Raw genomic sequence first — 72,089 nt, 5'->3', positions numbered from 1 at the left:
GAAAGTAAGCAGTGGGGTATGATTTCATGACAGTCCTTCCTAATCTGTCTTTAACCAAAGTCTTAGAAGAGTTCAGCCATTGATACCATTCTTTTGCAAATGGTGAGACTCTGCTTCCTTGAGTTTGATAGATGCCCTCCTCTCTTTCTGATCTCATCCTATTGGTCATAAGGTAAGATATTCATGGCCCAGGTAGGTGTTACCTTTGAACAAAATTAGCTGACAACAACTATTTCAGTGACTCCTCTTAGATCGTGGCTTTCCAGACTTTATTTGTATCCACTTCTTCAGCACCTTATATATAAGAAAATCCCAAAGAGCTGAGGTGGGACATGAGACTTCAAATAAAACAAACATGACCTGGTTGTAATTGAGTCTCACCTGGGTCACAGTTCTCATTCTCTTCGATGGTCTCACCCTCAAATTACTTGCACTAGATGCAGAAATTTATATCAGATTGAGTCATATACTTTTGAGATTTGATCATGGATACTGGAGTCTCTTTTTTTCTTTTCATTCTCTTTAAATTTATTTTTTTATTATCTTTAAATCCTTGTATAAAGGAGTTCCAATTCAGCCCATCAGTCTGTGAGTACAATAAATCTTTGTCAGTATCTCCCCTTTGATCATTCTTCCCGCCTATTCATCCCCTCACATTCCCTAGTTCCACTTTCACATTAAGTATTATAACCATATTTTCCCCCTATTCCTCTCTCCATTCACTCTCCCCCTACCCCGTAAGCAAGATATGACTAGAGACATTGTGCCTCTATCTTCCTCACCCTCCGCAGACAATACATGTTTCAGCTTCCAGGTATTCATTTTGTTAAGCTGTCTATTAATTGTTTAAAGGGGTTATATCATGGAAATCCACTCTTGTGAATACCATGTTTTAGTCAGCATATGTAAATGGCTCTCTATGTGTTTTAATGTATGTTTATATTTTAGACTAACTTCCATGTATGAGAGAAAAGCACATGCCTCATATCTCTGAGGCAGACTTACTTCACTCAATGTAATTTTCCTGAGGTCCATCTATTTCCTGAAAATGACATATCATTATTTTTTCTAATGGATAAATAAAATCCCATTGTGTGTATGTGTGTGTATATTCCATATTTTCTGGATTTATTTATCCATTGTAGGGCATATGGTCTGTTCCTATAACTTGGCTATGGTGATTAGTGTAGCAATGAACATAGATGTACACATGTTTTTTTTAAATCATATCTGACTTAAATCTTTAGGATAAATGTCCAAGAGTATTGTAACTAGAAATGCTCAATATCCCTTGCCATACAGGAGATGCAAATCAGAACAGTATTGAAATTCTAACTCATTCCAGTTATAGTGGTTATCATAAAAAATATGAATAACAAAAATAGCTGTCAGAGATGCTGAGGAAAAGGAACCCTATTACACTGTTTGCAGGAATGTAAATTAGCACACCACTATGGGAAGCAGTATGAAGATTCGTCAAAAACTAAAAATAGAACTACTCTATGATTCAGTGACACTAGTCTTAGGAGTCTAGTTTTTATTTGCTCAGCTGTTTGTCATATTACAATAACTTGTATCAACACTAGGAACTAAAATTTGAGGAGAAACATGTTCTCATCTTTCTTAAAATGTGACTGTATGACATCAAGAAACTTGTCACTCATTATCCAGCTAAATGTGAGATGAAGCAACAAGAACATTGAACAAATGATGTTCACTGGGATAGTGAGATGATCAAAACTTCTCAATATTGTTCTGTGGGAAAGGTGGCTGACATATTACCACAAAGAAGAACTAGAGAGGAGCAAGAAACCTACAGAGCCATCTAGTACAGTTTATAAATTGTATTTTGAGGCTTCCTGGAAATCCATGGAAGACTGTGAAAGGGCTGAACAAATTGACAGATTGAATTCAATTCCAAATTCCAAGAGTGCCATTTTGTTTTGTCTCAAGAATTAAAGAAGAATTCACATAAATATATACTTTTTAAAATGTCATTGCTAAAATACATTTGAAAATAACAAATAGTTTTAGTATTTGTATTATAGAAGATAAAACTGAACACCAGAGAGAACAAGTTGATTTCAAGTCCAAACAGAATGTAGAGTCACATCCCCAATTCAGGCCTCCAAGCCCATAGTCTAACGCACTTAAGAGTTCTGTTCTCAAAATGTTCTCCCTCTCCATCTCAGAAAAAGTAGCCTTGTCTATGAATTTTCGTCCTGGGAACATCACAGTAAAGGATTTCTTATTAGATTCATTTAGGATTAGATGCTCACAGTGGTGAGATTCCCTAAAATACTACTGCATACAGAAATAATTGAGAAGCACTTTCAGCCATAAAATGACAGGAAGTATGTATGGGCAGAGTTGAAATTGAGATTCAGCTTAGAAAAAGCACAACACTAACTGAAAGGAGGATATCTGAAACAGACTCTTAAGTGGGTGAGACAAATCCTGAAAAGCTTGCTGCAAGAACAGCATGAGAGCAGTGTGCAGAAAAGTGGGTTTGATTTTTGCAATGGTATCTAGCAAGTGGAAATAAACAGAGTGTTTGTAGCACCAAGGAAAACATGGACTCACAGTGTATTGGGGTGATTGTCCTTCTGTTCTTTGGCAATATCTTTTGGAGTAAAAGACTATTCTACTTTGTTAGCCAAGCAGAAGAAGGAAAGAGATGAATTGGAGGAAGTACTAAGTAGGGAAATGAATAGGACAAATAATTGGCTTCTGGGAGGAAAGAGGTGACATTGTATAATGCTTTTGAGGGACTGTCATAACAGCTTCTCATTACAATGCTAGAAACTAGAGCTACCAAGTGTGGAGTGAAATTACTAGGGTGCACAAAGATTTAGTGGAAAATGATTGCATATTGTTAAGAATATCAGAAACTCGTTTAAACTGGGGAGAAACTTCTAGCAGAGAGAATCAATTTATCAGTAAATTGAGTCACCCAGCTAGGAATAGAAGTGAATTTAATGTAAAGTTTAAGATACATCTTTTCTCATAAGCTTTCAGCTATAGAATGAAATTCCATAGCCAAATCACGCTTTTTTTTTCCTTGCACAATCTTTGTGCTTTCCCGAAAAGCTCTGCACCTTGTTGTTTCTTCCATCTAGCCTAATCATAGCCAGACTTCTCTCCCCTCTAAGAAGAAATGGCTGGCTTCCTAATATTATTTCTGTGACATTTCTCAGCTACAATGCCATTTTCCTTTTTTTGGTCGTGATTTCTTTCTTTTAAATGTTTTTATTGTTATACATGTGATGTACAGAGGGGTTTTGGTTACATAAGTCAGGTAAAGAGCACATTTCTTTTTGGGTAATGTCATGCCTTCCCTTGCTCTCTCCCAGTTTTTACCTTCTGTTCCCACTCACAAGTTATATAACTTGTCAACAGTGTCTACTGAGTACCATTGCTTTTGTTCACCCTTGTCCTTCCGTTTCTCTGTCCTCCCTTACCCTCCCAAAGACAGATAAACAATCAGACAAGACAAAAAGAAAAGAAAACAAAAACAACAATGAAGAGAAAAACCTCTTGTTTCCAATTCCTGGAGTTCATTTTGATTAATATTATTTTATATGATCAGAGGCACAGAGTCATTGAACCTTTGTGCTCCTCTCCTAAGAATATCTTCCTTTGGTCTCACTGTGACTCACTTTGGTCTCACTGACTACTTAGAGTCCTATAGAATTTATCATGTCCTGGTGTATTTGAGATCTAGTTCTGCACGTGAGAGAAATCATGGATTTGTCTCTCTGACCATGGTTTACCTCACTTAACATGATTTTTTCTAGGTCCATACATTTTCTGCAAGTGACCTAATATTACTCTTTCTAATGATTGCACAAAATTCCATTGTGTATAGGTATCACATTTTTTTTTGGTCCACTCATCTATCTTAGGACATCTGGGCTGATTCTACAACTTGGGTATAGTGCAGCAATGAAAATGGATGTGCAAGTGTCTTTATGGTATCCTGGCTTATAATGTTGGGTAGATGCCCAAGAGTGGTATGGCTGGGTTGTAGGGAAGATCTGTGTTTAGTTTCTTGAGCAACTTCCATACTGCTGTCCAGAGTGGTTGTACTAGTTTACATTCCCACCAACAGTGCAGTAAGGCTCCTTCCCCTCCCCCTGCCCCCGCATCCACACCAATGTGTATTGTAGTTCAAATTCATGGTGTTGGCCAATCTAACTGGAGTGAGATAGAATCTCAGAGTTGTTTTGATTTGTATTTCCTTTTTCCTTTGTTCTAAGATGAGGCTTTGAACAGTTCAGTAACCTGACAAACACCACCCCATATGTTGATCCAGACCCAAGCCTTCTAGTTTCAATGTTGCTTTTCTCAGTAAGATAGACATTTCAATGAAAACAATGTACAATTCAACTGATATTAAAGAGAAAGGAAAGAGCTCCTATTTTTAACTTCAGAAACATTAACAAAAAAGGAGATAAACAGGACATCATTTTAGTTACCTTGCAGAAAATGCTATGGCAAAAGAGGATGGGGGTTGACATCAGTTTTTAGAATGGCAGATGGACGGACTTTACCAAAATAATTATTAATAGGATCTCTGCTAGGTAATTACCACCTCTCTCAGGAGAATGACCTATGCTAATCAACTAAAGCTATTAAATTAGAATGCTGTTACATCAAGTGAGATAATATTTGCTATTTGTTTTGGAGTCACATACTGAGCTGCATGCTTTTGTACTACATCTCACTTAATCTTGACCACATCCCGGAGGTAAGATTCCATTGTTATATGTCCATTTTATAGAAAATTTTATAGAAAATTTTTATAGAAAACTGAGGTTATATTGCTAGTGGATAATGAGAACAAGATGTGAACCAGGTAGTCTAAAGGCATGATACAAAACATACTGCTCTATAATGCCTATAGACAATCATGTTATAAGAATATAAAATAGTAATTTTTATGATTTGTCTACTCTATCTCAAGTACCACCCTACAGGTATTGATAGGATTGATAAAATTCATCATACACATCATGTAATGTATAAATATGTATATAATACATTATATAATATTTGTAGTTCATGAGTCTTATTGTCATGTTAATAAGGAATTAGGAGATGTCAGATGTTGAGAGGTCTCACAGTGAAAAAGAGACACTTTACCTATGTTCTTTCATGTTTTTTCTTCCTTTATAAAGATATTTTGAACAATCTTTCCTGGGAAGAGGTCGGACTCTTCTCTTTAAGTACATATTTGCTTTCTGTCCTAAGTCTTTTTTGAACCTTTCCACTACAACATAGGCCTATTTTCAACTTTTATGTTCAATGCCCCTTTTGTCCCATGAAGCATGCATAGCTGCTTTGAGAGAGGGCAATAGAACCCTAACTTGTACTAAGAAAAAGAAGCTACTTTTGGACAGCAAGGTCACTTAAGAACACTGCAGTGAGTAGTGTTACCCTTATCCTTAAAACCATTGTGTCCAGAAGACCATAAGGTAGGCTGAAAACCCAGAAAATTTCTCTGTTGTAGTTCTATGGTTTATTTTCAGTGTTAAAGATTGGACCAAGCACTCATTCATGCTAGGTAATCACTGTGCTATTGAGCTACATTTCTATGTTGAGTTTTAAGGCAGAATTTTTTCTGTTCATTCAGTTTTTGCTCCTAAGACCTGTGAAATGATTGACCTTTCAAATGAGGCCCATAATCTCCTTTAGCCTCTAGCTGTTAAACACATCTACAAAATGCGATTATAGCTATACATAGATTAGTGTTTGATTGAATAGCTAGGTACTATGAGTTATCTAAGCTGACATGGAAGGTAACCATTACAGCTGCTTTTCTCTACTTCTATTCCATTTCTAACTCATTTCTCTTAAACTGCAGAGTCAACTGTACATTACAGTCCAGTTGTAATTTCACAACTTCACCAAGAGAAGTTTCCTTTACACTTTCAATAATCATAATTTTTCAGGTTATTTTGGATTGTAGCTCTGTTAGACTGGCATTTGAATTAGCATTATTCATCTGTTTCTCTCTCTCTCTCTTTTATTCCATAAACATTTATAGAATGCCATTAGTCACCAAGAAGTAGAAAATAGTCTTCATAAGTGTTTCCTTCAATAACAGAACTGGTTTTTAATTTGTCCTTTTAATATGCTATCTAATAGTCACATGTGGATATTGTGCTCTGTAGGTATAGCTACTGTCACTGGGAAAGTTGCATGTTTGTGTTTTACTTAATTTATTTATTTATATTTATTTACATTTCAATACCTAAATGAGATGAATATATTGGATTAATGAGCTCTGAATTGCTGGGTTTCTTTTGTTAAAGTATAGGAATAAAATGAATTCTGATTACTACTTTAGTAAATGCTAGAGTCCAAAGGAGACTTCCAAAGCCATGTTTATGTAGATGAGAAATCAGAGGTCAACTGAGCCACTGAAGGGCAGAGCTTGTTAGCAGCTGTGCAGGACCCAGAGCTTGCATTGGTTGAGTCTCAACTGAGCATTTATTCCTTTAGCCTATATGACATCCCCATCTAATTAGACCATTTCATTTTTCCACTTGAAATCCCCAGCCCACTTTGACTACAATTAGCGAATGCTTCAAAAATTGAACCGTGCGTAGTTCCAACGATTCCATCTTGCTGGTTGGCACCATGGAAGGCTCACTGTTTTCTCTTTAGGAAGTCAGTTCGTTTATGACACACCTATCTCTCTCCAATGATATTAATGGGATTATTCTTACCAATCATGCGTGACTCACACATTCTTCTTTGGAGAAGTAAAATCATTTTCTCTGCTTAGCATTTTGTCATAACAACTTCCTTAATAAATCTCTAGGTGACAGAAGCTTTGTGAACTGAACATCATCAGAGTTCCTTACAGGGCCATTGATCTCCTTCTTTGTCTTATAGACCTTTCTTAGCTCATTTCCACACTATAAACAGATTCATATTGAAAATCAACCTTTGCCAGGACACTGTCCTTGTTCAAATCAGCTTGAAACCATTCTGCACTTTAACAAACACAAGCTGTCATATTGATTCTACATTTAATGTAGCTATATAAAATATAGACCATGAAACACTGACAGGAGATTTTCCTTTGCACTTTTTCGAGAAAGTAAATGATAAATATAAGGACAATGCAGTCACGGTAGGATTGGAATCTCTGTATTGCAAAGTGCCTTGAATTTGTGGGGGCAGATGGAAAGTGTCTGAGATGCAGCCTATCGAATAATATAATTTTAAACATGCTCTGCCAACAACAGATTTTCTGTCACACTGATCAATTATTGAAGATGAAATTCTTATATGAGCTAGAAATAAAGATTGTTATTTAAGGGAAGGAGATGATACTATCTCTTGGTGCAGAACTTTATTATTTGGGGCCAGCTGTCCAATCCACTATCTCTGATTGACTCAACGATCCAAGCTCCATCCTTTCTATGAAGAATGAGTCATCCATCCATTGCCATCAGAGAATCAAATTTAGATTGGCTATTTGGGCCATAGGATAACTCTTCCAAATCTTAGCTGAAAGGCAGCAATAACTAACATTGAAAAAAAATCTATGAGATAAAGATAAGCCATTATAAAATCAATTACAGAGCAAGGATAGTAATTTTGGGTTGGGATAATTATTTTTGGTTTGCCCTTAGGAAAAGTCTCATGAGTTATAATACATACAGAAAAGTCAAGCCTATCCAAATAAGTCTCATCATAGTTACCACTCAGCTATAAGCCAACTTGCTCTTAAATAAGTTTTGGGGAAAATTTTCTATTTATCAATTTCATTTTATTTTTGTATAGTGTTTTATTTTGATGAGTAAATAAGGTTTACCCTTAACCATGCATATGGTACCAAAGAGCAATTAAAAGATTTAAAATAATCATCGGTGGTATGAATAAAATATCAGCCATCTCCTGAAAATATTTCATATTTAAAATTTTTATTAGAGTTAATGGGAGTTTTGCCTGCACAGGACTGCTGGATGAGAAATTTATAGAAACCAATATGTATTTAAATGAGTAAATTAAAATCAAATGTCCCTGGATGAAGGAATCAGAATGCTGTTTATAGTGATATGTAACAGCACTCATGGCAGGTCTAACATACTCAGTCAGATGTTTTCCAGTATAATGGAACAGAAACTCTTTCCAGAATTGGCTCCAAAGAGTGAATTTTCAGTGTTGCTTCCACAGGGAATGAGCAAAGCCCCAAAGAGGTGCTTGTAATGCCTAGCCTGAACTGATGAGTGGAAAATGACTCATTTCCTCCCTACACAAGTTTCAAGAAATAATCTTCATCCCCGTTGCACAAATATGGAAGCCAAGTTATCCAACCATTCCTCTTTCACACAGCTTCTAGTGACAGACGGAGAATTCCTTAGATCCCTGGAGTTTGATGGAGAAGCCTTTGACCTTTCTTCCTGATGGTTTGTCTCTATAGAAATGAAAACAATTCTCTGCAAACAGCAGTATTTCTTAGAGTTGAGCAACACAGGATCTATGTAATTTGCTAAGAAAACATTATTGGACAATTCTTCTGTAAAATGTTATTGTAGCCAGGCCCTGGTGGCTCATGCCTGTAATCCTAGCTACTCAAGAGGCTGAGATCTGATCACCGTTCAAAGCCAGCCTGGCAGGAAAGTCCATGACACTCTTATCTCCAATAAACTACTAGAAAACTGGAAGTGGCGCTGTCACTCAAGCCGGAGAGTACTGGCCTTGAGCTGAAAAGCTGAGGGACAGTGCCCAGGCCCAGAGTTCAAGCCCCACAACAGACAAAAACAACAATAACAACAGACAACAACAACAACGTTATTGTAGGTGCTGTTGGCTACCTAACAAATCCACAAATCTGTGTTTCTGATTTCAATGTGATTTTTATTTGAAAATTTTCTTTCGTGTTTACTCAGAGGCAGGCTTTATAGTCCATAAGATGGCATCCCATGGTTCTAACCTTTATTTTCCTGGGCCTAGAAATACTCAGAGAAGGTGGTTTCACTGGTGTTTCCTATAAGAGTTCTAAGGTTGAGTTTGATCCTCATCCTCTTCATGTGGCCACATCTGAACCAATCATAGTGGTCACAAGGATTAGACGCAGTGATTATCCAATCTTGTGCCTGTATCATAAACCTTGAAAGCAATCAATAGAGACAAGCCAATGAAAAATTCATTAGAATTGAGAAGAAATAATTCTCCAGACCAAAGTGGGATATTGTTAGTCAGGAAAAAAAGGAGGAAATAGGTGAACAGACAATACATTTTTTAGAGGTAAGTCACAACCATTTCTATATTAGAGATGGAAATTGAGGCTCAGAGAGTTTAAGTTTCTTAACTAATAGAGAAGTGATGATGAACTCTGTAAAAAAAAATTCGGTAACTCTCTAGCTCCTGAGAAAAATCTTCCCAGACATCAACCATATCCCTCAGCACTCTGCTCAAGAGGAAAGATTCCATTCACCTTTTACATCCATCCAGGAAACACAAGTAGGACATAACCAGATTTCATAAACTCCCAAGAGCTCTGGGTAGGTTTGGGCTGAAAAATTATTTGTTCATTTATGTTTAATGAATGGCCTCTTATTTGAAAATGCTAAAACACCCATTTAAAGTGCAACATCTATATTTATGTCTGCAGGAAACATACTGGCATTAAGCTGAAAAATTGTGATCTCAACAGACTCACAGGTTTTACAACTTGGTCTCCCAAGTAACAGTTTTTCAACAGAGACCTTTAGTACTATGAAGGATAAATACTGGAAATTCAAAAAAGAAACTCTCTTTAGTGGGTGAACTAAGAGAAATGATCATCTTGGATATTAAGCAGGAAATAGCTTCTCAGAAGAACCAGCTCAGCATTTAGGGTGAACCCAAATCACTCTAATTATCCCGAATTATCTTTTCTCCCTTAACTTTCTCAAGCTCTTTCTGTTTTGAAAAGCCAAAAGAAAGTATCAAGCATACCATTCACTTAATGAAGCTCTTCTGAGTTGTTTTTATTTCCATGAGTCCTTGGAAGATAGGTATAGCTGGTAAGAGTTTTCCAATTAAAAAAAATAAGCTCCCCTACGATGATAATGGATGCTGTAATGATACTCTTGATATTTGGAATTGGCCTCAGAAGCAGGTTCATATGCTTTCCACATCTCGAACTCTGTAAGGATTTTTGATTGTAAGGTTTTTTTATTATTATTATTTTTTAAAAATGTCCATCAATAACATAGAAATTGTAGACCTACAGTAGCAGAGTAATTCTAAAACATTCTTTCACTCACTCATTCTGATTGAGAGTTGAGAACTTCTTTCCAGTGATTTTGACTATAAGTGCCAAAAAATGACCAAGGATCAGGGGCAATGACACAGGTTATCAAGTACTATGGTGACGTGAGAGAAATGGTGACCCAGAGAATGGCTATATTTCTTCCTAGGGTCAGCCATCAGACTTACATTGTAGTAATGTATAAAGTGGATAGTGAGGGCTCTGAAGAGACTGGAGTCTAAGGCATGCATAGAGAGCTCAGTGAATCTCTGCTCTTGTTAGGATAAAGTACACTGAGCCCCTGAGAGGACCTGAGAGCTGATGGAAAAGGATATCTGTTATTGGGAGAGAGAAAGTGGTATGCTGAAGGTGTTTCTATATCCTAATTTATGTCTGTGTCTGTCATTTTGCTTCACTATATGAGGAATAACCATCGTGCTACTTGTAAGTTACTTTACTAAATCCCCATAACAGCACTGAGAGATGAGACAGACAGATAAGACAGATCATCATTCTCACTTTACATATGGGGATGCTAAAATCAGAAGATGAAGGAGGTTTGCCGTAAAATATCAATTGTGGTCAAGTCTCTGAAAAATCTAGACAAACAACATAAACAACTAAGAAGAAACATAATTATCAGAATTCAAGCAAAAATGTAAGCTCAGACATTAGAAGTAGATCTCTGTCAATGGATATTTCTTCTTTTAGCCACAACAGCCCAAGTTTCCTTTGGGGAACTACCCCTTCAGAATTGAATTGAATTCTTGGTGCTGTGCTTTTAGTGAGGCTCTGCCTTCCAACCCAAGAGGGTACCCAAGCAGACCCTGTAATTGAAATTTTTTATTCCACAGGTATTCTGAGTGGTTTAGCATTGAGCAAGTGGAATAAGCTAGTCTAGTTAGAATTGAGTTGGGGGATTGTTTTGCAAGGTACTAGAAAATGAGGCACTATCTTTTCACTGGGGCCTGCTGAACTACCACAATGCAAATATATGGAGCTGGAAGCCATTTTTCCAGTCCAAAACAAGAACCATCCTGATGGTGAAGTAGACTTGGAGGAACAGACTTGAGCAAAAGGGAGAAGCCAGACCCTGTTCTATGTTTTGCTATAAAGCAAAGCAGCTCTGCTCCTTATTGAAGTATTCTCTTCTCCCTCTTTGTAACTGGAGAATCTGATTCTCAATCTCAATACAACTTTAACATGTGGAAATGTCAACTGGTACTTCCAGTGTAATCAAGGTAGATTTGGGAGCTGCAAAGACCAATATGCAAACAGCAGCTTAAGAGCTATGTCCCTCATCTACTCCAGTTATGATTTCCTCTTTCCAAACTCTACTTCCTGAAAAGTACAATTGCCACTAGGAATTTGAAAATCCTCCTCATATGTTAATTTATAATGACAAGTAATTCTATGCTTTTCTGAGACAGATTCAAAATGGTGGATTTGGAGTGCTTTATACCATAAATCTTGTGAGATGGGATTCTTGGAAAATGGCTTAGTGTGGATTGTATTGTTCTATTTCACCAATTGTTCAGAGAGTTTGTGTGTGTGTGTGTGTGTGTGTGTGTGTGTGTGTGTGTGTGGTGCTGTGGGGGCTGAGCCCGGGGTCTTACACCTGCTAGTCAGGTGTTCTAAAACTGAGCTGCTTCTATAGCCTCTTAAAGAGACTGTTATTAGATGACTCAGCTCAAAGTACATATTTTGTTTGAAGTAAGCTCATGACCATGACACAGTAATGGTGAACAGATATGGGAGCTGGTGAGCATGAAAAAGCACTTGAATCTTAGCTGAGTCTCAAGGTCTGGGCTAGGAGGTAGGAAACATGGGCCCTAATTTCAACAATGCAAAGGTCTGGGACAATGTAGCTTTCCTTTCCCAGGTGAAAAACATTAAAATTGGTTTACTTCATTAACTGGTGGCAGGAAGTATTGAGCTAATGTCTCCAAACCAGAAAAGGTATTTGGACAAAAAGCTATCATTTTACTAGTAGGATCAAGAATACTTTTTGATGGATGTAAATCATATCGGGAAACTGTGTTGTGGGTTGAGAGCTAACACAAAATGAACTCGAGTAAGTTATGAGGACTCTCTTACTCCACCATTCCTATGTTTCTTCGATATAGAGTCTCCTACTGTGTAGCTCAGGCTGGCTTCCAACTCCTGATCCTCCTGCCTCTGTCCTCTAAGTACTGGGATTACAGATGTACGCTACCACACCTGGCTACAGTCCTTTGTTTCTCTCATTGAGGTTGCTCATACGCAACAGTTCTGCCTAGTCAGTGCTTTCTTTGTGTCATTGACTGTGGAGGAATCCATTAATTCCCTGCTTATTTCCCGAGTGTTACATTGTTTTGCTCAGCACTAGCAATACAAAAGTGGGTCAAGCATGGCTGGTCTTTCATTAAGTCAACACATACTTTTTTGAGCACCTATTACATGCCGAAGAGTGGGGATGGCAAGGTGGATTAGTCATGGTCCCTGCCCTTTGCAGACTTGCTACTCAAATTGTGTTCCGAGGTCCAGAAGCATCAGCATCAACCAGAGTTGGTTAGACAAACACAGACTTGCCGCTCCATCCCAGACAAGCTGAAGCAGAATTTGCATATTAACAACATCCTCAGGCAATTTGTATGCACATGGAAGTTTGAGAATGCCAGCTCTAAGCAGGCTTATAGCACACTGTAGTTTAGTGGAAACGAATGAACTAGTGGTTTTGAAGGTTGGCTGCTTCCGCTCTGATGCTTCAATGGAATTGAAAAAAGTCACTTATCTATGTCATGACTCAATCTTATCTTCAAAATAGAGATAGTAATATCTGCTATTCCACCTTCATGGCTATTGTGAAGATCAGATGAGAAAAGAGTTGTAAAATTGTTAGTGCCATCCAAAAGCAAGACATTGCATTGTAATATTTCAGATTTGGAGCAGCTCCTGCGTATCAGGTCTGGCTGTATTACCCAGGAACTGGGATTTGATTCTGACTTAAATACTTGCCTGCACCTCTATGATGAAAACTTTAAAAACCTGAAAAAGGAAATCAAAACAGAACTTAGAAAGTGTCAAAAACTCCCATGCTTCTGGATTGGAAGGATCAACATCATGAAAATGGCAATACTTCCCAAAGATATCTACAAATTCAGTGCGATACCTATCAATATTCCAACCTCATTCTTCAAGGAAATAGAAGAGGTAATCCAAAAATTCATATGGAGCAATAAAAGACCCCGAATAGCAAAAGTGATCCTTAACAGAAAGAACAGTGCTGGAGGAATATCAATACCAAATTTCAAACTCTACTACAAAGCCATAGTAATCAAAACAACTTCATACTGGCACAAGAACATACCTCCAAACCAATGGGATAGAATTGAAAACCCAGACATGAACCCACAGACCTATAGCCATCTAATTTTCCATAAGGGAGCTTAAAAAATAGAATGGAAGAAAGACAGTCTCTTCAGTAAATGGTGCTGGAAAAATTGATTAATCACTTAGAAAACTAAAGCTAGATCCTTATGTATCAACCTGCGCCAGAATCAACTCCAAATGGATCAAAGACCTTGGAGTCAAAGCAGACACTGAAAACATTACAGGATGGAATAGGAGAAACCTTAGGTCTCCTTGGCACAGGCTGAAATTTTCTTAGAAGAGACCCAGAAACACCACAAATCAAAGAAATGAGATTGAATGAAATTGCAGAGGTTCTGTATGGCAAAGGACATAGCTAGCAAGATTAATAGAAAGCACACAGATTGGGAGAAGATCTTCACTAGCCATACAACGGACAAGGGTCTCATATCTAAAATATACCTGGAACTCAAAAAAAAATTAAATCCCCCAAAAACAAATCCTCAAAGAAACAACTGCCCAATAAATAAGTGGGCTAACGACTTAAAGAGAAACTTCTCTGAAGAGGAAAGGATGGCCAATAAACACATGAAAAAGTGCTCCACCTCTCTAGCCATAAAAGAATGCAAATCAAAACAACATTGAAATGCCACCTCACTCCAGTTAGAATGGCTATAATCAAGAACTCTAATAACAACACATGCTGGAGGGGATGTGGACAGAAGGGAACCCTATTGCATTGTTGGTGGGAGTGTAAACTTGTTCAACCACTTTGGAAAGCAGTATGGAGTTTCTTCAAAAGACTCCACACAGAGCTCCCATATGACCCAGCAATCCCACTTTTGGGCATTTACCCAAATGATCACAAACAAGACCATACTAAAGCTACCAGCACAACTATGTTTATTGCAACATTATTTACCATAGCTAAGATATAGAACCAACCCAGATGCCCCTCAGTAGATGAATGGATCAAGAAAATGTGGTATATATACACAATGAAATTCTATGCCTCCATCAAAAAGAAGGGCATTGCCCCATTTGTTAGGAAATGGAAAGACCTGGAAAAAATTGTATTGATTAAATTAAGACAGGCCCAAAGAAACATAGTCCCATGGTTTCCTTTATTTGCAATAGCTAGTATATGTTTGAGACAAGCAGAAACGGTCAGATATGTTGATGTTAGGTGAAATGAACCTCAAGATAAGGACACAAATGTTTTTTTCTTTCTTGCTATTGTTTCTAACATATTTATAAGATATTTCTTTGTTGCTTTGTATGTCCCTCCTCCACGGTATATTCCCTGTTTTCATTGTATTTGATATTGGCATAATTTGTGGAGGGGAAGGGCAAAAACAAATTGTTTAAATAGGGATACAGGTGGACCCATTGCAACAATGAGATGTACTAGATGTTATGTCGAAAAATGAACTTACAACTTTGGTGTGGGGGTGGGGGAGAGGAGTAGATGGGAAGGGATGATAAGGGAAAACAAAGGAGGAGGCAACAATGCTTGATAAGAAATGTACTTATTACCTTGCCCATGTAATTGTAACCCCTCTATATGATATTTTCACAATAAAAACCAACCAATCAACAAACAAAATCTACTTGCTTGCATTTTGATTCTTTGTTAAGAAATTTTTCTCTCTACTATTCAGAGATGTGAAGCACTGGCATGCGAAGGTATCAGTGCTCCTGAACTGTAAATATACAGAAATAGTTGTAGCAGAAACTTTATAGATTCAACTCAACACAGTAAAACATACAGAGATCTTACCCCAGGGCAAAAATATTGTATATGCAGGTTTGATTCCTGCCCTTGCATTGTGTTTAGGATGGTAGATGGAATATACAAAACTATTGTTTACAGTACAAAAATGTTGGTGAGGTGTACCTGGTGCAAACCAAGAGATGAAGATGTGGATAAATGAGTTAAACAGAAAATTTGTAAACCAAGAGCATGGTGGATTCATTAGATGACTTTTTTTAAAGTAACTTCATCTTTAGCAAATTCATAGTGCAAATGTGTCATGAGACTTCTACTAGAGAAGGAGAAAACTGTCCTTAGACCATTAATTAAGAGCTGATGACCTGAACTTCAGGTAGGAGCACACACCTCATCACAATCCTGAATGCAAAGGATTTAGACAGATTACTTAGGAGTAGGAACTTTTGTTTGCTCTATGATCTATGAAGTTTCTCTAGGAATGTGCTGTTTGATGTATTGACATAAATTTTAATTTATTCCTATGGTAGGATCAATAGTTGAATGGAATTAGATCAAGTTTTGTATGAGTAAAATAATGCTCATGTTCACCTGACAGGAACAAGAGTAGAATTCCTATATTCCTGTATCTATCATAGGCCTCCTTCCTTTCTTGCTCTCTGAGTTACTATTCAAATAACTCAGAGTTTATAAGCACGAAAGGACTATACCTTTTGGTGAAGCAACACTTTGTGATGAAAGGAAGTGGAAAAATCAATCTGGAGGAGTTGTTTTATTGCTGAATGCTTAAGCAGTGGGGTAATCACTAGAGTAAATTCTCTCATCAGAGGTGAAACTGACCACCCTCAGCTTTAAATCCCTACCCATCCTATTACACAGTGTTTTATTTTTAAGTGTGGACTAATTGGCTTCTTAGTGAGCCAGAGGCTCATGATTTTCTACTTTGAGTTCAGCAGAATCTTAGTTATGTGAGAGTTAGACCCTGGAGGCCAGAGGGGCGGGTGGGAGATTACAGAAGTTACCCTGCTGGGGTGTGCTTCTTCAGCCATTGAGTCTTTCATAGCTGTGTGGAAATGGCCCCACCAACTCCTGGGATGGCAGCTGTAAAGCACGGATAGCCTCAGATATGAGAACAAGGAGATCAGAATTATACTTGAGGCTCTTCAAGATAATCACCTTCTTTATTTTTCCACATGGAGAATCAGCAAGAGACACAGCTCTACTTAGCGTGCCATTAGACAAAATTGTAACTAGCTAAAGGGTGTCTTTGCCAAGTGCATTCTCTGCCTGCCTTTTCTTTGTACATGAAAGTTAGAATGAGAATTATTTATTTACATGTTCTCACAGCATCCCTTGTAAGAGAGGTAACCTGGCTATCTTCTACGTCATTCTTCTTGTCATCATCAAAAGTCTCTTCTCATATAACTATTCCAATAAAGTCGGAGGTGTTCTGATAGTTAAAGAGAATGACTTGTTATTTTTCAAGTAGTGCTCTTGAATAAGGACAATGGTTTCAATGTTAGGAAACACTTGAACGTGGGTGGCTCTAAGCACAACTCAGGGTTATAGGAGACCAGTAGTCAACGTCCTATACTAGAACCCCGAAACTACCCCACCTAGATCTTCTCCATTTATTCTATGCTGTCCACAATCCTGTTTCAAACACAGTTTCCTCTTCCAAGATATGGCACTTAGACTCTTACAAATGCATGTGATGACACTCTAGCAATGCTTGAGACTCAAAACGTAATGAAAAGTCTTTAGTAGCAACCAGTGATTTTGTCCTTTGAAGAAGGGCTTCTCTGGAAGAGTTTCTCATTCATGTGACGCAAAATAACCTTTTTGAAATAACATAAAGATGGTAACAATTACCATGGATGCATGTACTGTTTTCAGTGTTCCAGCCTGGGTTCTGAACATTTCATGGTGTCCACTTAATCAGTACTTTTGCCATCTCTGCTCATTTCATAAACAACACAAAAGAGACATTCATGCTAAACTTACACACTTGTAAATATGTGGACAAGTCAGAAACTCTAGACGGGTAACATTGCCTTAATAAAAGCTTCAAGTATCAAGTCAGGTCCTATGGGATGTGATTTATTAACCACTAAACTTATTTTGAAGAATGTGCCAAGGGCATTCACTGTTGGGGAGGAAGATGCTGTATCAAGAAAATTTATTCTTGCTAGAGACTGCTATGAAGCTATGGAAGATTTTCAAGTTTTAATTATTAAACAGTGAAATAGAATTTGAAATGAATTCCCTTGGATGCAATTTATATTAAAATGTCTTATGTTGCTTTATGTACAGATGTCAGGAAAGACTTAAAGGAAGGCTCTCATGGTCCTGGCTCCAGAGATATAGGCCTGACTTCACCTCAGCAGGGACTCAGTAGTATATCAAGGACTCGCATGATGAGATCTTTGGGGGAACATGAAAAGATCAAAGGTAAAAGGCCTTTCAGAATGAGCTATGTAGCTTCTTTGTGAAATTGCACGGTAATGTGACAGCAAGGTGGTCTATCTTTTCATTTTTCTCTCATGGTGTTTGCAAAGATGACCAAGAATTCATTTGCTAACAGTCAACAACAATTATTAATTGCTCTTATCATAAACTTCTTTGTGGTAGTACAAGAGCACTACACGCAGGGCTTTCTGCTGGTGAGGCAGATCCTTCACTACTTGAGCCACATGCCCAGCCTTTTTTGGTTATTTTTCAAGATTTGTGTTTTATCCCTTGGCCTTCCTCAGATGGTGATGTCTATGTCTATTGCCATAGCTGAGAGTACAGGGATTACAGACATGAAACGCTATGCCCAGCCCTTACCCTAATTGCTTAAAGACTTTAAATGATTGCAAATTTAACTTGAGTATTTTTGGGTTATTTTCCAGTTCAGATGCTTTACCTTTACTCTCTCACTCTCTCAAAAAAAGCAACAGCAACAACAAAAAGAAAGCCTTAAAAACAACAGTTGCTCATAGATAAAATAAAAGCTACTGTCCATCTGTCATCATTGGTCTTTTAAAACTACATGTTGTTGTTCTAATTTCTCTTTAACTTTTGACATACAGCTCTAAACAACTTTTCACAGACAAATTATATGGTTATTTCAAATACTATCTACAAACTCTACAAAGAGATTGGATTAAACTGAAAGTACAGAAGACTTAACCTCTTAAAATAATTGTGGTTCAACATGTGAACTCTACCCCTTATTTCACTTTTAAGTGAACTAATCTAAATTAAAATCTCCTAAAATCGATAGCTTACTTTTAAAATCAGAGAGCGTTCCTAATAGGTCAGATAAGTCATATTTTTAGAATTTGAAAATCTATAGCAGATTAACATAGGTTTGGTGAAGTTTTACAGTAGGACACTTTTATTTTTAATGTTTTGTTTTTTACCTAGGGTCTTACTCAATAATCCAGGTTGGCCAGTAATTCACTGCGTAATTTGGGCTAACATCAAACTATGATCTTCCTACCTCTACCTTCCAATTGCTGGGATTACAGATGTGCACCACCAAACCTCAATTTACTTTTAGGTTTTGCACAAATATGTTTAAAATATCAGCCATTCCATTTGCAAATATTTCTTAACATCTAATTCCTTCTCTTAGCATACTGCCTCTCTTGAAAATACAATCATTTCCTTTGAATTATACAAACTAGCTCATTCATATGATGTTTTATTACCCGAGCTACAATTTGTAACATGTCTCTATTGCTGTCAGATACTTTAAAAATGTTGCTGAATTTATAGAAAAAAATAGCATAAAGGATCCAGTTAATGAAACTCACAATGGGGTTTTGGAATAAGGACAATGACTCCGAGCCTCGGAGAAAGATATGACATATATGGGATTCAGAGCTGGTGGCAGTCAACTACAGCCAAATTTCATTTGGCTCCCAAGGCCAAGAATACAGAAACTCTAATTTGAGTAAAAATTCAAGTACAAGTTCTGATTACTGATATCAGGATAGTACAGTGTCTGGAAGAAGTTTAAGCAGGGTCTAGTTAGAGGCTAAGAGAATCTTGAATCAGCAATGCTGATCATTGATGAGGTCAGTGTTTGGGGTTGGTTGGCACTATTTTCACCAGCTCAATCATCCATAGTGTGTTGGGGACATTTGCAATCAGCCCTGGACTGGAATGCCCTTGAAAGTTAGATCATGTATCCTCTTTCATCTTCATCACTTAGACTGAGTTTCCAAAAAGGAAATAAAGGAAAACTCTTGGCCCATGCCAGGGTTTGGCTGCTGCGATATCTCTCTCCTCTGCCTCATTAACTTCAGTCAAGAGGATGCTCAGGGGAATGAGAAAAATATATATTATCTTAAGAAATATTCCATCATTTTTCCTTGACCAGCTATTCAGCTATAGTTCCTTTGTTCTGCATTATCCTCTCCGCCATTGTATCACATTCTGTATAGCGTGGAAGGTCCCACTCTCAAAAATTCCTCCGGAGCTCTAGAGATGTGGGGGATGGTAGAAGCTGTGCCACTGAAGTGATGCTGTGCTATGTGATGCAAAAGTAGGGTATTTCTAATAAATGGATTCAATTAATTTGGCAGGACATAAAATGGATAAAACTGACATACAAAATCAGTTGTATTTCTACAAGTGACACTGAGTTATCTGAGAAGGAAATAAAGAGAAAAATCCCATTTATGGCAGCATGAAAATACCTAGGCCCACATATAATGAAAGAGATGTAGGTAGCACACACTTGAAGCCGCAAATCATTGAGGAGAGAAAGCCAAAAAATAAATGGAGAACATTTTCAGTCTTGTTCAAGTGTTCAATGACTGAACACCCTCTCCAGACTCAATGTATTTCCTGATTAAAATTCCAACAGCATCCTTAACAGAAATAGAATAAGTCAAATAATCCTAAAATTTGTCAGGATTTTCAGAGAACACCAAATAACTTAAACAACATCAAGAAGGCAGAACAAAAAAAATGGAGACATCAGGCTTTTTTGATTTTTAAGACCTATTTTGCAGTTATTGTAATGAAAACAGTATAGTACTGGCATAAAACAAACATGTAGACCAATGAAACACACTGTAGATACAAGAAATAAACCCATGCATATATAATCAAGGGATCTTTGAAAGGATGCCAAGAATGCAAGGTGGGCAAAGGATAGACTCTTCAGCAAGTGATGTTGGGAGTCTGGGAACATAGACTCATTCAGCTGAGCATGGGAATAGGCCCCACACTACACTTGAGTTGTGGTAATCTTGAGTTGTGGTCTCATTGGAGACTAATTCTCTAGTCTGACAAGTAAGAAGTAGGAACAGAGCCTTGCATATCTTTTATATCCTTGTTGATAACAATACTCTTCCCCCTAGATATTTATTTCACAAGTTTAGTCTCTATTCTGCTCTATGAATCTGCTCCTTTGTTTAGACACCTTTGAGTAAATTATTCCCTCCTATGGTGATGGAGCTTGTCAGAGATTTTGACACAGAACTGGGCATTCTTGCACACCAACAGGATGCACTCTGGAGGAGAGAGACCTGCTGGATTTAATCAGCAGTGCAGCTTTAGCATGGAGTAGGTATACAGCAAGCATGTTGAGTACATTAATGGGAAGTGTCTCCAGTTTCTGTTTCACCTCAGAAGTTAGACCTTGAAACAGCCTTCATCTCCTTTGCCATTTGTTCCTTGCTACTCAGAAATTAGCCATCATTTTCTGGGCCTAAGTTTTAATTCATGAATACAGAATGTGTCGACATTTAGACTTTCTCATTTATTCAGATGACACAGAGACTAAAGGTCGATTCCCTTACCAGATGAGCTTATGTTTGAAAAATGTGACCCTGTTGATTTTATGCAATGCATAAACAGACATCAGAATGAGAGTAATGGATGGCATTTGCATAAACAGGTTATCAATATTAAAATAACATGATGAAACCTTTAAAGGTAACATTAATTAGAAACTTGAACTAATTTCATTATCAGCCATTAATAATCTGGGAACATGACTATAGTTGTTGAAATAGCTAAATCAAATTTTGTTAGCTACCTTTTGTGTGTAGAATAATATAGTAATTTCATAATATATAGAAAAAATTTATTTTGAAGGTTATCCTTAATTTAAAGGAATTATATATTTCTTTGTTTTAGTAGCTTTTTTGTTCTATAACTCACATGCTACAAAGTTCACTTGTTTTAAATGTAAGATTTAGTTTTAGTAAATTCACAGATTTGTGGTTTAGTGAGTTCACTAAATTATGTTTTTAGAATACAATAATGCCTTTCCTAGTGTGACTCACAAGATAGTTGCTTACTTTTTCAATTTTTAGTAAGTCATAGGAAGGACACTGATGATAATAGGAAACATATTTATATGTATTGTCTAGATACAGAATAATGATGCATATATCACAAATGTACATACACATACATCTTTTACAATAAGAATACTATGTTAGATAGAAAAGGCAAATTTATGCCACAAAAAATAATCCACAAATCTGAGATGCTTATGGTAAATAGACTTGTTTATGCTACAAGTCCTGTGCAGGTCAGTAGAGAGGCTTTGATGATTCATTGATGTTACCCAGGCACCAGGATGAAGCAGGCTCAATTTCTATGCATGGATCAAGGTTGTCACAGCAGAATGAAATCAGTGCTGCAGGATCTCAAATCGGCATGTAAACACCTCATCCAAAAGGTAATTCATTTGGCACCGAATCTCATCCCACTAGGCAGAATTAGAAACATGACCACATCTAACTTCCAATTTCAAGGGGGAGGGGGCTAAGAAATCTTCTTGTGTCCATAAAAACAATTAGGAATCAGTGAGTAGCAGTAAAGATTGTTACATACATGACAACTTTTCAATAAAATGAGCAAAAACTGAAATTTAGGTAACAGAATTCTAGTATGAGAATTCTCTTTCAGTGAGAGAGAGAACTCTTTGCATAGAGAACAAATAGGAGAGCAGAAGATTATCAGGGAATATCCTGAGTGTCTAAGTTTAAGAAGTTGGTGGAATTATAAGGGGAAGAAGAGGAAAGTTTTTTTTTTTTTAACTCTCAACGAAGAGTTAGAAGTTGGCCAGATGGCAGGACTGAGACAAGACATGGGAAATCTCAAACACACTGGTGAAATAACCGAAGTCTTTTTTCAGAACAGTGATGTCTGTGGTTCCATTCCACATGGCTGAGATTGTTCACCTGGCTGCTTTACTACCTGTAAAGTTGACTACATTCATCAAGGCACCATGTACCTAGATTTGCAGAGAAATGAAAATGAGTGTCTGTTTTGCTTTAATACATTGTTAAAGGAAGGCAGCTGGCATTGAAGCTGACCATTGCATTGAAGGGCATCAGCTTACCCCTCGTAACTTTTTCTCCATCACCCCCTGCCTCCCAAAAGATGACTAAACTATAGAGAAGGCCTTGGATTTCCACCCACTATAGAAATTAAGGTTAAAGATGCATAAACAAACTATATCCAAAGAGTTTGAGTTTTGCTCCTTTAAAAGAGATCCTATTCTATTTTTTTATTGTAAAAGTGATGTGCAGGGAGGTTACAGTTACGTAAGTAAGGAAATTAGTACAATGCTTGTTGACCATTGTTATCCCCTTTCCCATGTTCTCCTGCTATCCCTTCTCCCTGACTCCCTTAGGCCCTGCCAAGTTGCAAAGTGCATTGGTTTGCCTTTTGTCCGTTGTCTCACCATTCCTGTGATTCCCTTCCCATCTTCAAATCAGATAAACTTATACACAATACAAAGGGTACTGAAACAGAAAACAGTGACAATAGGAGATAAACCAAAGAAAAAAGAAAAAATGAAATAAAAAGAAATAACTTTATAAAGTACACTAAGGAAAAAAATCTCGTTTCTATATCATTTTGATTAGCATCATTTTATAAGTTTATGTATACATAGCTATTGAGCTTTTGTGATCTTCTGCTAGGATGATGCTAGATATATACTAATTATTACATATGAGGAAAACCAGATAGACTATGTTTCTTTGGGTCTGGCTTGCTGAAACAACTACCCCATTAATAACTTGGCTAAAGACTTAAAGAGAAACTGCTCCGAAGAGGAAATAAGAATGGCCAATAGACACATGAAGAAATGTTCAAAAACTCTGGCCATAAAGAAATGCAAATCAAAATAATATTGAGATCCCATATCACCCCAGTTAGAATCGCCATTATAAAAAACACAAAAAGAAACAAACAAAAAAACTAATAATAACAGATGTTGGTGGGGATGTGGCCAAAAGGGAACTCTGTTGGTGAGAATATAAACTGGTTCAACCACTCTGGAAAGAAGCATGGAGGTTCCTCAAAAGGCTAAACATAGAGCTTCCTTATGACCCAGCAATTCCACTCCTGGGCATTTACCCAAATGACAACAAACAAGGCCACACTAAGGCTATGATTGCAGCATTATTTACCATAGCCAAGACATGGAATCAACCCAGGTGCCCCTCAGTGGATGAATGGATCAAGAAAATGTGATATGATGTGTGTGTGTGTGTGTGTGTGTGTGTGCGTGTGTGTGTGTCTGTGTGTGTGCACAATGGAATTCTATTCTTCTACCAGAAAGAATGACATTGTCCCATTTTTAAGGGTATGGAAAGACTTGGAAAAAAATCATATTAAGTGAAGCAAGCCTATTCTTTGAGCTGAGCAACCAGGAGTGTATGCCACCACCTTTCATTCCTATTTCATGTGAGCCTCACACACATTTTAATTTTTTCCAGCTCAAGAACAAATGTTGCTTGGAATGGAGGGATGCTTGAAGAACTTGTGCTATGGACAGGGTGGTGCTGTGGTGAATAATGTTTCTTTATTAGCTACTGTTCTCTAAGCTTGGAAAATCAATGTGGCTAAGGTACTTGGAAATAAAACACTTCCTACTTCAGGGTATGTCAGGTGGTTGTGCTCTTTACTAATCTCAGCTGCAGAAATAAGGAAGATAAAATGGAAAAATAAATATTTGTGCTATGACTGAGAAAAGCCAATTAGTTTTGCACCAATGAGAAATAATGTGGAACTTCTGATGTCTCAGAATAAATCAACTCTTTCCATATGTATTTCAAAATGCATGCTTACTGTACAAAGGTACTCAGGAGAAGTTTAAGTAGCACAGAAATAAAGTACATCGTGTTAGTTTCAGAAAGTGAAATAGGACAATAGAATCTGAATTCCAAGAATAAAAATAATGAAAATAGGATATGGGTGTGTAATAATTTTCCTGGTAAATGACAGGGTTATCTTTTTGTACTTCCAAAATGCATCAGCTTTAATGATCTCCTTTTCTTATCTGCCTTTTCCTACTTCAACGAAGCATAGAAATAAAAGGTTTCAGCTAGTAAAGCATTTCAAGCTTAATATCCCTGACAACTCCAAATATTATTATATTTTTTAAAAGACAGGAAAGTCCAATATAATATAGATTTTTTCTTCATGTTACTGACAACTAGATCTGAAACATATGTTGTGATTTTTCTCCTGTATTAGATGAGATAGAATTGTCTATATAATAACAAAAGTATTAATTTGATTATCCTTTATTTGTTGACTAGTTGCTATCAACTTAGTAAGTGAAATGCACTTTATCTATTTCATCTTTGTAGTAGTCCTAGAGAAATTGAGACTGGAGAAAATTTTAATCCCATTCATTTTACAGATGAGAACAGTCTCAGAAAGATTTTGAAAACCCAGATGGTGATACCCAAGTCTTCCTGACACCAAAAGTCTTATTTAATTCTTCACATAATAGGTGAGTTTTTATTTATTTTTTTGTCAGTCAATGGGCTTGAACTCTGGGCCTGGGCGCTATCCCTGTGCTCTTCAGTTCTAGGTGAGCGCTCTACCGCTTGAGCCACAGCACCACTTCCGTGAGTTTTTATTTTTGCCAATATGTTCCAACATTCATCATCCATCCAGCCAGCCATTTTTTTTTTTTTTTTTGTCAGTTGTGGGGCTTGAACTCTGGCCTTGGGCGCTGTCCCTGCACTCTTCAGCTCAAGGTGAGTGCTCTACCAGTTGAGCCACAGCGCCACTTCTGGACTTTCCTAACCTGGGCTGTCTTTAAACCGTGATCCTCAGATCTCAGCTTCCTGAGTAGCTAGGATTACGGGCATGAGCCACCAGCGTTCGGCTCCATTTATTGATTTCTAACAAAGCATTTTGTTCACTCGTGATATTTCACATAAATGAGGAACATGAGATACAACAGCATGAAAATGAACAATTCTCCTGCCTGCCAAGAGCTTACATTTTCACAGGAGCAGATGACAGGAGAAACAAGCAGGCAAACAGTGAGACGAGCTGAAAGAAATAAAGTGCACTGTAAAGTAGGAAAGTTGGAAGGCATTGAGATCATTCTACTTCCTTCTTATAGGAAGAGCTGAGTAAGAATCTGGGAGGAGATGATGTCTGACAGGATGCAAGACCAGCATCCATGTGCAATGCCAGAGAGGAGATGGCATTATTGCACGGCTTTCTAGTAGGGCCATTTATAGACAACTGCAGCTCGATGAAATGTTCTATAATGAATACTATAACATGTTAGAGCACATATATGTTATAGTATAAATGTTGTAGTATTATATAGGTTGTTATATATAGTAGTCATATAGATACACACATACACACACACACTTTTAAGAAGGGGATCCCTGAGGCTTATGGATGTAGCATAGTGTTAGAGCATTCAGAGATCTAGGTTTGATTGTCAACACTGAAAAATAAAAATAACAACAAAGAGACTACATTGGGCAGGACCCTCAGGTTTTTATTAGGTAAGTGGAAGCCATTGTTAGATCTGCAGGTGGTCATCCTAGCTAAGGAACTCTTAAAATCTAATTATTATATACACCACATTTATTCTGGCTACTTAGAAGAAAGCAATCTCAGGTAGAAGTTTTTTTTTTTTTTTTTTTTTGGGTCCGGTCGTGGGGCCTGAACTCTGGGCCTGGGCGCTGTCCCTCAGCTCTCCTTCCGCTGGGCTAAACCCCCAGCCCCTCAGGTAGAAGTTCTTTGGGGAAAAATGATAGGCAAATCACACTTCTAATTAGTCTTTTTCACATTAGTTAATGTCTTACTTAAATTACTCTTTTTTCTGGTTGCCTTCCCAATTCCTCTCATCTGCTGAATAATAAGTTGCTGAGTGTTTGTAAACACCGAGCTGAAGAGTAATAACTGGAGCTCTTCAAGTAAACGAGGTCTGCAATGCAGAGCAGCAGGAGAATTTTGCCCTCAGGGTGTTGGAAGATGTATTATTTCTTGTGTGCTATCATTACTCCCACAATTAGATTAAGACAAAAAAGATTCACCTTCTTGTGACATTTCTCTGCATGATAGGAAAATATTTGCATGCAGGTGACAATGTAAATGTTTCATTTTAACCAAGCTAACTCTTCAGAACCATGTTGTGAAGCTCCATGACTGTAACTTTAGGATTTAGAAAATGAGATCAGATTAGTGATTTATTTATGTCATGATGTTTAAGTAGTTGTATAAAGGGGTTTCAGTTCAACATGTCTGACTTAGAGTATAATGCATCTTAATGTCTTCTCTTTCATCATTCTTCCCCATCTCTCTCTACCCCACTCATTCACTTATTTTCCTAGTTCCATTTGCACATATGCACATTGAATATTATGACTGCATTTCTTGCCCTTTCTCTCCTCATTTGTTTATCTCTCTTCTCTTCACCTCCTCCATCACACCTGACACCTGTTTCAGCTTCCTGTATCAAATATGTTAGATTGTAAGTTAGTTGTTCAAAGGAGTTACCCCATTGGATATACCTCTGTGTATACCATACTTTAGTCAATAAGTTTGTGTGTATATATTTATATACATGTATGTGTATATGATGTATACTTATAAATTAGATCTACAGGGCTGGGAAGGTGGCTTAGTGGTAGAGTGCTTGCCTTTAACCAGGGTTCTCAGCCCTGGTTAAAAAAAAAATTCTGGCCCAGGGCCTGAATTCTGGCCCCATGACCAGACCCTCCCCCGCCCAAAATAGATCTATAGCACATAATAGAGATAACATGCATCCTTTGTCTCTCTTTGGCTGACTTACTGAAATTAATTTTTAAAGACATGAGAAAGTCTAATCTATGATGTGTGATAAATTGTTTTATTATTGACAAAGTCAGGTCTAATAATGGGTTAAAAATAGGAGTTTCTAATTTTTAGTGTTGAAACTAACGATAACTGAGCTGGTGTTATTAAATTTTCATCTTCATTCTTTATTGAGGCTTTGTGAGTGGATATCATAAACTTTAAGGAGATAATGTTGACTGTACTCTGGCAAGTTTTCTACTGTGATGATTATTGAATAATCACCCATTACTGAATATACTGCTCTGCAAGGGTAATTTTCTTAGGTAAGTCGTCAGAGGGCACAAGCTACACCTGTCTAAACTGCTAAAGCTTAGTGTGATGTGGAGCTTGAACTTCGGATAGAGGAATTTCCTAAGACTTGGGAGGGAAGACAGGCCTAGGGATGGAGTGGCAGTTGTTGGGCTTAGCAGTGAACTCAGTCAGCTCGAAAGGCTCATTTCTTTCTTCTTTTTTGCTCAGTGCAATGCAACTTTGGTGGATTCAAGACTGTTCAATTTGGTGGTAATGAGGACATGACAGGAAATGACATTTTGCTTTGATACTCACAAGGCTTCTAGAGCATCAGCCACACTATTACATTTTCCTGGTCTAGAAGGTGAAGAATAGATCTGGAATCTCTCACACAACAGTCCCAGGAAAGAAAATAGTTTCATTTTTGATGTAACTATGCCTGAAACCAGCTAGAAGTTTCACAAAAAATCTGACAAATCTTGTTTTAACATGTGTATATGTGTCCATAAATGTACAAAGAAATCTGTGAAGAAACCAGAGCATCTTTTAAAAATTGATTTATTGTCGGGTACTTACCTTATCATCTTAAGAGGAGTATGTAGGTCCTTAGTCTGTCTTTTTAATTTTTTAATATACTTTTCTGAATCTGTTGTTTTTTGAAAACAACAAAAGTTAAAATTTGAATTTATCCAACAACATATTTTGTTTACTTGTCAATAAAGTACTTATCAATCTCTAATGCGAATATTTAATACAACTGAATACTTGAGAAGTGTTTTGTTCAGCTTGAATAAAGTAGATTGTTTTTACTGACAAGACTTTTCATAGGTGTCTACTGTCATTCACTTATTTTTTTTCTAGTTAAGGATCTGGAGCAGAAAAAAGGAAATTTGCTTATATTCATGTGTACACTGAAAATCAGAACTAAAACCCAGCTTCCAGATTTACTGTTTACAAAACAAAACCATGTTCACCTCTTCAAAGTATGATTGGATTGGATTTAAGTATCAAATATATGAGCCCTAAGAACTATCCTCAGAGCAGAGTGTAATAAGTCATTGGGTAGAAATCAGAGAATCATATCAATTCAAAAATGAGTTTGAGTTGGTAGCTAGTGATCCTTTGAATTACAGTATACTGGGCTAAAGTGTTTAATCTGACCAGTCAACTAAGCAAAGTATGTATTTGGGCAGATAGTGACTCCATTGAGCTTAGACTTTAGAACTAATCAGTGTACTCTCTGATCAGGCCTTTTATTAAAAGGCCTGATCTTTATTAAAAGTTAAAGAGAAAGAAGTGCATATCATAAACTAAATTAAAAATGAACTATTCCTCACTTGTTGACAGCAACATCCATAGCAATGGTGATTCTAAGAAGTGATAGATTAATGTACTTATGTGCTATGTGACTTTTTTTGTATGTTCTCTCCCCCCGCCCCCCATGGTATAACCCCTATTGTCACTGTATTTGATTCTGGTGTCCTGAATCTTGTATATACATTTATCTAATTTGGGGAGGAGAAGGGAAAGAACAAAAATGCTGAAACAAGGATACAGGATGACCCATTGTAACAATGAGATGTACAGGATACTATGTTGAAAACAAACTTTACAACTTTGGTGGGGGAGGAGGAAGGAGCTGGGGAGGTGGGGAGGAAAGGGATGGTAGGGGAAAACAAAAGAGAGGGTAACAATGCTCAACAGGAAATGTACTCATTAGCTTGTTCGTGTAACTGTAACCCTTCTGTACAGTATCTTTACAATAAAAAATATAAAGGAAGTGATAGATTGTTATCCATTGGTGCAGCCATAGAATTGATTTTGGTTTGTTTCTTTTAATAGAAAAAGTCCAAGGGACCTGTTACCACTTACCAACTTTCTTGAAAAGCTGGCTGTGACTAAGAAATGTAATTTAGGCTAAATCTCATTCTAATGGACTGTATCACTAAATGTTCCTATGGTTTTGTTGAAGTGATTTTTCATGCAGAAATCACACTTAAAATAAGACGATGACCTGACAAGCCAGTGGCTCATGCCTGTAATTCCTGTTACTCAGGTAGTTGAGACCTGAGTATTGCAGTTCAAAGCTAGCTTGGGCAGGAAAGTCTGGGAGACACTTATCTTCAATTAACTACCAAAAAGCCAGAAGTGGAACTGTGGCTTAGGTGGTAGAGGGCTCGCCTTGAACAAAATGCTCAGGGATAGCGCCCAGGACTTGAGTTCAAAACCCAAGACAGGCACACACACACAAAGAATTTTGTCATTTTGCCATGAATACTGTTTTATCATATGTTAATATGAATGTTCATAATGTTTAAAATGAAACTTAGATCTTCTAAATGGTGACATATCATATTTTCAGTGAAGGTTCTGAATAATCTTAGATTATGTAGGGTTAAAAGGAGCATCATGCAAAGTACATGAGACTTGTAAAAATTATTTGTGCTATACATAACATTTTCAATCAGACTTTGTATATGTTATAATTAAATAACTATTTTGTCCTTTTCCAGAGTTATCTGTCTACAAAGAAATGGAAGCTCCTGTCTTTTGCTCCACTGGCCAATAGCTGTGTGATTGGGTAGAGAGCTTAGTGGTGGTGCAGAGGTGATAGGATTCTTCACTTGGCTGTGAGGTATGTAAATTCAAGGAAATAATCTTCTAATGGTGGTGGTCAAGTTTGCTGCAATTGGATTAGCAGCATTTTTTTTTTTAAATGTGGAATCACTGGCAGCAAATTCACTAATACCCAAAGAAGAGATGAATTAGCTGCAATGCCTTGTGGTTGTGCATCCAACCAGAAAAGACAGCCTCTGTCCCTTGATTTATTTTGGATCCTAGGTGAAAAGAAATGGCCCAGTCTTTCTGGGAAAAGCTCCAAGGAGGCTTTTGTCTTGTCCCGCGGACTATCTCCTGAGAGACAGGTCTGTCAGCCAGGAGTCAAATAAATCCAGGCTTCAAGATTCAGAAGACAAGATGAGCTGTGAGTTGCTCTCTTGGCATTCAGTAGAAGCTCTCAGTGAAAAATCCCTCTCCTTAAGACAAATTATGAGCTCTGAGTCTTTCACTATAGGAAAGCAGAGTAATCACGCAAGTTAAATAGTGCATACCAGATGAAGGCAAAAGGGTTTTATTACTACTTTTTAATACATATTTTCATTGTAAAGATACTATACGAAGGGGTTACAGTTACATGAGTAAGGTGATGAGTACATTTCCTATCAAGCATTATCCCCTCCTTTGTTTTTCCCCTACAGTCCCTTCCTTCCCCATCTCCCCAACTCCTCCCTCCCTGCCCCCACCCCGAAGCTGTAAAGTTCTTTTTCAACATAGTGTCTTGTACATCTCACTGTTACAATGGGTCAACCTGTATCCTTGTTTCAGCATTTTGTTATTTCCCTTCCCTTTCCCAAATTAGAAAAATGTATATACAAGATGCACGACACCGGAATCAAATATAGTGAAAATAGGGGGAATTGAGAATTTCAGTTTTCAGTGACTCTTATGTATACTTGTTAACCAAGAAAGTAAATATTAGAAAGTATATATTTGCCTAACTTTATTGTCTAGTGCCTTAAAACTATGTCTTAGGTCTCTACAACCACTCTTGTTTGTTTATATAAGTAAAATCAAGGAGAGAAGCAGCTTGCATGGTTGTGAAATTGTGAAGCCAGAAGCCAGTGGACCATTGATTTGAAATTTGTAAGACATAATGAGCCTTTTTGGTTTTACAGGGTGAGTTTAAGAGTTCACTAATTCAAATTTTTATGGAGCTTGGAAAAGAAAGTGTGATGGATAAACCTAATTGATAAAATATGTACTTCATAAATATATTAGCCAGCTAGACTTCTTTTGAAACACAGCTACTTCATACTTGTATTATTTATTTGCATCTATGAGAATATTTCCTTTATTGTTTTAATATCAATATTTTATTATCTCTTTTCTAAATAAATACAAACAGCACTTCTGCTTGAATGTTTCTTTAATTCAATCTCTTTAAAAATAAAAATGATAAAATAAAAAGTTATATGATTTCAATTTATAAAAAAGAAAATAAAGTCAGATGGCTTTCAATCTATTTCCAGTAGTGCATGAAATATTGGAAATGGTTTGGGTTTTATATATACTTACTTTATATTAAGATGAAAATTTCATAATGCAGTCTAAAATACAACCCAATTAAAATTTCAATGTCTTTCTTGTTGTGCTCTGGGATAGAACTTTTGAAAAACACTGTGATAATAAACCATAAAAACCACCTTGCAAAGGCAATAGTACATAATCTGGAAATAGTAATATTGTTGTTGTCAGTGTGGGAAAACCCAAGTCTAGACTCTTTAGTAGGTGATTACGATGCTGAGTTTGAATCTCCAGTTGTGGAAGAATTTTTTATGAAGGACCATTCAGAATGGAATTCTATTGTTCAGGAGACAGTGGGAGGCAGGCATAAATCTACAATTTGAGGAAGTTGAGCCCAGAAAGCTTGAGAGAGCTTCCTAAAGTCATATAATTGACGGCAGATTCAAGACCCTGGGTCCTTTTTCCAATAACCTCCAATTCACTGATGGATTCATCTAGTCATGTCTACTTCTTGGCTTTCTGCTAAGACAGACAACAGTTGTTTTAAGAATAGCTGAGTTATTTTACTTAAACATAGCTAGTCTACATAACAATGAGCAGCTGGTTATATATGAGATTATAACAAGAGGTTCTTAAAAATGGATTCTCTTTTTCCCATCATGAAACTCTGTAAAATGGATTTTACTAATATTTTTTATAGACAAAATATGTCCACAGTGAAGAGATCATACAAGTTTTTCAAGGCCACCTATCTAAAGAAGTGGCCAGGGCTTGGAAGGTGGCTCAGTGGTAGAGCACTTGCCTTGCATGCATGAGGCCCTGGATTCAATTCCTCAGCACCACATAAGCAAAAAGAAAAAAGCTGGGAGTGGCGCTGTGGCTCAAGTGGTAGAGCGCTAGCCTTGAGCTGAAGAGCTGAGGGACAGCACCCAGGCCCAGAGTTCAGGCCCTAGGACCAGAACCCCGTCTCCCCCCCCCCAAAAAAAAGAAGTGGCCAAACCACAAACTCTAAGTTGCAAGCTCCCATATGAAATCACTTTGTTACTGTCAAAATATTGCCAAAATAATGGGGAAAAGAAACCAAGGTGAAAGATCTTACCGTTTTTTGTGTCTACTTTACAAGACAGTTACATGTAAAAATTATGACCTCTGAAGAGCGAGACCATCCATCGAGGCACAGGTAAAGATAAATTTATTTACACTACCTACACCCAAAAGGGGCCTGCAACTACCTAGTCCTGGGCTGGACACCTAGAGCCAAGGGCAGCCTGGACCTCCAAACCCCGAGCCTCCAATGGGCGCCCCCCACCCCGACCTTTATCAGTTGGTCTGTGAACCTCCAAACCTCCAAACCTCAGACCTCCAAACCTCAGACCTCCAAAGCTCCAAACCTCAGACCTCCAAGGCTCCAAACCTCAGACCTCCAAGGCTCCAAACCTCAGACCTCCAAACCTCCAAACCTCAGACCTCCAAACCTCCAAAGGCGCAGGCTTTGCCTTTCTCTCCCTCCTCCTCTGCAGGCCTCTCCACTCTCCACAGGCCTGCCCTGCCCTGCCCTGCTCGGGAGGCCTCGCCCCGGGCCTCTCCCGAATGGCCTCCCGAGGCTTGCCCTGCCCTCCACAGGCCTGCGCTGCTCCCCTCGGGCAGGCTCTTCCTCCACGCCTACGCCTCCCCTTCCTCTGCGCTAACTCCGTACTAACGGTTTCTTTCCTAACGGTTCTTCCCCTAATGGTTTTCCACCTGCCATTCATGCTCCTCCCCCAAGTTGCCCACTGTCCAATCACTTCCTAACAGCTCACCGTGTGGGGCTCAACGCTCCACCCCTCTAGTAGCATGCCCCGCCCCTTTCAGCAGTGTGCCCCACCCCCTTTCGGCGGCATGGCACGCCCCTCTGGCGCACAGTGCTCCTTGAGGCGGTGACGTCAGCCTCTCAAAGCCCTACTGTGTCTGGTGGCCTGGTCTGTGGAGCAGTGAGGCTCGCCTCTTGCTGCCCCGCCCCTTCTGGTGGCGTGCCCCACCCCTTCCGGGGGCATGTCACGCCCCTCTGGCGGCACCCCGTGGGGCGGTGACGTCAGGCTCCTTGTGTGCTGTGCCCCGTGGTGAGGCTCGGTGGCGGGCCCTCCAGCAGGCCGGCCCCCGGGCACGCTGACTATGGGGCCCGCTGATTACGGGGCCCCACGGGTTATTACACTGTCAGCTGGCAGTGGGGAGCCCACTCACTTCTTCAGTTATGTCAGTGATGTTCTTGGGGCCTGGGGTAACTGGTATAAGCTGCCTGCTGCCGCTTCAGAGTGGGCCCTCAGGACACCCTGTAATCCAGGATGGGCGGGAAGCCGGTTGCCTAGGAAACGGAGGTGAGCGCAGAACGCCGGGAAAACCAACCGTGGGTCTCCAAAGGTCTAACCCAGGCCCTGTGTGCAGTTTGACCTGGCAGGGCTCCTGGCCCTTGGTGGGCAGCACATGCGCAGAGGGACCACAAGTCACTCAGGAAAGATGAGCAGCTTTTCAGAAGTATTTGGAGGGAGGATGCTGGAGTGGGGCGAGGGGAGGGCATCACTGCAGATAAAATGAGCTTATGAGAGGAAAAGGTAATAAACATGACTTTTCTATAGCACAACATGAAGGCATTTTTTTAAAGTATAAAAGCAATACTTGTTACAATATCTGAATTTATCACAGCAAAGCAACTTTTATGCTTCCCATATGATTCTGATTTTCTGTAACCCACTGTGCCCTGCTCTTGCCATACTCGTTCCAGAAGCTTTGGTTGATGGTAGTTCTTTTCAAGATTAGCAGTTAGAAATTTATAAATCTTTGATGAATACGGTACCTCGTTTTTCAATGTTTTAAAAACGTGCACATTTTGTTTTTTAAATATACATAGTGACACATATTTTATAGGGGTGTTCATTTATAATTAGGTCGAACCATGTGAAATGATCGGTTCATGGATTATGAAAATGACCATTTTATGCAGTTCAACTTATAGACAAAATGAAGGATATATAGTTTTTGGCGCTCCTCAATGGAAAGAACACTGCTGGAGGAATATCAATACCAAATTTCAAACTCTACTATAAAGCCATAGTAATCAAAACAGCTTGGTACTGGCACAAGAACAGACCTCAGGACCAATGGAATAGAATTGAAAACCCAGAAATGAACCTACAGACCTATAGCCATCTAATCTTCAATAAGGGAGCTAAAAAAATAGAATGGAAGAAAGACAGCCTCTTCAGTAAATGGTGCTGGCAAAACTGGTTAACTACTTGTAGAAAACTAAAGCTAGATCCTTATATATCACCCTGTACCAGAATCAACTCCAAATGGATCAAAGACCTTGAAGTCAAAGCAGACACTCTGAAAATATTACAGGATGGAATAGGAGAAACCCTAGGTCTCCTTGGCTCAGGCCAAAATTTTTTGAATAGAGACCTGGAAACACAACAAATCAAAGAAAGGTTGGACAAATGGGATTGCATGAAGTTGCAGAGCTTCTGCAAGGCAAAGGACATAGCTAGCAAGATCAATAGAAAGCCCACGGATTGGGAGAAGATCTTCACTAGCCATACAACGGACAAGGGTCTCATATCTAAAATATACTTGGAACTCAAAAAATTAAATCCCCCAACAACAAATCTTCAAAGAAACAACTGCCCAATAAATAAGTGGGCGAAAAACTTAAAGAGAAACTTCTCTGAAGAAGAAAGAAGGATGGCCAATAGACACATGAAGAAATGCTCAATATCCCTAGCCATAAAAGAAATGCAAATCAAAACAACATTGAAATACCACCTCACTCCAGTTAGAATGGCAAAAATCAAGAACTCTAACAACAGATGCTGGAGGGGATGTGGACAGAAAGGAACCTTACTTCATTGTTGGTGGGAATGTAAACTTGTTCAACCACTTTGGAAAACAGTATGGAGGTTCCTGAAAAGACTCCGCATAGAGCTCCCGTATGACCCAGCAATCCCACTTTTGGGCATTTACCCAAATGTTTACAAACAAGACCACACTAAAGCTACCACCACAACTATGTTTATTGCAGCATTATTTACCATAGCTAAGATATGGAACCAACCCAGATGCCCCTCAGTAGATGAATGGATCAAGAAAATGTGGTATTTATACACAATGGAATTCTATGCCTCCATCAGAAAGAATGACATTGCCCCATTTGTTAGGAAATGGAAAAACTTGGAAAAAATTATATTAAGTGAAGTAAGCCAGGCCCAAAGAAACATAGGTCCCATGGTTTCCCTTATTTGCAATATCTAGTATATGTATGAGTCAAGCGGAAAAGGTCAGATAATGTGATGTTAGGAAAATGAACCCTTAGATATGTATTTTAATGTTTTTATCTTTCATGCTTGTGTTTCTAACGCATTTATAAGATTATTTCTTTGTTGCTTTGTATGTCCCTCCCCCACAGCATAACCCCTGCTTTCACTATATTTGATGTCAGTATAACTTGTGGAGGAGAGGGGGAAAAACAAGTCTTTTAAGGATACAGGTGGACCTGTTGCAACAATGAGAAGTACAAGTTGTCATGTCCAAAATGAGCTTTACAACGTGGGTGCTGGGGGGGGAGGGGAAGGATTGGGATTTGGGGGGGGGAGGGGGAAGGCTGGGAAGGGATGTGAAAGGTAAACAAAGGAGGAAGCTGCAATGCTTGGTAAGAAATGTATGCATTATCCTGCCCATGTAATTGTAACCCCTCTGTACAGTATGTTCACAAATAAAATTAAATAAAAAAAAAAGAATATAGTTTTTGGTGTTGCCCTTTCTTTCCACCTTTCCCTATTTTCTCATCACTACCTCATCCTGTCCTACATCAAACCTAACTCACTCTCTCCTTGCCCCAGTGAACCCATATTGCAACATAGTAGGTAACTCCACAGTCTAGAAACATGGGTGTATCTACACATCTTCTGCAATGCATTCTCAGACTCAAGAGTTGCCTGTCTTGTTGACATCTCTAGCCAAATATTCTCTTTTTCTGAATTTGAATATTGCTTATCTTTTCTTCTTTCCCCTTGCCTGATCTTGAACACTTTTCCTTGGTTTTTAGACACTTGGCATACACAAGTGGATTAGCAATCATTTTCTTGTTTTCTAACTTTCTGCCACAGAGTAGCCTACTATTTTGAAATGTTAATTTTGGAAAGTTAAGTAAGGATATAGGAAATGGAAATATTTTTGGTTTTATTACACTAACATTAGACTAACAAAAATTCGTGTCTTTTCAAGGCCTCCCCAGTACCATTTTTCTGATTCCTCACTGAGTCAGCCAGGGATGGGGTCCTATGAAGAGACTTTAGATTATGGTATAGAGCAAGTGCTTGAAGCCTTATTTCATTCTCCCTCTCAGCCATACTGCCTACTCCCATTGTCATTGACCCTGTTCTCCCTGCAAGGGATGAGCTTTACTTTATTACACCATTATCAGAGATCGCTTGTCAACAAGATGGAGAAAGTCCCATGACACTGAGACATTGAATTATTCGAGACAAAACCACTCAGCGTTTTCATCAGAAGGAATGCAGAGGCAATGAGAATTCTGTGGTCTGGGGCTCACCGGTCTTCTCTACTCTGCCCCCACTCATCTCTCTATTAAATCTTTGTAGATCTTTGGTTCACATACAATACCTGCTATATGACCAAGATTTTCTGTGCTCTCTTTCATGTGGAAAAAGAGTGCTTCAGAAATAATATGTCACTTCCTGTGAGTTTGTGAATTGCAGGTCTCTGAGGAGCAACTTGGAAGACTTTGTTCCTGAGAGTGTGATGGGTGAGCCTGACAGAGTTTCCTAGGGTTAGTCTTTAATCCTCAGCAGAGGGGCTCTCGATGAAGGAGAACACAGTTCACTCCTGTTTTTTGTGCAAGGCATGGGTGGGAGGGTGGATGTCTGTTGTCACCCAGAAGGACAGTCTGTCCTTCCTATAGCCTATCAAAGTGTTTCAAAGCTGGGGGAAACAGGTTCCGTTTCAGTCTTCAATAACGAATGATCCTTTTCCTCTCCTTCAGTATAAAAATCCCAGAGGGGGTGGGGTGGGGTGGGAGGGAAGAAGGGAGGGAAGGGACTGAGTGAGAGGGAGAGAATGATCACAAAGGGCAGAAGGGCAGCTGTTTTGCAGCTCATTCAAGTGTGTGTATTGTAAAGCTCAAACGGCTATATCAGCATTTAGTAGAAAAACCTTTGAACTCCTTTACCCTTTAGAAAGTGCAGTCAAATCAGACACACACAGACACACATGCACTATAGTATTCCACCTGCAATTATCCTTGGAAAGCAGTTAGTGTGGATGAAAGAATGATAGGTGATATTCCAACAGGCTGTAATTTTAGTGGACCTACTAAGAACACGGATGAAGGAGGTTCATTAAATTCTAGAAGCTTATGTATATTTTCTTTGTAAAGTGTGTGAATCGCTTCCATGCTCCTTTGCTTCCAAAACTGGATAGTGAATTCAACAACAACAGCTTTCTTTCTTTTCTTTTCTTTTTTTTTTTGGTCGGTCGTGGGGCTTGAACTCTAGGCCTGGGCGCTGTCCCTCAGCTCTTCAGCTCAAGGCAAGCGCTCTACCACTTGAGCTACAGCGCCACTTCCAACAACAACAGCTTTCATCCCAGCCATCATGGAATTTCCTGAACGAACTCACCTTGTGAATGACAAAGCAGCCAAGATGTATACCTTCACACTAGAGAGGTAACAGACACCTGTGTCTGCTTCTTCATTTTACTCTGCTTTTAGTATATAATAAACCCCCAGACTTTATTAGTTCTGAATGGTAAAGTTCTGTTTTGAAAGTGGAGGGTAATTTGCAACATTTTAGAAGTGATCAATGGATTTGTGTAATCTATATCCTAAAAAATACAATACTCTACATAGTTGGTTTTATTTCTTAAATGTTGTAAGTGCATAAAGAAAACAGATTTTTTTCTTCTGTAGCTTTTCTTCCTTTTCTTTATTTTTTCCCCTTTGGTCGTTTTTCTTAGAGAAAACAGACATATCCAATCTAGTATGTTTATTTTTCTATTCCCTAGATGATTCTCATTTTTAAGATAGAAACTAAAGTTTATAAAATTATACTGTAAAACATATGCCATGAATATAATTTCTGTTCAAAATAAGCTCTTGAGCAAGAGAATATCTTGCTTGGCTTTGGGCATCTGCATCAACAATGCCCTATTACTTACATGTTGTTCACTCACAGGTGGTCTGCTGCCTTTATCTAGTTGCTAAGACACCATCCCTCCAGAGAAGCATTCTTCTACCTCCCAACTTAATGCCACTATACTATTGTGATGATAGATAACAATTCTATGCAATTGTATGCATGTAAAATGTATTTCAAATCGCTGAAAATATTTTGAATGTTTTCACCATGAAGAAATGACAAAAATTTGAGAAGAAAAATAGATTTAGCGTGACTTAAGCACAGTACAACACACACATGTATTGAAACACCAAATTGCATTCACGGTATAATTTTTATGTTTTTATATATCAGTTAAAATTAATTTAATTAATTAAAAATAAAGCATCTTCTTTCCTCTCTCTATTATATTATAATCTCTTAATATTGACTCAAGTCACTGCTTATTTCTTTCTTAAAGTCTTTTTAACTGTATTTTTTTTTGTCTTTTCTTTTTTTTGGTACTGGGGATCGAACCCAGGACATTGCGCTTGCTAGGCAAGCGCTTTGCCACTGAGCTACATCCCAGCCCTTTCTTAAAGTCTTTGTCTTAAAACACAGCACCCAGCACACGAGAGAGAGAGTAGGAATATTTCAAGCATGTAAAAATATATTTATTGAATTAATGAATGAATCAATGGAATCTTGGAAATGCTTGATGAAAACTCAGATTTCACCTCTTTTTACAAGGCTAGTGATTTGAGTTTCTTGGGGAAAGTAATATTGTCATGTCAAAGATAGTCAACATGAAATGATATAAAAATATCATCAGTACTATTGTGAAAACAGAGAAACAAGAGAGCTTAACCAACCAAAGTAAAATAAAAAAGTTTTTATAAGATGATGAGAATAAAATCATTTTTTAAGTTGTATTAAGAACTGCAAGGTTCTTAAAACCTTGCTGGTTTTTTTTGTTTAGTTTTGTTATTTTCTCTTTATCTCTTTTATCCTTTTATTGTGTTATTTGGTCTCATTCCTTTTCTTCAATGCTTTCATCAATACTTGAAGGCCTAGGATTCTACTGAGATTTTATTCATCACTTGTAAATACTTCATTTTGTGATGCATCGTTGCGTTCACTTTTTATAACCTACTTGTTCAAATAGTACTTCTTAGAAGTCACATCATTTTTTAGATCAAGAACCTCTTAGGCATCAAGAGACATTTAGATCACTCTGCTGTAATGAAAAGATGAGGAATGTATTTTAACTTTCGTTTACACCTACTTCCAGAGTCATAGAATCTTTTGTGAGCCCAGAGAAGATGGTGGTCACAAACATACACACACGAAACAGTATCAAATTTCTTTCTTTGTATGTATTTTATGGTTGGACAGTACTTTATTTTTGCCAGGCAAGTGCTCAGCTGCCTGAGCTACATCCTAGCCGTTTGTTTTCTCTTTAGTTAGTTTTTGGATAGGGTCGCACTTTTTCCCTGGGCCAGCCTTAGACCATGCTCATCCTACCTCTGACTGCAGCACAATTGGGATTGTAGACCTGAGCTCCATGCTCAGACCCTCAACATATATCTAATTGTGATGAACTGTCTGAAGCCCTCTTTTGTACTTCTGCCTTAATGTTTGCTTCAAGGAGCAAAGCCAGCTTAGAGTGTACCCATACCAGTTAATCTTAGAGCCTAAGAAAGAAAAAAAAATAGAAAAGAAAAGGAAAACCAGTATCAAACAGCAACAATTGCCTATGCTTTCCACACTTCTCTTCATGGTGTTCTCCTGGTAGGATTCCTGCCTTGTTCTAGCTTCTCAGCAATTCTGGGTTAAATTCTCTCTGCTGGTTACTGGCTGTTTCTCTACAGTCACAAGACTCATGCCCAACATAAAACAAAACTTAACTTCATAGGATGAGACAGTGTCACTGCACGTGAATGTGCCTGCCTTCCTCTTACTGTCTCTCACCTCAGAGAGGAAACCATCCTGCTGCCATGGCTCCTCTGAGTTGATAGCCACCAGTGATCACAGCATTCTATGTTTGTTGAGTGGCACACTCAACAAGGGTGTGTATTACAGTACAAAGGCAAAAAGGAACTCGTTAGAGATCTAAATACTCTGTCATTTTCCCCTAAATGGCTCTTATTCTCACAAAGATTACGTAGATCTGCTCCAAATCGAAAGTGTTATTAACCTTGATAGAAACCTTCCAAAACTAATTTGATAAAATACAATCAAATTCATAGAAAGATAAGTGCCTTTGGATCAAATAATTCCCTTTCTAAGATTACTTATTAAGCAGATAATAAAATATTGAGCAAAGATGAACCATAAGAATATGAATCATAGTGTGCTTATTTGAGCAAATAATTAGAAAAGAGAATTGTTGAATAATAGAAAATCAGTTAATTATGCTATGGCATGTTTAGATTAAATACATTTTTCTATGTGTATAAAAATAATTATATTTGAGATGTAAGAAATTGCAGAAATGAGGTAATTTCAGTTTCCAGGAGTAAGGTTCTGAAGTTGTATCTTGCTCTGATACTGTAGTCTTACTCATATCAATTGCAGCTGTTTCACAGAGTTGTGGCCATGCAACTTGCATAGAAGTTATCCTGTTTTCAGTTCTAGGAGTCTGCATGTTGGATTTAGCCACTTGCCTGAATGAAATGACCTAAGCCAATTAGCTCATTCATATTCTTCTGACTATACTAGTTTGTTGTCATTTGTCCAGATTGGAATGTACTTCTAGAATTGTGTAAGAGGAGACACTCTTCTCTATATGAGAAAAGAAAAACACGGCCTGATTCCAAGAATTCTCCTACAATGAAGAAAACCAGCCTGAACTTAAAGCATGGTTGCAAACAACAGAGAAATGTATCTAAAGCCATCTTCAAACAGTGCCTGAACCCTGTACACCACTAGGTGCCCTCAGTTGTAAAACCAAATATTCTCATTTGATCATTTCTATAACACAATCTTTGTCTTCTATTCTTGCAAACAAAAATATTCTAACATAGTATAGACCCAATTATGTGTATCAGAAAGCTATGCAATAAGATAACAGTAATGATTATCTCTCAGAAGTATGCCTCTTTCCTGCTTTTTGCCTTTTGGTAATTCTAGATTTTCCTATAATGAATATATAGATATGGCTTTATTTGGAAAAAATATATAATTTGTCATCATAATGTGCAGGAACTAAGCCAAAACCCTAAGACTTTTAACTCCAGATGATGATAAGCTAAATGAAATCACTCAAGTAGAAGCTAATTTATTGTGTTTTTAACCTTACAAAGCCAGAAATGCAAAATTTTTAATTCTAAGAATCTCATTAATGAATTCAAACAAGTTAACCAATTTGTAGAAATCCGATTAGTTCACAATCCACAGACATTGACATCTGCAACACTAAAAATTGGTTTTGAGTGTACTGACACTGAGAGAGAAAGGCTGTATGTGACCAAGTGGGAAAACAGCATGTCTAGAATCCTGCTCTGTCATTTCCTGGGGATTTGATGTCACTCAGGTAATGACTTTAACTCTCTAGACCTTAGTTGTAGCCAAGAAACTGCAGTTAGACTAATTGTTATCTACAACATTTCTATCTGGGAAATTCTAGGAGTCCATAATGGTCTTGAGTTATGCTTTATATTTGATAGATGGCTAGTCCTTGCCTGCTTTGGAAACTCCAGGGTTTAAAATCTCATTATGACACGAATGGTAGATGGCCTGCACTGGGGTGAGAAAAGTCCCTGACAGTTCACAAGGTCTCAGCATAAACATGTGAGGTGATCTTATAATGACTTTCATCTGAATTTGAATCATTGTCTGGCTCATGAAAAATATTTTACAACATCCCCTGATTATTTAATTACTATTTTATGGCACAGTTTCTCAATATTTTCCAAGTGAAATACATTGGAAGGTCTTGCATTAGTCTGCTATTTTTTCTCCTGTCCTTTTTTGTACCTTTTCAATCACCTTGCCAGCTCTCAATCATCAGTTGGTATTGAGTAGATATACACTTGGCCGAATGAAAGTTAAACTTGTAGTAAATGTGAATTTAGGAGGAAATATTTTTACTTGTTCCTCACACTTGGTATATCTTGTAGGAGGGCTGTGAGTGATGACTTCCCAACTAGTTAGCATATGTCATAACAGTGGTTCTATAATAGTACTGTCAGTGAGACGTTTGCTTGTAACCATGTTCATTCCTTACTCTCATCAAACTTATCCATAGTGTGGGACTTCAACACAAACATGTGAATCAAGATCAGTTTCCTGGAGAAAGGCCAGAAGAGCTGGAACTAGAAGGCATCTATCATTGCCACAGCCACTCAAAGGCCGTGGAAAACAGAGCACAGGAGCAAGTGCATGCCAAATGGAAACTTTGTGCTGCTTCAGCGATGTGTTTTGTTTTCATGATTGCAGAAGTTGTGGGTGAGTATTATTAGAAATGGCTTGGGATGTTTGAATGTTCTGTAGGAAGAAGGAGACCAACTCGAAAGGAACTCAGCAAGGTAAAGTTCATTCCTGCAAAAGGGTGCACCATCAGCCAAAAATCTGGCAAGCAAGCACACAAACAGGCTGCGCCCTGTTTATCCCTAACCCAGCAAGCCTTGCCCCTCTGCTCCCATTGGCTGAGTACAGGCTGCAAAAGGATATGGGCTAATTAACAGGACTTAAGTAAAATTCAAGGATGTCTTAATTAAAGTGCAGCAGGGGAAGGATGTAAATAAAATGTAACCCACAAGGGTCAAGCCACCTGACCAAGGAACTATTCAGAAAAAATATTCTCACAAGGTTAATAGGAAGGAAGCAAACTCCTTTTTTTCACAATATTGTCCAAGAAGGAGTCTCTGACACACAAATAAACCATGTGTCACTATAGGAGGGTTACTTAAATTCTTCTTTAAAAGCATTAATATTCTCTATGTATAAAGTAACAACATGCTCAGCGTACATAAATAGAAGAAAGAACAAATTCCATTAGTAACATACATTTCAGTGACAATCTCCAATAACATTATGAAATATTTTGTAGAATTTATTTTCTATGTATAGCTCACAAATTTTTACCCCAATTAAGAATATTCTAAATGCTTATGACCAGAGTTAAAAACTGCTCAAAATGGTGTTTATGTCTGTAAACATTTTTATACCTGAATAATATTTTATAGTAGGCCCTACTGAGATTTATTTATTGTTAGAAATGCAGGGAGATTTTCTGCTTGTGGACAATGCTACAGTGGAAAATCGACTACAACTCTGTCTTTCTGGCTCATCCCTTCTAAAAGATTTCTAAAAAATGGAACCAATGCTTGGTGGACATGAATATTTTTCTTACTTGCTCATATTGATTGACAATTTGTTATCCAAAATCTTGATATGATTTGCATGTCTGCAAAGATGATTCAAATTGTCATCTAAACACATTTTAATCCTCTAAAAGCTTTGTTAATGTTTAGTAAATGTTTAATTTTAATATTCATTTCTTTAATTGTTACTGTTAGAGCATTTTTGCATGCTTATTATTGATATGTATTTCCCTCTCTTGTGAATGTACAGCTTCATTCTTAGTATCTATTGTGTATTGCATTTCAGAGAATTTTCTAAGTCTCTCTATATTTATCTATGGAAACTATATTTCATAGAGTGTTAAAGCATTTCGAGTAGTTCTCTGATTAACTTTCATTTATTTTGGCTTTGAGATGTTTTAAGCTTTATAAAGGTAAATGTATAAATCTTTTCATTTTGATAAGATTTCTTTCATGACTCATCATTTCAGCACTAGCAATCTTCATCTACTAAAAGATAAGTACTATTTTTAGTTGCTTAAACTTTTCATTTAATTTTCATATCTATGTGAAATGAAATATATTACATGCTCTAAGAATTGAAAACTTTTTCTCCAAATAGCTAGCCAAAACTTTTCAGCATCATTTATGACAAAATTATTTCCCATTGGTATTTGATATATTTTAATCATTTATTTGCTTCTTTTATTTTTAATTAGCCTTAATTTCATTCTGACATGTCCAGTTATTCATAGTGTGCCTCCATACTGATTTCCATAGTGGTTGCACTAGTTTACAGTCCTGTCAAGAATGTGGAAGGATTCCTTTTCTTCCATTTCTTTTCCAGCAATTGCTGTTGTTTGTGCTCTTTATGATGGCTATTAAATCTCAATGTCCTTTTGATTTGCATTTTCTTTATCACTAGAAATGTTGAGGATTTCTTCATTTATTTACTGTTGATTTGTATTTCTTTGGAGAACTGTCTGTGCAGTTTATATGCCCACTTATTAATTAGGTTGTTGTTTCTTTGGAAGTTTAGGTTTTTTGAGCTCCGTGTAGATTCTGGCTATCAATACCTTGTCACTTGTATAGCTGACAATATATTTTTTCTCATTCTGTATCTTTTATCCTAGTGTGCAGATGCTTTTTAGTTTAATGTGATCCCTATTGTCAATCTTTGCTTCTATTTCCTGAGCTATTTGAATCATATCCAAGAAGCTACTGTGGATGCCAAAAAAAATCTAGTGTTTTACTTGTTCTTCCCTGTAGTAGTTTCAAAGTATCAGGTATTAAGTTAAGATCTTTGGTCCACTTTGAATTGATATTAGTAAGGGTAAGAGATTCTAGTTTTAGCCTTCTTCATGTAGATTTCCAGTTTTTCCAGCATCATTTGTTGAAGTGGCTCTTCTTTCCAATATACTTTTTGGGCACCTTTGTCAAAAATTAGATAATAGAGGCGCATAGATTCATTTCTAGGTTTTCTAATCTGTTCCATTGTCTTTCCTGTCTGCTTTTGTGCTAATATCATGCTGGTATTGTTATGGCTATGTAGTATGCTTTGAAGTCTGGTATTGTGATACCTCCAACATCATTTATTTTTGCTGAAGATGGCTATTTATGCTTCCATATAAATTTTTGGATTAACTTTTCTAACTCTGTGAAGAGTGATATTAGGATTTTGAAGGGTACTCCATTGAATTTGCTGTAGATTACTTTGACAGTATGGCCAGAATTACAATATTAATTCTGTCAATTCATCAACAATCAAGGTCTTTCCATCTTCTGATTTTCTTCAGTTTCCCTCTTCAAGGTTTTATGGTTTTCAGTGTAGAGTTCTTTCAACCCATTTGTTTGGTTTGTTCCTAGGTATTCTACTGATTTGAGGTTATTGTGATTGGAATTGTCCCCTAATGTTTCTCAGACTGTTTATTGTTGGTGCACAAAAAGCTACCGAGTTTTGCATGCTGTTTCTTGCTGTATTGCCAAAGTGTTTATTAGAGCTGAGAGTTTGGGATGGAATCTTTTTTTTTAATTTTTTTATTATTTTTTTTTTTTGGTCTGGTCATGGGGCCTGAACTCTGGGCCTGGGCGCTGTCCCTCAGCTCTTCAGCTCAAGGCTAGCGCTCTACCACTTGAGCCACAGTGCCACTTCCAGCTTTTTTCTTTTTGCTTATGTGGTGCTGGGGAATTGAACCCAGGGCCTCATGCATGCAAGGCAAGTGCTCTACCACTGAGCCACCTTCCCAGCCCTGGGATGGAATCTTTATGGTTCTTTAGTATAAGATCATATCATCAGAAACTAGGGATAATCTAACTTCTTCCTTCCCTAACGTGGATCTCTTTTATTTCTTCTCTTGCCTGATTGGTCTTGCTACAGGCCACCAAAACATATTCAGGGTGATAACTGCCACAAGATCTAGAGTAGAGAGGAAGAAGAACTAAGGAAGGAAGGAAGGATAAGAGCTTAATGTGCCCACTCTTCATTCATTCATTGCCTTTTGAACCTGTTGAGTTGGGAATGCTTCTGATGGTTTGTGAAAATTCCTCATTATAGAAAAGCCATAAAGCAAGTGGATCAGTCCGATTGAAGTTCAGTACAGGCATGTGAACCATGGGGAAGCCCCTTGGAACAATGAACAATTAACTCTTTAGCAAAATCAATATTAGGATAGTGAAACGTTTCTTCAGAGGTATGGATAGTAGTGGGAAGTGAGTAGGCAAATGGAGAGGATAAAGAAGGATGAATATGGTCATCAATCATGTACATGTGTGAAAATAAAACAATGAAATTGTTGAACTTGGTTTGAGAGGTGAAAAGGGGGAAAAGGGACAGTGAAGAAGGATGTGAGTCTGATCAAAGAACATTGCATGCATATGTTTGCACAGTGATGGATGCAAGGTAATATTGTTAGAGAAGTTTTCTTTTCAGTCCTGTCCTCTAGTCTCCATGGAAAATGTCATGGAGATTTAAGGCCAACTGTCTACATTTGAGTCCAGTACTCTTCTGCAGCCACTTTTACCCCGTAAGCCCTAAGTAGATTCTGTTTCGAGTACTGAGTCCTATCTGTGTCACTCCTGCTTTGTTGTTGATCAATGCTCTGCACGTGCTGTTGCCATGATTTCTTTTACCTTTGCAGTTACATTTAGCCACTAGCTTCTCCTCCTTCCCAGTCATCCTTTCCAAAGACTCCTCTAAATATAAACTGCATATGACACAACCTTGAGTTTGAATTTTAAACATACCTCATTAATCCATGGTAAAATAGAACTTGACATAGACTACTTCCCACAAGTGTCCTAGCTCTCTTTCCACTCTCATTTCCATTTTTTCCTCTTTTCCTCTATACTTTCTGACTTACCAGAAAGGTGACAGTTCTTCCTTTTCTCTTTGTTCCTATTCTTGAAAAAAAATCCCTCTTTTCTTGCTAATTCACACTACAGTTTTCTTTGAAGAGTTCCCAAGGTCCCCAAGTATTCATTGTTCCTGGGCCCAGTAGTGGGGCCTCACAGCAACGAGAGTTTAGAAATCACTGAAGAGGAGGGCTGTGATTTGTTTATTTTTATGTTCCCTGTTCCTGATACCATGCACAGTAAGCGCTCAATAAATGGTGACTGGATTATTAATTATCAATAATATTCTATGCTTTTAGAAGCAAATGCAAGCTCAACCACAAGCCACCTCTTGCAAACAATTTGCTCTATAACATTCAGCTGTAGACACAGATTTCTGAAAGGTTCTCATAATGAATTCTGATGGTTAAAAAATGATTCTGGGGTCCCAGTTCTCCATAGGCATGTGCTGCTTCTAAAGCAAGCCCTATTTCTTTCTCAGTTGCCTCTTGATTTCAGCTGAGCCTATTCAAGTTTCCCCATATGACTTCCTCTCCTTGACTTAGCCACATTTCCAGTGTAGCACAGAATCATCACTCACTGCTGAGATTGCAGCATGTAGCTTATCTGCATCTAGTCATTCTCCAGGAAAGAAATAATACATTATTAACACAGCTTTATTATCAGGACGCGGTTTGGCAGATAGAGCAACATTAGTGGATAATTGGAAGGACAGCTGATTTGTTAGCAAAATGTTGCCTTTTGCCTAATGAATCATTCTGATTTTTGCACTGACAGCTCAGTAACAAGCTTGAAGACTACTTTGCCTCAGACCATTAAACTTTGACAAACCAGTTATTAACTATAGCTAGAGCCAAAGTCTGTGGGGATTATTGCAATTATGAGCCATCTATGTAATTTTTTTTAATCATTAGGCGAGACAAGGTGAGTCAGATGATGGAGGAGCTGATGACTGACAGTCTTGGTTGCTTTGTAGTACACAAGGCAATAAACAGTTGCAGGAAGGGTAAGTCAGTCAGCAGAAGCTCTTTGCTGGGAGGATGTAGTGAGAGCAATAAAGGTTATTGCTCTCAAACAACAAGCCCGCTCAGGAAGGAAAGGACAATGTTTTTCTCTTTAATTTCTACTTTAGAGGCTGGAGGTCTTTTCAGTGGAGAACTAGAAGAAAGAGGATACACATTAAATGGAGAGAAAAGGCAAGGCTGGGCACGTGTGGCTTGGGTTCATTCTCATTCTTTTTTGGATTATTGTTGCATTCCATTTGTCCTTTTTAAGGTTACATTATTTATTTTATTCTTTTTTATTGTCAAGGTGATGTACAGAGGGGTTACAGTTACATAAGTAATAAGTACATTTCTTGTTGAACTTGTTACCCCTTCACTCATTTTTTTCCTACTTCCCTCCCTCAACTCCCTCAAGTTTTACAGATGATTCCCAGTCTATTGTCTTGTGAATATCACTGCTGTATTGGTTCTCTCTTTGTCTTTTGTCTCACCATTCTATTGTTCCCCTCCCCTTCCTTAACTCACATAAATGCATATACAATACCAGGGTACTGAAATCAAATACAGTGACAATAGTCCCTTTTGAAAAGCACTTTTTTTTTGCCCATTTCCTTTTCTCTCTCTACTATTTATATAGTGATCTCAAACTGAGGTGTATAATAGAAATTAGTAGAGCTAAGGAAATAGGAAAGTCTCTGCTGAAGTTACAAGTCAATTAATAATACAGATTGCAACATCTGGTTTTCAGACAGAAGTTAAACCCTCACCCTGGAATATGCTACTCTTTGAATCTGGTCTACACCTCTCTACTTTATCTTTTATGTAGCCCTTTTCTGAATCTTGATGCTCTAGTCTAAGTGGGGTGGCCTCCATATTTGCTTCATACTTTCCAATCTTTCTTCCCCCAGGAGTTGTTTCATCTTAAGTTTGCTTTTCCAAGTTCAAATTCTAATCATTTTGCTGGACTTGTTTCTTTGTCACATTGGGAAACCCAGGTGGATTAAATAAACTTGAAAAATGTTCTCTCTCCTGAGGTTTTTGAGCCTGTAGCATTTTCATTAACTGTGGATAGAATGCATATGAATCTAGTTACATTCTGGACCCTTTAACTCAGTGTATAATATTTCGATTCCCCTAGGTGGACATATTGCTGGGAGCCTGGCTGTCATCACCGATGCTGCCCATCTCTTAATTGACCTGACCAGTTTCTTGCTCAGTCTCTTTTCCTTGTGGTTGTCATCCAAGCCCCCTTCCAAGCAACTGACATTTGGGTGGCACCGAGCAGGTATAAATCTATTTAACAATACTGACAGGAGAGTGACTCAGAGTCCGATTGAGGGCAAAAATGAAAGGGTAAGAACAAAGTTTTGTTAGAAAATCCTTCTAAGGGAAGACTCTGGGTGTACAGGATAAAACAAACATGTGTATAGGAATCTCTGTTCTTGATAGTTATTCAGCAGACAGCCAGATCAATGGTGCTACCTCCTCTCCTGTGGAACAAAGAGAAGATGTGCATCATGGTAGCTGCAAGATCATCTCCTGGGTCTCAATGTGAGGGAACAGCCATAATATTATTCATTAAATTACTCTTACTCTGGATCCTTGAAAGAGAAAATTTATTTGAATTCGTGCCATATTGTGAATAAGGCCTGCAGTGCCCAAGAGTATTGCGGAGACTGAGCACTTTTTACTAGGGTGTTAACAGTAGCATATGGACTGCATAAATAGCAGTCATTCATTGCTATGGTTTGAGTGTTGCTTTCCAAACTCATGTGGAAATTCATTGCCATTATGATGGTCCTAAATGAGAGGACCTTTAGGGAGGTGATTGGTCATGAGGGTTGTGTTCATGTATTATTATTGGGTGAGTGGGCTCCTGATAGAACAGATTCAGTTCCACTCAATTTCCTCCATACTTTGTGTATGCTTACTTATCCTTCCACCCTATTTCCGTGTGGCATGCACAGCTGCTGACACCTTGGTTTTAGCACTTCCTAGACTCTAGAACTATGAGAAATAAACTTCCTTTCTTTGTCAATTATCCACTCTAGTGCATCCTGTTATGTCTGCAGAAAAGGTACTAAAACAGCCATTCTGTGAACGGATAGCTCAGATGAATATATGTTCAATCAGTATCAACCACAAGAAAGAGAGTCAAGGAGGTGGGAGCTCCTTTCTTGGAGATATTTCTTTCACTACAGTAACTATTTGCTCATGTGTAGGTGTTAGCCCAAGGTCATAATAAAGGTTTAGTCTTTGAGACTGTCTTTTTAATTTTGGCTACTTTGTACACAACACCCTTTCCAACACATAATCATAGCAACTCCATTGCTTTGCCTCTGTTATTCCTTATATCAAGTGGAAGAGAGTCTGCCTGAGTTTTCTGTGCCTCAGGGGGAACAATAGTCATGGTTCTGTTTTCCCACTGATGGAGACATTGCTGTAAAGGGGTGCTATGCCTCTTTCTTATCCCTGGTGGTTTGCTGACATTCTTCATTGTACCTTGTTTGTAGATCCCTGCTTTAATATTTACATGGCATTCCCAGGGGTCATGTGGAAGTCTAGATTTCCCCTAAGAATATATATACCTGCCTTGTAGGAATATGGAATCTCCTTATTCTGATATGATATTAACTAATTATACTTGGAAGAATCCTAGTTTCTTTCTTATTCTATTCTTTTAAGTTTGAACTAATGGTCTTATACTTGCTAGGCATGCACTGTATTACATGAGCTACAAATAAGTCTACCCATCTGTGAGTTCTGTTTTCAAATAACAACAAAATTTGAGGCCTTATGATTAACATTTCCACATATGAATTTAGGAGGGACACAATTCAACCAATAACATAAGTCAGCTTATTGTACAGATAGGCTGTTATTATATATAGTTTATGGATAAAGAAACTCAAGCTCAAATAGGTTACTATAGTTAGTGACTGGCAGGACACATAGGTCTGACACTTTAAGTCATGCCCTAAACATCTGCCCCAGCCATTCTAATTATGTGAGAAAGTCAGTTGATATTTAATGTCAAATGAATATTAATTACACATCATGATATGTAATTGAAAATAAATAAGCACATCAAATGTGTAATTTTTTTTTTTTTGTCGGTCGTGGGGCTTGAACTCTGGGCTTGGGCGCTGTCCCTCAGCTCTTCAGCTCAAGTTGAGCGCTCTACCACTTGAGCTACAGCACCACTTCTGGTTTTCTGGTAGTTTATTGGAGATAGGAGTCTCACGGTCTCTCCTGCCCAGGCTGGCTTTGAACCGTGATCCTCAGATCTCAGCCTCCTGAGTAGCTAGAATTACAGGCATGAACCACCAGTGCCCGGCTCAAATGTGTAATTTTATAGGTTACTCTGTTTAGGAAGAAGAGAAACATATGCAGTAAATTTGAAGAAAACATGAAGTAGCTAAAAAAAAGATAGGATATGAACATGGCAAAAATCACGAAGAGTATGCGAGAGATTGTAGTCTGAGAAGCAACAGACGGATAGTAGGAGTGCCACTTGAAAGGAGACCATGTCTGAGACTAATTTAAAGAGGGGTAAGGACAGCAACATGACACGTGGCTGACCAGTGACTCCCAGACCCAGGCACTTTGAGACCTATGTGGACTTTTAGAATCTACCTGAGAGATTGGGGTAAAGATCAAGGGAAGCATTAAGGAACAGTAACTGAGCAAAGGCACTTTCCTCAATGGACAGATTGAGTAGTACTTTATGTTCAAATATTAATGCAAATGTCTCCATACTGATGTTTCTTTGCTTTCCTGTTGCTCCCAGAAGGCAGTTAGAGTGTAGATAAGCCTCAGAGCTTCCTCTGTGTTGACAATATGTTGGGTTGGCAAATGCAACTTATTTTCATCAAGTATCCTCAGAAGCCTTCCCTCTTTACTATTTTATTCTACTAAAGGTGCTGTTACTGGCAAGTCGTAAATGTTTTATGGGGAAATTAAGAGTTTCTAAACACATTTTCCTCCTTGTGGCTCATTATTTCATCTCCTAATAAGTTTCGATCATTTTAGCACCTGTTTAAATTAAAATCCCCAAGGAAAATAGTGAGGGCAGACAGCAATTAATCTGTTCTCAAAATTTGCTGGAAATTACCTAGAAATAAGGAACATAATGAACTCAGACACTGTTTTTTTTTTAATGCATGTGACATTAAAGTGCTTCATCTTGGTTCTCAAATTCATCCACACCTTTTCTTTGTGAACTGTTGACTGAATTACTTTAAAACCTCTTTTTCTGAGGGTAAAAGAAAAATATGTTTGGTTTCTTGTGGGGAGTGGGTGATGTATGGGAGATTTTTGAGTGTGGCTGTGCTTATGCATTTGAATTTCTAGAGATCCTTGGTGCCCTGCTGTCAGTCCTTTGCATCTGGCTGGTGACTGCTGTGCTGATGTACATGGCATGTGAACGCCTGATATACCCTGATTACAAGATCCAGGCAACCATTATGATCATTGTTTCAAGTTGTGCAGTGCTGGCCAATATTGTGTAAGTTATCGCCACATTAAGTGCCTGCCTGACTTACCTTTGTCTGGACAAGAATATTAAAAGAAACCCTCCTTGACTCATGAAGATGCTGAAGACCAAACACATTGTTCAACTGTCTGAGACCAAAAGTCAGACTCAGAGAGTCAAAGGATACATGTTTTTTCCTTATGAGTTTACAAGCTAGATTTAGCTTGTCAACTTGTAAATAATGTGTTTGGTGGTATGCAAGTGCAATACAAGCATATTAACTGAACTAGTGTAGGTTCAAATCAGAACTCAAATAGTGTAATTCCTTAGAAAGGCCAAGTCCAAGTTCAACAAGGCAAATACCTGGATGAAAGAGGTGAGGTTGAGTTATGGGGAGAGAGGTAAATGAATGAGGAGGAGAAGAGGAGAATACAGTCAAGAATCTAATGTATGTCCTACAAAATTAAGAGGAGTAAGGGAAAGGGTAGGTAGGAAAGGGATGGGTGAGAAAGTTGAAAAAGGGGTGGCACTGATCAAGACATAGTATATTCATAAATTGTTTTGTTAAGGCCAGCTCCTTTGTACAACTACGTAGAGATAATTAAAAATCTCATGAAAACAAAAAAAATTAAAAATAAAAGTAAGTCTGTTCACTTTAAATTACACCAAAAGGTTTTAAACATTGGCTATTTTTTTCTTTTGGGTCCAGTCATGGGGCCTGAACTCTGGGCCTGAGTGCTGTCCCTCAGCTCTTCAGCTCAAGGCTAGCGCTCTACCACTTGAGCCACAGCGCCACTTCTGGCTTTTTTTTCTGCTTATGTGGTGCTGAGGAATCAATCCCAGGGCCTCATGCATGCAAGGCAAGCGCTCTACCACTGAGCCACCTTCCCAGCCCTAAACATTGGCTATTTAAACTATCTCTTCTGTACACTTCTGTATACTTCTATACACTTCCAGTGTATAGGAGTCGGGGCTGATATGATATACTGTTAGGTTGACTGTTCACAGCACACCAACTTTATAGAGTAGGAAACTGAAGTTCAGAGATGTTAAATATATTGTCCATTGGGTAGTATAGAATTAAGATTTGAATCATATTCCTGGACACTCTGCTCTCTAAATGCATGTTTATGTCTCCATATGAGATGTGATTTTCGCCTGTTCAGTTTACTAAGTGAACAGATTATGAGTTCTCAGAGAACTAAATTGGAAGAGATCTTAGAGCTTTTGTACTTCTGTTTCCCTTCTCATTTTGAATTCTTTTGTAATATCTTTACTAAAATTGATCATATAAATACGTACTTTTTGGAGTGTTATTGTGTTACTCCAAGTTTAGGAATTTGTAGAATTTTGAATTTTCAGATTTGGCATGCTTAACTGGTGAAGGCTATGAAAATGTTTTAAAATAAAAAGAAAACCCTCTTGATATCAAACATCAGGTAAGGAATATTCCCTCCCCACCCCCTATTTATCTTCTCCCTTTCAGTGAAGCTTGCCTTATTCTAGGAGTTGTTTTTTACATGAAAATGAAGATGGCAATAATAGAAGTGAATTTTAACAAAGGACGTGATGGAATTTTTCCAATTAGAGGACATGCAAGCCCTAACAACTTGAAATTTCCCTCTTAGGTCACTCTAAGAGTCTTGCCTTGTAACACCTCCATTCCTTATCTTTCAGTTTGTGGACAATTCCTTAAGATTCCTCTCAGCTAAACAATATAAAGAATGATGTTCAATCTTCTATCACTAACTAGATCCTGATTCCTACCAGTTAGCTTGAAACTGAACTTTACATTGGCACTGGAAGAAAGAATGTGGGCAGATCAATGCAAATTTATCAATTCTAGGAGATAAATACTCCAGAGCCCGTGTCCTGCTAATTGGGGGTCAATAACATCATCTTTGCATGAGGAGAAAAATATGTCTTCAGAGCAGCAGGAAGAACTAAAGTATTACTAATTTCCTGAGAGGCCTATGTCACAGAGATGGTGTTGATGCTACACAAAGATGAATGATAAACCTAGCCAGCTATCACAATCATCTGAGACCTTAATGATGCAGCCTGATTTTCCATATTGATAACATCCAATTTTTCTTTTTTCCTTTGCTCTACTGCACCTGCTGCTGAACATTGACCATAACATTACTAGTATTTTGCACACTTAGAAAGACAACTGGGACTGGAAAGCCTTGCCTCCCGTGCTTAAGGAGGTAGTTATTTATGGGTAAAGTTGCTGAGTGACTAGAACGCTTCCTTGAAGATCTGAGATTGTGGGTTTCTAGTGTCACTGGAGACTGCACTACCTGAATATAGACATATCAGAACTACAATCAGCTCCTTGGGGACCCAATAGCAGGACAGATAGTTCCAGTAGAAGCTGTGACAAAAGTTGCAGACAGAACCCTAATACTATTTATTGCAGGCTAGGGTTTTGTTGTTGTTTTTCTGCCTAAAGTGTCCTCTCCCCTCAGACTATTTACCTCTAGCATGACCTTTTGATTTCAGCTGAGTTGATCTATTTCTCTAAGTCAAACACCTTTGTATGGTACCAGTCCTTTAGGAGACATAGGATAAGTAGGAATCTGTGTGTGTGTGTGTGTGTGTGTGAGTGTGTGTGTGTGTGTGTGTGAGTGTGTGTGTGTGTGTGTGTGTGTGTGTGTGTGATCCCTATCTTATCACAAAACCATATGGGGCTATACATTTATTTGCACTGACTTTATGGTGCAAGCCTTTCATGCATGTGTGGCATATGAATTCCTAAGTAAGTTTTTCCTTCTTTTAAAATCATGTTAAACAACAAATGGCAATGTGATAAGCATACATGACAGCTATGGAGAGGCTATTAACTAGAAGTCATAATGGAAATTAGGGAACTTTAGTTCATACTTAGTCAAGAGTAAGTTTCTACCCCAATACTGACAATCTGAGAACTATTTTCTGGAATGACCAGATCTGGGTAGTCAATAATTATTTTGCTTTCTGATGTTGGACAGGGATACATGGTATCCCATGCAATATGTCTGGGCTTTAAAAATATTTGTTTAAAAAGGTTTAGAAAGAGATTATAGCCAAAATATTCCTTGCTGGTCATTAGTGAAACAGTTCTCATGTTGCCTTTCCCCATCCTCTTTAAGTTGCAGCTAAAATAGAGTCAGATGTAAAATTTACAGAGCTTTTTACTCTAGCATCTTGAATTGGAAAAGAGATGTTAAAACTTACAGTGTGATGTATATGTGCAGGCACATGTATTAGTGCTATTATAATAAATGAATGTATTTCTGTCTCAGGATATAACAACACCTACAGGACTTCCATCAGTGGACATTAGGAAATTACTCAAACAGCATGGCACTGCAAAAATTAAATAAATTTAGAGTTACAAACTTAACTTTGTTACAATTTCTTACTTCTGATTTTAGCCCTTTCTGCTGTGGTATGCATTTGAAACCAATACATTTAATTAAGCTTCCCGAAGTTTCCAATTTAAGCCCAGCTCAGTGCCTGACACTTAGTAAATGAATGAGATTTTTTTCCCCCTCTTCACTGTCAAATACATGATTCTCATCAAGGAAACAATAGAAACGTTTATGTGAAGCAGAGTAGCATTAGGTGAATGAATTAGAAAACTGAGATGGCTTTTTTGTGTGAAAATTTAAAAATTCTCTGATTCATTTATGTTCAAGTATCAAACATAATTATCTAACTACTTGCCATTTTGGAAAACACTCTATTGCCAACTCCTTCAGTGTGCTGCACAGGTTTCTAAGACTTAATCTTCTCTATACTCAGAACATTGTACTCTCTTGCAGACTCACTGTGGTTTTGCACCAGAGAGGTCTAGGCTCTCGTCACGGGGAGGGACAAGAAAACGCCAGTGTGAAGGCAGCTTTTGTGCATGCCCTAGGAGATGTATTTCAGAGCATCAATGTGCTTATCAGTGCCCTTATTATCTACTTTAAGGTGAGTGTGTTTGTTTACCTACCATCATCATAAATACATGGATTAAGTCATAGAGATGCTGATCCTCCAATTTTACTAGTATCAACAACCTATGTTTACCTGCACAAACAAACCACTTTGCAAGAGTAAAATCAATACTCAAAGCCTGAAGCCTTAGTCTTTCCCCAATTCCTAAGAACAGTTGTCTTCAGTTATTTGATTGCTGGTCTTTTAAGACAGTAATTCCCTTTGTCATGATGTTAATTAAGATGGGCAGTAATGAAACTATGAACACCTTAAGGTCCTTTGATTGTTAGCAACAGAAGAGATTTCTGACTCATTTAAGCAAAATGTATACTTAAAATTTTTATTATTAATTAGTTGTACAAAGAGGTAGCGATAATCCATGTCACTCATTCCCTCATTCTCCCCCATTCCTCCCTCCCATTCCTGTAGGTAAAATGTAAACTTGGTAGCTGAAATTTATTGAATGTATTTGAGTAGTGAAATCAAGAATAAGAATAAGGGAAACTTGTGTTTCATCTAAGCACCATACTAAAATAACTGTATTTTCAACAAATTTTTCCTGTTCTTGTCACTGCTAAAGATCAATATTTCTGGGTAGAAAAGTATTATTGACTAAGGTTGGGTTTCATACTTGTATACTTGTTGCTTGATTGGTGAAGTGTCGAACACCTGATTCATTGTCCTGCCAACATTACTTACAATATAGGAGTCGCTTATTTTGCCCAAACCAGTGTTAGGCACAAAGTATAAATTGAGTTGGGATTCTGATCCTGAACAATATATATTTACTACATATCTCTATCTAGTAATATGAAGAACAGAGGTGAGTGGGTATAGTAGGTAGGGCAAAGGAGGAAAATAACATTTTCTCTTTCTTTGATGAGATACTTAGGTTGGACCTCATTGCTTTGTACTTGTTAGGTAGGTTCTATACAACTTGAGTCGTGTCTCCAGCAGACCTTTTGCTTTAGTGGTTTTTCAATTAGGTTCTTGTGATTTGGACTGTAATTCTCCTATTCATATTTCCCACTTACCTGTCTGACAGGACATGCCACTGCATGAATTTATTCATTGAAAAGTGTACTCACAAACTCTGTGCTGGGGCTAACCTTCAACTACAGTCCTGCACTACACCTCCCAACTCCTGCACTACACCTCCCAACTCTCTAAGATTACAAGCTTGAGTTACTGAAGCTGACTAGTTCTTTCTTTTTTGCATCATGATTGTTCAACTTTCAGAGGCTTTGCTTTTTTCATTTTTTGCTAAAATGTGAAAAGGTGTAAGTGAAAGTGACAATGACATATTTGAAGTCAGGAGGACAAAAGGCTCTTTGAAAGTTTCAAGTGTAAGGCAAAAAACAGTTAAAAATTATAAAGGCTATTGGAATTTTGAGAGTAGCCTTATATGATGATAGAAGCTGATGTTGAGTTTCTTAGAGACAATGGAGCATGGGCTTTTCCTTGGCATTGAACTTCATCAAAGGCAGAACAGCAGGTATTTCTCCCTGATGTCCCTGGCATCAGTGAAAACAGAGAAGAATGACACCTTGGCTTATACCATTAGGACTACATCAAAGATGCCTGTCTCAAGTGTATGTATCAAACTGTAGAGGAAAAAAGATCTAGCCCCAGTCAGTCAAGACCAAGAGCATATATAGTTGATATCTGCAACCTCTGTGTAAATCATACCCTTTCTTGTCCTCACCATAGCTATAAATGATAAGACATTGGATAACGTGGGTATTGTTTTCATCACAGACATTGTCCTTCATTTGAGAAATGTTGAGTCGTCTTTTGAAAAAACACTAAAGTGAATGTATTTCACTTTTATTTTTCATTTTAATTTTCTGTATAGCTCATGTAAGCCTTTTTTCTACATGGCTCAGAGGTCTCTTGCCTCTACCTGCTGGATTACAGGTGTGTGCCACCACTGCTGGCCTCACTTTAGTATTTAGAGAGGAAGGGAAGGGGAACAACAAAATGATGAGACAAAGGACAAAGAGTGAACCAATGTAACAGCGATATTCACAAGACTATAAGTTGGAAATGATCTATACAATTTGGTAGGGGGGCAGGATTTGGGAGGAGGCAAAGAGGGAGAAAAATGAGGGAGGGGGTAGCAAGTTAGAAAAGAAATGTACTCACTATATTATGTAACTGTAATCCCTCTGTATCACCTTGACAACAAAATTAAAATTAAAATTAAAAAAGAAAGGAGAAAAACGAGAAGAGTACTTATTTCATTAATCAGCTTTCTTGCTAGGAAGTATGAAATCTCTTAACCTAAATTGCTCTAATTTCCAGCCAGACTACAAAATTGCTGACCCAATCTGCACATTTATCTTTTCCATCATGGTTTTGGCCAGTACCATTAGGATCTTAAAAGACCTCTGCATCGTGCTTATGGAAGGTATGAGTGATATTATTATTAGTCCTAGGATCCGTGATTTTCCTTCCTTTAACCACAAAGGGAGAAGACTGTAAAGTGTACTCTCTGCTAATTTCTTTAATAGATGAAATTAAAACAGATGAGGGATTTTTTTTGAAAATAAGTTTTCATTTACATGGAAGCAATTAAAAAAGAATTGGCTTCTGTTTATAACTTTAGCAACTGCTAAATGATATCTCATGGTATAAAAGAACACCAAATGCAAATAATAAATATACCACTGGAAGGAAATACTGCAAAAGATTTAGACCTTTCCCTAGGTATACTTGAGAAAGGTCTAAGAAAGACAAGAAAAATCTACCTCTCAGGTAGCATTATAACTGAATATCTGAGTCTAAGCACATTTCAAAGAACAAGAACATCAGGGTGACCTTTTATTTATTTATCCAGCAAGAGCTTACTGGGTCTGGCACTGCTAGATAGTGTACTCAAAGGAGAGTTACAAAGACAAACAGAGGAGCGGCTAGCTCGGGCCGCATGAGGCAATATTTTAATTGTGAGAGACATAGATTATCCAAATGATTACAGAGAACTGACCCTTTGCAAGTACTACAAAGGAAGTGTGGGATTTTAATATGGCATGAGAATAGTTGGCTAGGGAAGTGATGTTACTGACTCACTCAGCCTAGAGTGAGCTTTCATGCGTATTGACCCTATTTCCCACAGCCAGTCTAGCCCTATGATTCTTCTGGTTTGTTTGGCTCCTTGAGTCTTCCAGTGGGTATGGATTAGATGACAGAAATAACCCTCACTGTAAAGGATATTCTTTCTTGGCCAAGCATGGTATTGAGGGTCTGTATAATCCTAGCTATATTGGTGGCAGAGTTGGAAGATCTTGGGGCAAGACCACTTGGGCAAAAGCATAAGACCTATCTGATAGACTAAAATGTAGAGGAGGGGGGAGGAAGGAGAGAAAGAAGGAAGGAAGGGAGAAAGGAGGGGAGAAATGGAGGAAGGAAGGAAAGAAGGGAGGGAGGAAGGAAGGTAGAAAAGAAGGAAGGGAAAGAGAGAGGGGTGAAGGAATAAATGAATGAATGAACCAATGAGTGAAGGAGATTCATATGCTTAATGTTTACTGTTTGCCCTTCCTCCCTGCATTCAAGAAATGCTGGTTTCTGCTTCTTCTAGGTCACAACTTTATGTTTGTTAAAACATGCTGGGACCACCCCACAGTTCTTAAGTCAGTAAGTCTTATAGAGAAGGAAGAACTGAAGGGGTGAGAATTTAAATCTCCTTCCCTCCCTCCCTTCCTCATTCCCTTCTTTTCTCTCTCCCTCCCTCCTTCCCTCTTTCCCTCTCTCTCTCTCTTTCTCCCTTCCTTTCCTCTCTCCATCCCTCCATTCCTCACTTCCTCCATTCCTTCCTCCTGAATACTAGGCAATTAAATCCAGTTCTCTGGATAGGGGGCCCTGTACATAATTATTAGTTAAATACTTTCTTTTTATTTTTCTGTTGGTGGTGGGGCTTGAATTTAGGGCCTGGGCACTGTCCCTGAGCCTCTTTGTGTTCAAGGCTAATACTCTCCACTTGAGCCATAGTGCCACTTCCAGTTTTTGAGTGGTTAATTGGAGATAAGAGTCTCACAGGGACCTTTCTGCCAGTGCTGGGTTTGAACTACAATCCTCAGATCTCAGCCTCTTGAGTAGATAGGATTACAGGCATGAGCCACCAGCGCCCAGATATTTCTAGATGATCTAGTGAGCATGTAGGGCCAACATCCACCTAAGTAAAGAAATGGAGAGTTTGTAATCCTCCTTTTTTTAGGATTTAGGACTTGAAGAGAATTTTTTTTCCTCAGGAATAATTAAAAATACTCTGCAGTTTGAGTTTTGTTTGATCCTACTTCATATTTCCTCATGGAAGAAACAAAGAACTGGTCAACACCTTATTTTACTCTGAGCAGCAAAAGGGTCAGGATACTAGGAACAGATTAAAGTAGTCTGACGTTAGTAACAGAATGTGTGTGAATGAAATTGTTGTCTTCTAGTAATAGCAATAGCAACAACAAATCTTTACTGAGCACTTGCCATGTGTAAGATTTCTACTAAACACTTTATTTATTTAGTAACCCTAAGAACTTAATAGTATACTTATCAATGTTAGAATCCTCTTTAAATTCAGTTTTTAAGTAAGTTGTTAAATAACCAATCCTGTAGGACATTACAATTTACTAAGAACAGATGTTTTCTGAGTTGCTTCTTAAATAATTCTGCAATGCCACACAATTTTTATCACCTTTATTTTACTATAAATATGCTAAGGATAAGAGAATTTTTACAATTTGGGCAGTCTCACAATAGTTGCCCTGAAAATGTTAACCCAGAATTTATTGTTACCTAACTCCAACCTGTTCCATTTTTTTCCCAGCATGTGTGAAAAGATTACTAGGAAAAGCATACTTATTTTAATAATATACTAAGGATGCTTACTATTGACTATTGCATAGTAAATTCTGAAAGTATTCTGTCTGTGAATTTTTGATTAATGGCAAACCCTTTAAGATAGCCAGATTTGTCAATATTGAAGCCAAAAAGACAGAGAAAGTTGGCATTTGGGTTAGGACTTTGCAGCCTGTTTAGCCATCTCGGTGAATTATTTATAGCTGAATAACAGCAACCTCTCACTCTTACTTTTTCCAGGTGTACCAAAGAGCATGAGTTACAATGGCGTGAAAGAGCTTCTCTTAGCAGTGGATGGTGTGGTGTCAGTGCATAGCCTGCACATCTGGTCTTTAACAACAAACCAAGTGATTCTCTCAGCTCATGTTGCTGCAGGTCAGTGAATTCTGTAAACACCCTGGACAAGATCCAGTCGTTGTCTTGAAAAGTCAGCAATTTCTTTTTTCTTTGTAGAGCTGCCCTTATTGTCTATTGCCTGTCAAAACAACTGTAAAGTATTTTGCACTGCCCAGGGCCTTTGAAATCCAACCCACTTATCATGTTGTCATAGCAACAGTGATCCAGATGGCATCCTCCCTCAGGGCTGATCACAGAAAGAGAAGAGATGGCACCAAGGCTAAATGTCTCCCCAGGTACAGAGTTTAGACCCTAAAAGGTCAACTTCACCTGGTTGGTGTGGTGATCTCTTGGTTAAAAATAAGGATGTTAAAATTGATCTCGACTATTGGAAGAGGAAATACACAGGCTTTTCCTTTGAAGTTCTAATGGACTACCAGATGTGCTGGTAAAAATCACGGCAGGTCCTTCAGTGAGTGGTTGGAAGTCCTGCACTCATGTGAAAAATATCTTAAGCTATTGGTTTACACCCAGCTACTTTGGCAAACAGAAAATAATTTTGTCCCTGTTATGTCTTAGGGCTGGGAAAAGTGGTGAGTGGAAGTTCTTTCACTACTGAAGAGAGAGTGCAGGCCAACCAAGGATGTTATGTTAGTCTTCTAAAAAAATGACCCAACAAGTTACTACTGAGAGGCAGGAGACAGAAGAGCTGGTGGCAGTCATTTGAGAGCTGTACTTTCTCAGGCATCCTCAGCTTCAGGGACTCAGTTCTGGCTTCAGGGAATTTACAGATCTTCTACACTAATATTTCACCACAAATGGAAGAATATAGTTAACAATCAGATCACAATGGAGGGGCTGTTCCAGTCCCTGGATCCCATTTGGGACAGGAGAAAGGATGGCGGCGAGGGTTTCTGCTTTAAGGAAAATCTGTCGGGAACTCTAAATGCTCCCCGAGCCTGCCACTTCCTCTTGATATAAATTCTAATTAAGTCCAAGGACTGCAACCAAGATCCCTGGGGTTGGTGAGCAGGAGTATATATGAAATAATATTTTTGTTTTGGCAGTTTCTATGGCTCATACAGTATTCTATGCACAATGAACCAGCAATAAGTGTGAATATGAATGTTCTATAGTGAAGGGTCTCCACTACCTTAGCGTATCCCCCTGCCTTGTCTGTGTGAGTGTGGCTGTCAGAGCCAGTATGGTGTCTTCTGAGTGCTTGGCCTGTGGCCTCCACAGGCCTAAAATGAAACACGAGGAGCTGAAGTCAGTGATTCTCGCCCTTGAGAGCAACCAGTGCTCATCTCCCGTTCATCCTTTGTCAACAGAAGCCAGCCAGGACAGCCAGACGGTGCAGAAGAGGATTGCTCAAGCCCTCCAAAGTAGCTGTACCATGCACACACTCACCATTCAGGTGGAATCTCCAGCTGACCAGGACCCCAATTGCCTTTTCTGTGAAGACCCTCAGGACTAGCCCAGTCATATTGTAGAGCAACAAGCTGCTCTACAATTTCTGGCACTTAGGAAATAGGCAAAGGAAGAAATTTGAGAGTCATGATGCAGAACAATGCATATTTGCTTCTTTGTTATTTAGCTCTATCCAGCATGACTGAAGATTCAATTAGATCCATCATTCAATTGGATTCTACACTCATCAGTAGATATGTGAAATTATGGTAATGTGTGTATAGATTATTTCTAACTGGAAGTGAAATTATAGCTATTTGTAAGCACAGGCAATAACAGATTCTCCCTCCTCTAATTCCCATTCTGAGAATGAATGGGTGAAGTTGAACTCAGGAGACTCTTTTCAGCAATCAATCAGTGGCAACTACAAAGAATCACAAAATTTGTCCAAAACACAGAAATAAAGATTTAAAGTGCTTTGTCAGAGTCAATAGAGTCATTAAAACTTGACTGTGACATCTGAAATGTGACTTGAGGTGATATCAGCTTGTCTTCATCATTACTCTTCACTAACTAGAGTAGAGAGTTCCTCTGTCAATCTTGCATATAAGTTATGTTGTTGTATAAAACTGCCAAATTTTATTTTACTTCTCTGCATAAAAGTCCTGGGAAAAAGAAAGACTATGAAATCTCTGCTTTTATAAGAGTTTTCATAACGTGTAACTTAATAATGTAAGAAAATGTGGAGGCACAGAGAGAGGGATGGAAAATAGTTTGGTCAAAGAAATGAGATAAGAGCTCTCAGATGCTGGATAACATTTATGGAGCATTATTATTTGATTATTGTATTGTGATGCTTAGACATGTTGCTTTATTTCATGCTAACAAATTTGAAGGTTTGAATTAATGCCATAATGGTATAAATAGGATGTAACACTCAAAGAAGTCAAGTAACTTAACCAATGTTATTTAGTCATTCATTCGGAGAGATGTGTGTAGATGTTGACTATGGGCTGAATGACTTAAATTTGTTTTCTGCTGTAACTGAATTCCACAGAATAATTTAAAAGAAAGAAGGTTTATTTACCTCATAGTTCTAAATACTGGGAAGTTTGAAATAGGCAAGTGCATCTGGTAGAGTTTTTCTCTCTGATGGAATATCTATACAGTCCCAAGGCAGCATCATATAGTCAGAGGTACTGTGCATCTTAGCTCAGTCTTTCTTCGTCTTTCTAAAAACCCACAGTTTCCTCGAATTAGGGCTCTACTCTTATGATCTCATTTAATCTAAATTATCTCCCAAAGGCCTCACCCACAAATTCCATGGTCAAGTTTCTGACTTATTAGTACCTCCCAAGAGACATTAAACATCAACACAAATTTTTTTAGGGCTATTCAACTCTGACATGAACTCAGCAACACATGACTTTTGTCCTCATGAAGATCTACTTCTTTTTTTTTTTTTTTTTTTTTGGGTCCAGTCATGGGGCCTGAACTCTGGGCCTGGGCACTGTCCCTCAGCTCTTCAGCTCAAGGCTAGCGCTCTACCACTTGAGCCACGGCGCCACTTCCGGCTTTTTTCTTTTTGCTTATGTGGTGCTGAGGAATCGAACCCAGGGCCTCTGGCATGCAAGGCAAGCACTCTACCACTGAGCCACCTTCCCAGCCCCCAGATCTACTTCTTTAATCAGAGGAAACAGGTATTGTATGGCTAATACACCTGAGAGGTATGGCAAATGGTAACAAATGATATGAAAGAAAAGAGGCTCTGTCAGAGATTAAAGAAGACAGTACACTTCAGAATCTAAAACCTTATAACAAGCAGGTTAAATTATAATCAAATTATAATTAAAACTTTAATATTCTAGTGCAAAAAAAGAAAAGAGGCTGATTAAATGGAGGGAGGCCAATGAAGAATTTCTGAGGAAATGGCATTCGAGTTGAGATAAAAATGAAATATATGTTAGCCAAGTGAATTGTAGGAGTAATAAAGTTCTAGGAGAAGCAAGAACATGAGAACAACCCTGAAGAATTGATGCATTTATCTTGTATATACATTTTTTTTCCAATTTTGGGAGAGGAAGGGAAATAACAAAATGCTGAGGGTGACCCATTGTAACAATGATATGTACAAGACAGTATGTTGGAACATGAACTTTATAATTTTATGTGGGGGGTGAGAAAGGGGAGAGAGGAGTTGGGGAGGTGGGGAGGAAAGGGATGGTAGGGGAAATATAAAGGAGGGTGTAACAATGCTTGATAGGAAATGGACTCATTACCTTGTTCATGTAACTGTAACCCCTCTGTACAGTATCTTTACAATAAAATATATTAATTAAATAGAATATAAAAAAACATATCCTTGGGAAAATATACCTGTTTTCCAATCTCTTTGATACTCTCTCATCATAATTCTGACTAAAATGATCACACAATAACCCTGCCACTACCTGAATGTTAAGCTGCTTTGACAGTCAGATATATGCAAATTCTTAGGACATGGACAAAATGTAAACACAGAAATTCTCAAGAGAATCTTTGTTATCCACTGGCATTTCATCAGCACAGTCTTTACTATTTGCATTTTGATCGTCATTCTGGTCTTCTGAGTTCGAACTGGTCCCCCAGTAATCTGTGCTTAAAGTATTCTAAACTTCTGTAGCTTACATTTCTAATCTCTTCCAAATTCCAAGTTAGTTCCAAAGACTTAAAAACAAGCAACACTAATGACCCATTTTCCTTTAGTGTGGTCACTATGACCACATAGGAGATGTTCACCTGATATAAACAATGATTTCTCAAGTTGCAGTCTACAGTCCTTGGAGTTATAAATTCTGGGCTAATAGTGAGACAGAAGATTTAGCTTGTGTCAGGGTTGACTCATAGTGACAGCCAAGAAGGAGAAGACAGGAAAGGGGAGGGGTCTTGAATAAGATTAACCTCCAGGAACATCCCCCTGGTAACATAACTTATCAAACTATGCTCTAAGTAATACCACAAGCCAGAGACCCAGCTTTCAACAGTCAGCTTGACATTGCTTCTATAGTAGGAGAGAGCTAACCTAGGAAAATATGGAGAATGGTCACCTTGATCATGGGACAATATCTTGTGCCCTTATCTATGATATCATGTGATAGCTCTCTGCTCTAGGTTTATGAGGTAGCTTCCCCAGCTGTTTGTATACAATGGTATGTACGTCTGATGCCTATTTACTTTTCTTCCTTGAGTCACATGTAGACACAATGAACATTAAGTTAGTAGTCATCATTCTTTATAAAATCAGTACTTAGTAAACAACTTCTGAGTAATAAGTGTATGAATCAATTAGGTTCAGATTATTTTTAATTAGAAAAGGCAGTGGATGCTTAGGTCTAGTTGGTGTCAGATTGTATTTTTCTAACCTAACATCTTTTATTTTCTGATAACTCCTCTTGGAAGACTGAAATTTATCCTTGAAGTTGCATGGTAAACTAATGAATCCACCCTGGAAATCAGTATTGAATTTTTTCAAAAGAGTAAAAATTGAACTACTACATATTTCAGTGGTACAATTTTAACTGGAGGAAACAGGGCATAGAAATGTGCTTTGAATTCAAAGCCAGTCTGGGCAGGAACGTCCATGAGACTCTTATTTTCAATTAACTATCAAAAAACTGGAAGTGGCTCTGTTGCTCAAGTGGTAGAGTGCTAGCCTTGAGCTGAAGAGCTGAGGGCCAGCAGGCAGGCCCATAGTTCAAGCCTCACTACTGACAAAAAAAGAAAGAAAGAAAGAAATGTGCTTTTAAATGACCTCCTGGTAGTTATATGACTATGTAAAAAATTCAAAAGCAGAACCAAGGCCTTCTATCATAATTTGACATTATTTTCTCTGAATCAGTTTCTTCTTTCACCAATATTTGTGAAAGTTTCACCATGTATGTAATAGTTGCAAGGCTTCATAAGGAAAGAAAACAACAAAAAACAGGAACTCCTGAAGAGAATCTAGTCACAGCTCTGCTTTGAAGGCCTTGTAGAATTCTGCTGTAGATCCATCTAGTCCTGGACTTTTCTTATGTGGGAGATCTCTTATTGCTGTTTCTATTTCAATGCTTGATATGGGTCTGCTAAGTTGGTTTAATTCATCTTGGTTTAGTTTCAGCATGTTGATATTTGCTAGGAAAAGGTCCATTTCTGCCAAGTTCTCAAACTTATTAGCATAAAGGTTTGAGAAGTATTCCCTTATAATGTTCTGAATCTTGGTTGTTTCTGTGGTGAGAATCTAGTCACAGAGAATGTCCTTTGCAACAGGCTTGAAAGCCTTCTCCTTACCTCTGTTTCTTTCCCATACTGTGATCCGCATTGCAATAATTGTGAATATTAGACTTCAGATAACATGAAACCATGAACTTGAGACTCATTTTAATTCATCATTAGCACACTCAAGCCAGAATTATCTCCCAATATATGAAACTCTGATACTCTCAGCCCCAAGCCATGTGGCATAACCATGTAGGATGTTTTCATTCCTTTCTTCTTACTGGGTTGAAGCTTTCATAGACCAAACTAAGCATTCACAGTCTATCATTTAAGATTCTGCTTTGGTAGTCAGATTATCTGAGCTTTTATGATTTTATTCCATTTCTCTACCTCTCTACATTGCATTCATTTACAATATTACACTTAAATGTCACCTCTTTCAAGCAAATTTTCCTTGGAATGGAGACCATGCTTATCTCAGTACAACTTCTGTCTATCATATGATTCAGGATATATTGTTAGTTATCTTTTTGAATATTTACTAGAATATATGCATGATAGAGAAGTCTTCAAAGCAAGACCTCTGCTTTTTTTTTTTGCATGTTTGGTAGATTGATTGTTTTAAAGATCTGGATAAAATTATCTAGATTTATTATAGATCCAAAGGAATATATGTTCCACTAGTAATTAGAAGAGAATGCACTTAATCTAGCTGTGAGGACATCATAGATTCTCAGATACAGGAATTGGGGCATTTGAATTTTGTTGGAAGAATTGCTTGAAAGAATTTGTCCATCAGCATCATTCTACCCACAAAATGTAATATGTCCCCTTATACCAACTTTTAAGAGACATTTGAATAAATAATTGAGACTAAAAAAAAGAATTGATGCATTTAAAAAGAAATTAAGGAAGGCTTTTGTGGCCAAAGGCTGAAATGAGAAGATGAGCTGAAGACCATGAAGGACACGAAGTAAGAGCCAGAAATGAGGCTAGATCAGAAAGATAGATCTATTTTATCCTAAGGCCGACTTATACTTTCTCTTTGAACATCTTTTTTTTTTTTTGACCAAAGCATTTGTGCTGAAAATCCGTCATTATTTCATAAGCCCAAGTAAAAGATGAAGCTACATTCTCCAGAGAATGGAGTGAATAAAATTTTGAGTTAAAAGCAAAGGATTGGCAGTGCCTCCTTGATATATTCTATCCATCACTGAAGAGATAGCACCAGTCCACAGATAGTACCAAACTTCATCCTGTCTATACAAGAGTTTGGCTAAGAAAAGAAAAATGTACTCATTACCTTACTTATGTAACTGTAATCCCTCTGTACATCACCTTGACAATAAAATTAAATAACAAAAGAGGAAACCTGAACTAATTGAAGAAAAGTTGTGGGCTGACCTACCAGCAGGCCTTACTCCCAAGAGATCTTGGTTTATGTTATTGGAATTGAGTGGCAGAGGTGAATTAGAAAACCATGGTGGGGAATGAACATGAGAGAGATTTAGAATACATTTTTGATCCAGTTCTATTTCCTTTCATATCCTGAACCTTGAACTGGTTCTACTTCTCTGAGCTTCAGATTTAGCATTTAGAAATAGGTCGAAGGTATCTAGAGATGATGGGAAGGGATGTGAAGGGGAAACAAAGGAGGAGGCTACAATGCTTGGTAAGAAATACACTCATTACCTTGCCCATGTAATTGTAACCCCTCTGTAGGGTATTTTCACAATAATATATATATAAAAACACCAGAATCTAGGAGAATCTTAAACAATGGAGGATACCAAGGAAACAAGGCAGACACATACCTAGAGAATGACAGCAGCACCTCATATTGTGAGGGCATGTTGGGATATAAAGAGACAGTGATGAGGATTACTGAGTGAGTTTGATTCCAGAGGCCTCATGCCAATGTGATAGCCATGGTACACTTTAAATTATATATGGAGGTTCTGTAAACAGATGAACAGGTCATTCTAGACCATAGGAAGACAACACATGGGCACACATACTCATCTAATACATTTTTATTTTGAAAAGGGAAGTACACATTGCAAAGGAAACACCCAACTCTGATTTTTTTTCGGTTATGGGGCTTCAACTCTAGGCCTGGGCACTGTTTCTCAGCTCTTTAGCTCAAGGTGAGTTCTCTACGACTTGAGCCATAACACCACTTCTGGTTTTCTAGTGGTTTATTGGAGATGAGTCTCATGGACTTCCTGTCTCGGCTAGCTTGAATGGCGATCCTCAGATCTCAGCCTCCTGAGTAGCTAGGATTACAAGTGTGAGCCACTGGCGCCTGGCATCTGTGATTCTTAAAACCATATAATTTTGGCAACAGTTATTAATACTGTAGAAAGCAGGACTTATATCTAGATGCTTTGTCTGTATCATTGGCCTCTAACAGGATGCTGGCAAGCTAGTAGGCCTTATAATTGTTGAGGCAATGACTGTAGCTGGAGGTAGGTCTTGCCATTATTTTTCATTTGCACTTGCAGTTTCTGAAACTCTGAGGGCCACAAAAATGTTGACTTTGACGCAGGAGCTCACATGCCTGCCATCTCTGTAAATCAGTCAGTCTCACTGAAGCACTACTTAACATTCTGCTGATGGCTGGCCCTGCGCAGTGGAAACAGATAGATTTGTCCCCCACCTCAGGAAGCACGGCTAGACAACTAGGATTTGAGCAGCTCAGGGTCCTAATGTCTTTTGCTACATCTGGCTCTCAGAGGGAGACAGTTTATGCCAAATCTTCTCTTCTCTCTCCAGGGCTAATAAATGGTTCTGTATTTTCATATTTTATGCATGACAGGGTCCTGAACACCAGATGACCCGACAAACACACAGGTTCTAGTATAATTGTTTGCTTTTGCTTCCTTTACAAAACCATCTTTAGATTTGATATTATGTCAAAAATTCACTGAATATCAGATGAGTGAGAGAGAGGGATTAGCATCTCACTCAAAAGAATTATCCTAAAACTTCTAGCTAATTCTATATCTCTGAGATTTTACTTCTTAGTCAGCTAGGCTGCAAAGTCTGGATGTACTTACAAGGCCATTTACAATGAGGATTTTTAAGGATCTTAAGACGAAAAAGGAGAAACGACTGAGGAACTTTCTGTGTCATTCATCAGTTTTGAATTTTAGCCTCCCCTTCGCCCCTTTCTTGGCCTGGTCAGAACTCTGGGCAATTGAAGTCAGTGGAATCATGTAGGAGAATTCTTTACTTTGAGGCACTGCATCCTCTCAGCTAACAGAACGTTAAGGACCTTTCATGTCTTTCAAAGTAATATGCCTCGTTCTTCTAAGTACTGAAATTAGGTCAAGTTCACTGCCACCTCCATCCTTAATATGCTTCCCCATCATCCAGCACCCAGTGAACATTCATCTAGGGCTCTATGGTGATGTTAGGACCCATAAAAGAAATTTATGTGTTCCATATGTTTGGTTACAGATGGAAAATGGGAATTCAGAAGGACATGAAAGAGACAATGTTTATACACTGAAAATCAGTTCTGAAGTTAGATTGCCTGGGTTTGAATCTTTGTTCTTCTGTTTATTATTTCTGTGACCTCAAGCTGATGACTTGAGGCCATGCTCTGGTCTTCTATTTCCTAAGCAATAACACCTTGCTATTCAGGGGAATGAGTATTTAATAACACATTGTGACAGTTAGAGAGATTAGGCCTGTGTATAACCTGGAGTTAACACACATTGTACACCATCTTACGTTATATACAAAAAAATCTGCATGTATGTGCATGGAACAAGCACAGAATTTTAAATCAGCCTGCCTTTTAGGAGTTTTTGGTCATCAGCCCCAAAATTATTCCTGAGAATCAGCCTTTTCCCTGAGATGGAGTGATTTGAGACTTGGTGAGATAAAGGTGTTTGCTAGGAGGTGGAGAATGCTTAATTAAAATAGTAAAGCACGGTCACTTTCTGATAATCTCTGAAAATGTCTACTTTTGTCTTTGAAGTAAAATATGAACGAGGGACTCCAAGTATATGTATTAACAAAAACTGACCAGTTTGGTGAAGACAAAGATAACATCATATCTCTCCCACACCTTACTCTATTAGTGTGAAATACATATTACCTTGGCACCAATCTCTCTCATTCTCTCTCTCTCCCTCTTTCTCATTCTTTCTCTCTCTCTCTCTCCCTCCCTCAAGCCATTCTAACACATTCCATTTTTTTCTTCCTAGTTTCTAAGCTCTTAAGGGCAAAAC

General features: G+C 38.1%; 1 protein-coding gene across 1 annotated transcript; it reads left to right on the top strand.

The window, feature by feature from the left end:
* Nucleotides 1-38,416: 38,416 nt before the first annotated feature.
* Nucleotides 38,417-63,679, top strand: Slc30a8 (solute carrier family 30 (zinc transporter), member 8). The gene is given in 8 exon segments (XM_013032228.1): nucleotides 38,417-38,502; nucleotides 43,167-43,366; nucleotides 49,717-49,863; nucleotides 52,932-53,085; nucleotides 56,862-57,012; nucleotides 59,323-59,428; nucleotides 62,107-62,241; nucleotides 63,534-63,679. Coding segments are annotated over 8 exon segments (1,125 nt in total).
* Nucleotides 63,680-72,089: the final 8,410 nt, after the last annotated feature.

The sequence above is a fragment of the Dipodomys ordii genome, unplaced genomic scaffold (genome assembly GCF_000151885.1).
Source record: "Dipodomys ordii isolate 6190 unplaced genomic scaffold, Dord_2.0 Scaffold151, whole genome shotgun sequence".
NCBI lineage: Eukaryota > Metazoa > Chordata > Mammalia > Rodentia > Heteromyidae > Dipodomys > Dipodomys ordii.
The sequence above is the reverse complement of the archived record's forward strand: the minus strand, read 5'-3'. Positions and strand labels throughout refer to the sequence as shown.